Below are 72,089 nucleotides of genomic sequence, written 5' to 3'. Positions count from 1 at the left end.
GAGATGGTATTTATGACCCATGTTACATTCCCTCGTCAGCTCTATGATGTTCTATGCTGTTCTTGTCTTTTTCGCTTCCTCAAGTGGGCCTCAAATTAACTTTCTTTTTGTGAGAAAATGAAGATCTCCAAACTATTGAGAGGACAGGATTTCCAGCACATCCATATTTTACTCAATGGGAAAATTGAAATGTCCAATGATGGTGTAGAAATGTCCTGAAACATTGTTCTCCATCTACTCCAGTAAGTCTCTCTGTCACTCTCTCTCTGTTTCTCTTGCTCTCCTTCCCTCTCTTCTTAAACAGTCTCAGTGAGCGTTGCTGTTGGCCTACTCTGACAGACACTTCCCCCTCAGACTCATCTTCTGGGGTTTATCCACTACTCCATCACACCGTGTTTGGACAAGGCAAATCAGATCTCCTACAGCTGCTTGTTTTTAAAGCTGTGTGTGTGTGTGTGTGTGTGTGTGTGTGTGTGTGTGTGTGTGTGTGTGTGTGTGTGTGTGTGTGTGTGTGTGTGTGTGTGTGTGTGTGAGAGTGTGTGTGTGCGTGCGTGCGTGCGTGCGTGCCTGCCTGCCTGCCTGCCTGCCCAGTATGCGCCATCCCTTGGCTTCACGCTTGACCAGTGGTATGTTCAGGAGGATGTTAACATTATTATTTTAGTGATATCTGTGGCTGCTACCAAAATATTGATGCGTTCAGGACTTATTACCTCAGACTTGCTCAGAGGATGTCCGCACCTTCTTTCTGTACCTTTTCTTTTAACCAGAAAAGGCAACACGTCATCAACCTTTGCTTTCTGTCTCGCCGAATCGCCGGTATCCTTCAAATCTGATCCTTTGCTCATGCCCGCGTACCTCTTCACAATAACTCTTTCCACCCTCAACAATTCATGTAGAACCATTGTCTATATGCTTGCATCACTCCACTCTCTCTCGAATATGCAAATATTCTCACAAAGGGTATTATCCGATGGCTTCACTTATAGCCTTGGCTGTGCTTCTTGTTATGCTGTGCTCTTGGCATTTGAATATGTTTCTCTAACATTTAGATCTGAACAATATGTTAGGAGATGAGTGAGTCACCATTACTCTAAATCAGATATACGACTGTTATCATGACATATATTATTTACAATGGCAACAGAAGCAATGCTGTTACTGCCTCAAATGCCTTATATCTCCATCTCCATGTCTGCCTCTGACTGGGATCGGGGTACGCATGGCTGGGACAGGGCTGACCCTATAAACAGTCGAAAATTACACCAAGGCCACTGAGTCTGCCTCGCACCCCTGCTCATTCCACCCTCTGCATTCTTCCCTGGACTCACTACACGTTCTACTGCCACTGAAGCAGCCTGAACTGCACATGTGCACGATAAGGATCATTTAGGGTAGTGACCATCCCCTTGCCTGCTTACGTAAATCCTTAATGTGGCCCATTTAGACAAACTAATTGAGGTAAATTCACAAAGCCCATTTTCTATTTATGTGCTATTAGCATAATTCCTTTATAAAAAGGCAAAGAAAAAAAGAGAAAGAAAATGTGAATCGTGGTAACCGTGGTAACCATGGTTTCAGTGCTTTTGGGGTTATTTAGTTGTACAGCGTTTGATCGTCCTATAGGACCCGGTCTCAGCCTGTTCAGTCAAACTGGGAGAGGCTATCCCAGGTGAGACAGGTTCCCAGGTGCATGTCATTTCCAGGTGCCAGGTGCACGTCAAGGAATACCTCTCTCATTTTCGCTGCTGCTCTTCTTAGAAGGGCTGGCCCACAAACCCGGCCAAGTTCTACTGATGATGTCAGTTGGTGAAGGTGAGGGAAAGCTCTCTCAGTCAGCCTACTAGTTCCCGAAGAGAGATCCAGCACCTTTGGAAAGTCCCTGGTATACCTGACTGACAGGTCCTGTGTTTTTCGCCCCCCCCCCCCCCGCCCTAGGGAAAAGAGAATTCCAAGGAGTTGATCCTGTAATTAATTCAGATAGAGCAGGACGTCCAGGTGAGGAGGTGCTTTCCACCTGGGCCTATTCAGGTGAGGAGGTGCTCTCCAACTGGGCCTATTCAGGTGAGGAGGTGCTTTCCACCTGGGCCTATTCAGGTGAGGAGGTGCTTTCCACCTGGGCCTATTCAGGTGAGGAGGTGCTTTCCACCTGGGCCTATTCAGGTGAGGAGGTGCTTTCCACCTGGGCCTGTTCAGGTGAGGAGGTGCTCTCCACCTGGGCCTATTCAGGTGAGGAGGTGCTCTCCAACTGGGCCTGTTCAGGTGAGGAGGTGCTTTCCACCTGGGCCTATTCAGGTGAGGAGGTGCTCTCCAACTGGGCCTGTTCAGGTGAGGAGGTGCTTTCCACCTGGGCCTATTCAGGTGAGGAGGTGCTCTCCACCTGGGCCTATTCAGGTGAGGTGGTGCTCTCCAACTGGGCCTGTTCAGGTGAGGAGGTGCTCTCCAACCCTGCTACTACATGCTGGGGAGAGCCTGGTTACCGTTGGGAGGGCAGGCAAAGTACTGCAAGTTGGGGCAAAGCATCAGCAGCAAAGTACCCTGGGATTGAGAGAGTCACCGCATCTGTGTATTCATGACCTCACAACATCATGACCTCACAACACTTCTGTTTGATCCACAACACGTTGATTTTCATTGGTTTTTCTATATGCTGTAACTACATTTAGAAAGCTACTTTGTCACTTTAGGGCAACTGTATTTACATTATGTAAATGCAGGATTTGTATTTTTGCTGCTCATCCTCACTTTTTTCAATGGACATTCTTGTTTTGTATATGGATGCATTTGAAACTGAGCTGTGAACATTGTGATCCTGAACCCATTTTGGAGCCAGTGGAAGTAAATTGCTAGGAACACTGTGAAAACACAGTCCAACCATGTGGGTTTAAACTACTTTTTTAACGCTCTATGTTTCGCAATCGCTACCAGCTGCTGGCTACTAATAACACCACCCAATAACACCCAAGGTTGTCACTGCAGCATCCACATGGGCCAAGATGCTGAATGTCACTCAACCCACACTCTTTAAAAAAAAAGTGTTCGAATAGTGTTCTGCGACTGTCCCCATAGGAGAACCCTTTTTAGTACCAGGTATAACCCTTTTTGGTTCCAGGTAGAACTCTTCTAGGTTCTATGCAAAACCGTCTGTGGAAAGTGTTCTACATGGAACCCAGAAGGGTTCTACCTGGAACCTAAAGAGATTCTTCAAAGGGTTCTGCTATGGGGACAGCCGAATAACCCTTTTTGGTTCTAGATAGCACCTTTTTTTCTGAGTGCACCATCCACAACTTCACATTCACGACAAACACACATGAACACAGCTGGACACACAGCTGGACACACTTATACACACTGTAACCTTTCTGACTTCATGCATCAAACATGTAACGTAAGTCCAGTTAGTTGATGAAATAAACATGTATTTCTCCCTGACACAACAGTGGTAGGCTTGATTACCAACAACGACGAGACGGCCTACAGGGAGGACGTGAGGGCCCTCGGAGTGTGGTGTCAGGAAAATAACCTCACACTCAACGTCAACAAAACTAAGGAGATGATTGTGGACTTCAGGAAACAGCAGAGGGAACACCCCCCTATCCACATCGATGGAACAGTAGTGGAGAGGGTAGTAAGTTTTAAGTTCCTCGGCGTACACATCACAGACAAACTGAATTGGTCCACCCACACAGACAGAGTGGTGAAGAAGGCGCAGCAACGCTTCTTCAACCTCAGGAGGCTGAAGAAATTTGGCTTGTCACCAAAAGCACTCTTCAAACTTCTACAGGTGCACAATCGAGAGCATCCTGTCGGGATGTATCACCGCCTGGTACGGCAACTGCTCCGCCCACAACCGTAATGCTCTCCAGAGGGTAGTGAGGTCTGCACAACGCATCACCGGGGGCAAACTACCTGCCCTCCAGGACACCTACACCACCCGATGTCACAGGAAGGCCATAAAGATCATCAAGGACAACAACCACCCGAGCCACTGCCTGTTCACCCCACTATCATCCAGAAGGCGAGGTCAGTACAGGTGCATCAAAGCTGGGACCGAGAGACTGAAAAACAGCTTCTATCTCAAGGCCATCAGACTGTTAAACAGCCACCACTAACATTGAGTGGCTGCTGCCAACACACTGACTCAACTCCAGCCACTTTAATAATGGGAATTGATGGGAAATGATGTAAAATATATCACTAGCCACTTTAAACAATGCTACCTAATACAATGTTTACATACCCTACATTATTCATCTCATATGTATACGTATATACTGTACTCTATATCATCTACTGCATCCTTATGTAATACATGTATCACTAGCCACTTTAACTTTGCCACTTTGTTTACATACTCATCTCATATGTATATACTGCACTCAATACCATCTACTGTATCTTGCCTATGCCGCTCTGTACCATCACTCATTCATATATCTTTATGTACATATTCTTTATCCCCTTACACTTGTGTCTATAAGCTAGTAGTTTTGGAATTGTTAGCTAGATTACTTGTTGGTTATTACTACATTGTCGGAACTAGAAGCACAAGCATTTTGCTACACTCGCATTAACATCTGCTAACCATGTGTATGTGACAAATACAATTTGATTTGATTTGATTTGATTTACTTCTGCAGGAAGGTAGATGTTTACATTTTAGAGCACAGCAAAGCAATGCTCATCCATCTGCCTTTATCCTTCACACTGTGAGTTAACCTGTTCTCTCCTGGCCTGTATGCCCGTGGGCTAGAGAGTAGACTCATGCACGCCCACACACACACACACACTCACAAACACATGCAAACACATTCACACACACAGAGAGAGAGAGACACACAGAGAGAGACAGACAGACAGACAGACAGACAGACAGACAGACAGACAGACAGACAGACAGACAGACAGACAGACAGACAGACAGGCAGACAGACAGACAGACAGACAGACACTCTATCGCGTCTCTCATCCAGAGAGAGTCTGAAAATAGACTGCCTTCATGGACCAGAGTCAGACAAGGTGAAGAGTAAGCCAGTCATCCGCCAGCTCCAGACGGCACACACACACACACACACACACACACCCACGCACGCACGCACGCACGCACGCACGCACGCACGCACGCACGCACGCACGCACGCACGCACGCACGCACGCACGCACGCACACACACACACACACATACACACACACACAAGGTAGGTAGGTAAGTAGGCTGAAAGAGGGCTTTCTCAGTAAGGAGGGAGAAATCCAGATTAGTATCAAATCTCTACACCCCCCCCCGGCAGAGACGTGGTGTACTTCGCCTTGGCTCTCTTCACGGCCAACAGAAACAACTGTATGACTAGAGAGTCTATACGGCCAGGGACGGGGAACAAAAAAAGAGAGAGGGAGAAATAATCTGATAGAAAACAGAGCATTAAAAAGATGGCATTCACTCTGCCAAATCCTCCCAAAATGCAACCTCTGTCTTTACAGCTGTAAGGTAGCAGTTGTGTTGTTCTGCTGTATTTTGGTTTCTGGTGATGTTTTGTGTCTTGCGGTTGCTATGTCATTTAGCCAGGCCGTGGACACCTAATGCCGCTGAGCGCACCTGTGTGGGGCGTGGGGAGGACGGTCCAGGCCAGGGGCCATCAGACAGCTAAGAGGAAGATCATAGGAGGTGGTGATGACAGGGCCAGGAGCTAATTAAAAGGGTCGAGGAGGAGCAGTTTGCTGACACTGCAGCTGCAAGGCACAGGGCATACGCACACATGCACGCACACACCCCACCAGACGTCAGGTACACATACACACACACACAGGTCCTAATCGACCAGGGCTTCTAACCGGGCCCAGAGCCCCCCCCCCCCACTTAGGACACCTGGAGAGCAATGGGAGGAGTGGAGATGTCAGTCACCTGGCCTTATGGAGGGAGATTATATGCTGACAAGACAAAAGTCCTTGACAACAGTCATTAAATCTCTCTGGGGATCTCCCTTCACTGGGTCGCCTGCCTGGTAGCACAGGGAGAAATCACACAAGGTGCTAAGTAGTACTATAGGCACATCACTCTCCAATGACGTGACTGAGAGCTTTTAAACCATCACCTGTTGGGTTGATCGACCCGCCCACTCAGGAACTGGCGTGAGCCTTTTTTACAGAGAGTGTAGAAGGAATTACGGGATAGTGTGACCATGGTCTTTATGGTCCTGTTGTGGAGTGTCTGAGTACATGTTATAGCAGGTGTATAAAGTATGCACAATGCCATCACTGCAAAACATCAATATCCGTACTGTATTTTGATTTACTCTAAGTGATGGTGCAATTCCTAGGCTACGTACTGTGTTTGCTGTAGGTAGACTGAAGAACGTAGGTTTATAAAATCCGGATACATCAGGAATATTGCTGTTGCAATGTTGACTAACCAGAATAGCAGGCATAACCACAGTAAATAACAAATCAAGTTGCACGCAGAGACATAAAAAAGGGTATGCACAAGTTCATCTGACTCTGGGGAAGTAGACAAAGGGCTTGATTGCCAAAATCCCGAAGTATCCCTTTAATGTTTTTTGGATGGAAGTGGGAGCTTCTTTTGGAGAGGACCATGATTATTCTGTTATTCTTGGTGCCGCTGTCCTACGCTCCAGGGTCCTTGCAGAGTGTTATATGGCATGGTCACTGGTCAACACATTTCTGGTTTTGCATTGCTCACATATCCATGGTTTCCTCTTGGGCCCAGTTAAAGTATAATAGGATAGAGTCTGTCTGAGCTATCTAGGTCTGCTTTCCTCCGTTTGACAGTCCACCCACTCATTGGTTCCCTCTAGACGCAGACACCCAATGAGAAAAGGATAACACTCAACCCCTGGTGATTATTTAGTCTGAACTATATAAACATGCATATGGGTCACATAATCTCTTTGTATATCTAGTATTTGTGTCTCAGACCAAGTGCTTTTAGTATTTAGACAAGATTTTGCCCTTAGCTCCAAGTCTGCCCCCCTACTCTTCCCACCAATACAAACTCTGCCTCCCTGCTCTTCTAAGAGCCAAATCACCATGCAACACTGATTGGCTTCCTCCAAAACAGTTTAATCATATTTTCGCTGCCAATTCGGAGTAATTACGCAGTATCCCTGTTTATTTAAAGACTTCTTATCAATCTTCAGCACCCCACTTACTGACTTCACTCTCCCTCAGGGACCGCGGTGACATCATCATCCAGCGCCAACACGTCTTGATAACCCTTGACCCAGTGTCACTGTTAATTACAGGCAGGCTGGACCCAAATGTTGTGTGTGCGTGTGCGTGTGCGTGTGTGTGTGTGTGTGTGTGTGTGTGTGTGTGTGTGTGTGTGTGTGTGTGTGTGTGTGTGTGTGTGTGTGTGTGTGTGTGTGTGTCCAAGCTGGGGTGTAGACGCCAACCGTTTAGACTGACAATCAGGAGAGGAGAAATAAGTGGGTTTATATCATAAACAGGAAATTAGTTTCTAAAAACACCTACAAGCCTGCTTCTACCTCTTCCAGCATTCAAGTCCCTTACCAAATTACCTTCCACCTTTCACATAATATGCCCTTTTCTTTGCCACAGAGTTACATACACTTGTTTTTCTCAGACAGAAAACGTAATTACTTCTCTTTAAAGCATTACAAATCGGTAGAATGTGTGGGTGAATATGGCATCAGTGCCCATATTCTTCGGCAAACCTGGCAGAGTAGTCTGTTAATCCTTTTATGATTTATTTTCCAGCCCTGGCAAACAAGACAGAAAACGTGTCCTTGAAATACAATTAGTGAGTAAAATGGTTGATAAAATGCTTGCATGCACTTGTGTCGGTGTGTGAGTGCATGTCAGTGTGCATGTCAGTGTGCATGTCAGTGTGTATGTCAGTGTGCATGTCAGTGTGTATGTCAGTGTGCATGTCAGTGTGCACGTCAGTGTGCACGTCAGTGTGCATGTCAGTGTGCATGTGAGTGTGTATGTATGCATGCTCATGTCAAAATTGTATTTCATTTGTCATGTCAATCTTATTTGTCATAACCCTAACAGTGAAATGCTTACTTACGGGCCGGGCCCTTCCTGACAATGCAGATAGACACATAGAAAAAGAGTCGAAAGCAATAAGAAATACACAATGAGTAACGATAACTTGGTTATATACACAGGGTACGAGTACCAAGTCAATGTGCATGGGTACGAGGTAATTGAGGTAGATATGTACATATAGTTACAGGTAAAGTGACTAAGCAACAGGATAGATAATAAACCGTAGCGGCAGCGTATGTGATGGGTCAAAAGAGTTGGTGCAAAATGTATGCGTGTGTGTGTGTGTTTGCGGATGTGTGTGTGCTTGCGGTTGTGGTGTAATTAGCCAGGAGGCAGTCTGTCTATTAGGAGTAAAACACCTTCAGTCACACTCAGAGAGCAGCAGAGGGGTAGAGCACATATGGTTACGTTTTAATTACTTGTTCTAATTCTCCCTTTCCTGTGCTGGACGTGCTAAGACACACTATCCTTGGAAGATTTATCACCGTGGAGGAGTGTATGTGGTCCTTATGTGGAGTTATAGTGCCCCCATCAGGCTAGTGATGGAAATACAATAACCTCGCACAAAAACCTAACTGCTCATCCATTAAATGAAATAGCTGTGAGAAGTTGGTCAGTAAAAAACAAATTCTTAACAAGTGAATGTAAACAACAAAGCTAGAAAGAAATGCTTTCTCTTCCCCTTACTTTGACTTATTCTACTCTAGAAAACATCCTCAATTGACCTGACCCTTCACTAAGCCCCACACCAGAATTTTGGGCAACTAATCACTGCGCTCCAATGGATAGCAAATGTTGTGGAGTCCAACACCTCAGACAAACTCACGTTTAAAATCACATAAAAGCCCGTGAGAGCAAAAACTGAGAGTTTAAAAAAATATATATGTGATTCTATTCAATCGCGGATTATCAAATCATGTGGTTCAAAATAATAATTTGTAATTGTTTGAAAAAATACTTGATGTGGCCTTTCTTTTGGATTATGTTGCTGCAATTTTTTCCCCATATTTTTGAAATACTTAGACATCCAATGTATGGGACATTGCAACTCAATAGATGATAGTCAGCCTGCAAAGGAAACACCTTCTAAGAAAGCCTAGTGGCTAGAGCGTTGGACTAGTAACCGAAAGGTTGCAAGCTCGAATCCCCGAGCTGACAAGGTAAAAATCTGTCGTTCTGCCCCTGAACAAAGCAGTTAACCCACCGTTCCTAGGCCGTCAATGAAGAGTTTGTCTGTCTTGCCTAGTGAAATAAAGATTTCAAAACAAAATAGCTAAGATAAATAAGACTAAACTAGAAAAGGTACATTTCCTGATGAACATTTGTGTGCTTTCTTCAGTGGAAAACAAATATTTGTGGCCTACCATTTGATCTTTGATATATTGAATGAGAAAATGATTTTATTAAAAACATACAACTTATTTGGTTGTAATGTCGCAATGTTTAACATCATGGGTAGTAAACCATCCTCCGGGAGAGCTACTGGGTGTGCAAGCTTTTGTTCCAGTCCCCCTCGAACAAACCGCATTTTAGAAATGAGCTGTTCAACCGGACCTTGATAAACTGATGTGTTTGAGCAGGGCTAGATCAAAAGCCTGCACACCCAGTAGCTCTCCAGACTGAAGGATGACCACGTGTTTTATACAGTTGCCTAACAGGTATTCTACTTGGTGGTTAAGTGCCTTGCACAACGACAGGAGATGGTGGGATCAGAGATTTGCTTACTTTTTTATGCTTACTTTTTTATACGCTAAGCGAAGGGTAAATTTCTTCGGAAATGTTGCATCATCAATACATCAACAGGCCAACAAAGCAATGATCCCAGAGATCAGCTGAAGGTGATAATCATGGAATGAACCGGAAAACCCATCACCTTTGTGAATTTCACAGAACCCTTACTGTCTGAACCCCTCAACCCTCTTAGACGGCTGTGTTCAGGACCCTCTCAGGCGACTGCTCAGTTCATGGAACTGAGTGTTTATGACGTGCTCTGTGTCTCTATTTAGCCCTATTCGTTTTACTAGGACGGAGGGGCTAGCGTTAGCGGTGTAGCGTTAGGCCTAATGTCATCCCCTGCTCCCCTCTCCGAGTCCACAAGTCAGGGTGTAAGATGAGAAGGGAACCAGTAAAAAGGGGGTTGACGTGCATTTTAAGAAAAGCCAAACGTGGCTTTATGTGATCTGTGATCTGGGACAGCTTATTCTCCCTGTATGTCATAAAGGTAGCCAAGACAAAAGCCGGCAGACTTATGTCCTTGAGAATTTAAAATGGCCACCGGGGCGCGTAAAAGAGAGGGATCTGGGAAGATTGGTTGGAAATCAGAAATATCAAAAGAGGAAGGAGGAAGAGAGATGGAGGTAGAGCCGGAGAGTGAGCAAGTGAGAGTCAGAGTGTGGAGGGGAGAGATGGAGATAGGGAGAGAGGGCAGAAAGAACAAAAGAGGCAGAGAGAGTGAGAGAGAGTGATAGAGAGAGAGAGAGAGAGAGAGAGAGAGAGAGAGAGCGAGAGAGCGAGAGCGAGAGAGCGAGAGAGAGAGAGAGAGAGAGAGAGAGCGAGAGAGAGAGAGAGAGAGAGAGAGAGATGATTCGCATTCTCCAGCATTAACCTCGTGTCCTGGCAGCCGACATTCTAACAGCGTAAAGTATACAGCTCCGGCTAGACCTCTAACCAGCCTTCCTTCTGACAGATGCACATCGTAACGGCAGACAATCACGAAGTGGAGAGGAGAGAGACAGACACTTCCATAGGCTGCAGGCTGTGGTGGAGAAGTCAGGCCTAACTCAAAAGACTCCACAATCATTGTATACAGGAGGTCAGGTCTATCTGGCTGTACTTCACAGCCAGATAGACACTGATGCCACTGTGTCTGGTTTCCCATAGCGCGTTAGGTTTCATACAAACCTGTTAAATGAATGCATTTATTTTCAGGTGCTAGATTTAACAAGAAAAATAAAGACGGTTTGCAGAGATGGGTTTACCATGGAGCTGGATGGGTATTCAGCTGGTGGACGCACACTCTGTACCCTATCTCTTCTGTATGAACTGTGCTCTTCCCTATTGGGTTACCCACTACTAATAGGCCTGTTCATTTGACTGGGAAGCCCCATGCTCCAAGCATACAATACAGTCATGTCTCATTAGGAACAAATTGCTGCAAGGTGCTGTCTTGGGAATGTCTATAGGGGTGCTGCTGGACTCTAATACCAGAGTAATGAAGCCTGCGGTTACCAGGCTCCCCACTAATTGAGGTGAAGCTGGCTTTTTGTGAGATGGAATGTGAGTGAGTTGGAGTATTGCTGGAAAACCAACCTGCACGTTGGCTTCTGCTCCAAGGTGAAACGCTGGTCACTTCACAGCACTAGTAAGGCCCTGAGCTCCTTACTGCTGCCACGAATTCATGCAACATCAAAAACACCATCATACAGTTCAGTTGGATATTACATTTGAAGCATGACTTCTTGCTGAAAAAAAAACAACACTTTGGTTGACCAATCAACATTCAGAAGATAACCTCAGGAATTCCTCTGACCAATTCATGTCAACATTACGGTTTGGAAAACATAGCTTGTCCAATGAAAGTGGTCTCTTGGCAGAACTTACCCCGGGTATGGGGTAAGTTGAGTCGCGGGACAGGGTAAGATAAGCTACCTACACATTTCTGTCCATCTTAAGTTCCCAAACACAATTCAACACTATCACAATCGGGTTTTTTGACTTTTAGTCATTTTAACGCATCTTTTAACACAGGCTAAGCCCAACAAACCGGGTACATTCCCAGAACGTTAACTAAGACTCACATAAAGATCTAGTTACGGTTTTATATAGCATCAGGACGATAACATAAATGATACAAATATTTTTTTCATGTCTTAAATTACATATCCTTAGAATGTTCTCATAACATTCACTTAAATGTTGTGCACAACATCTGTAACAACCACCAAAGAACGTTCCCCAAACGTTCTCATTAGGTTTCCTGGTAATGTAATAACACAATGTTCCAGTAATATTTTCCCAGCAAACCAAAACTGATTCTGTGAAATTTCCCAGAACATTTGTTAGTTTGTGGCAGGTATTCTCATAATGTAAAAACTGTCCAGTCGTGCTGATGTTCATACAATATTTGTATAAAACACTCACCTGATTTTGCAAGAATGTTCCCAGAACACATTGTCTTTTCTTTACAGGTTCCCAGAACGTTTAATTAGGTTGTGGGAACAGTCTGGTGGGTACATTGTAGGGACATCACAAAATATATGTTCCCCAAACACAAACTGTCCAGTTGTGCGGATGGTTATACAAGTTTATTTTGGGTTGCAAAAAAAATTCACCTGATGTTACAAGAACGTTCCCAGAATAGATGTAGTCTGGTCTTTAAATGTTCCCAGAATGTTTTCATTAGGTTGGGGGAACAGTGTGGATACATTACAAGAGATACAGTAGGTTCCCAAAACTGAAAATATGCTCAGTTGCGATGACATTCATACAATGTTAAAGTTATACTGAACAAAAATATAAACACAACATGTAAAGTGTTGGTCCCATGTTTCATGAGCTGAAATAAAAGATTCCAGAAATGTTCCATACGCACGAAAAGCTAATTTCTCAAAGAAATGTACATCCCTCTTACTGAGCATTTCTCCTTTGCCAAAATAATCCCCTTTGCCAAAATAACCCATACGCCTGACAGTTGTGGAATATCAAGAAGCTGCTATGTCCTCCCAGGCCCACCCATGGCTGCACCCCTGCCCAGTGAAATCCATAGATTAGGGCCTAATAAATGTATTTCAATTGAATGATTTCCTTATATGAAATGTAACTCAGCAAAATCTTTGAAATTGTTTCATGTTGCATTTATATTTTTGTTCAGTGTAGGTTGCACAGAACATTTCCACAATGTTGCATAATGTTCCACAAATAATTCCGTTTCCACAATGTTGCATAATGTTCCACAAATAATTCCGTTCGTATGACCTTCATAGCATATTTATTTTAAGTTTAACATAATATTCCATTGATGTTCACACAATATGCATTTTACTTTACCTTGGAAAGTCCTCAGAACATTTCAAGAACATTCAGAAGATGTTACGATAAAGTATTATTTAATATTACCACAACATTCTCAGCATGCAAATGTGTAGTTCCTTAAACCATAAAAAAGCTAATTGCAATAAATCCCCATTATGTTTCTCTCCAGATTAAATGGCTATTCACATTTGAAAGTGATATAGAGACACATTACATTTTCATTTCATTCATATGACATTTGAACATAATTTAATTCGTTGACACAAAATTATCAAACAGTCCGAATGCACAGAGGTGTCTGGGAAGAAGGATCACAATGGAGGACCAGCATGTGTGCGTGTTGGGGGGAAGGGGGGTATCCGAGTTCCATCAGCTAGGACTATACATTGGTTACTGTAATCAAATCTTCCCCTTCCTGCTCAATTTGGCATGCCTTCTCAAACAGCTACAACGATATATGCATTCACACATCAAGTCTACTCTTGAGTTGGGCTTGGAACTGTTGAACAACTGAGCTTGTGTGTGTGTGTGTGCGTGTGCGTGTGCGTGTATGTGTGTGCGTGCGTGCGTGTGTCTGTATGCGTGTGCGTGCGTGTGTCTGTATGCGTGTGTGTGTGTGTGTGTGTGTGTGTGTGTGTGTGTGTGTGTGTGTGTGTGTGTGTGTGTGTGTGTGTGTGTGTGTGTGTGTGTGTGTGTGTGTGTGTGTGTGTGTGTGTGTGTGTGTGTGTGTGTGTGTGTGTGTATATGCGTGTGCGTGTGTGTGTCTGTATGCGTGTGTGTGTGTGTACACGTTGTGTTTTCTTTTTAATCCACCATCTGGATCCCTTCACAGCCTCATAGAGGATCTAGATTTTTTCCATAACCTCTCTGGATTACAACCAAACTCGGATAATTGCACCATATCATATATTGGATTAAAAATATATAACTTTTACATTATTGTGTAGTTTACCAATAAAATGGTCTGACTGTGACAAGGACATACTAGGTATTCATATCCCAAAATAAAGAAATGATCTCACTACAATACATTTCAATAGAAAGTAAGCAAAAATAGATAAACTCTTGCTACCATGGAAATGTAAATTCTTGCATATCTGTGGAAAAATCAGCCTGTGTAACGGCTTTCTTTAGGTGAAGTAGAGGCAGACCAAAATGCAGCGTGATGGTTATTCATGTTCTTTAATTTATAAAGAAACTACACATGAGATAACTAACACTAACAAAATCAACAAACGTGAGAAACCCTAAAACAGTCCCATCTGGTGCAAACACAAAGACAGGAACAATCACCCACAAACACACAGTGAAACCCAGGCTACCTAAATATGGTTCCCAATCAGAGACAATGACTAACACCTGCCTCTGATTGAGAACCATATCAGGTCAGACATAGAAATAGACAAACAAGACATCCAACATAGAATGCCCACTCAGATCACACCCTGACCAACCAAAACATAGAAACATACAAAGCAAACTATGGTCAGGGTGTGACAGCCTGGATGATTATTTAGTCATATCCTAGCTTAACTAGCTTTATTTATTGCCCTGCCTACACTGAGCAAGTCAGACAAAATTAATTGGGGCTATTTATATAACGAATATGAATTTGGAGGCCTAAAAGTATTAAATATTAAAGCATTGAAACGTTTTTAACTGTATAATCTTGGTTAATGATGTAGTAAATACGACTGGTGGAGTTATGTCACACATGCAGATAACAAAAATAAATGGCTGAAAAATCACAACATTTATCTAAAACTAACTCTGCAAATAGTACTGCTGGGTGACTTGAAAAGCCATAGTCAATTAATTAATAATACTCTTAGTAAAAATCGTCGTAAAAATGAATAGAAAGGTTTTTTCAATTTACGCCTAAAATGACATATCCAAATCGAACTGCCTGTAGCTCAGGACCTGAAGTGAGGATATGCATATTCTTGATACCATTTGAAAGGAAACACTTTGCAGTTTGTGGAAATGTGAAATTAATGTAAGACAATATAAAACATTAGATGTGGTAAAAGATAATACAAAATAAAAAAATATGCGTTTTGAACAGAGCAGGGGTTCAAACGGTAGAAACCAATTCCTACATTTGAATATAAAAATGGATTTTATCAAACAAAACTATGCTACATTTTATCTCTGGAACCCTCAGGATGACAAATCAGAGCAGGATTACTGAATGTAAGTACATTATTTACCTTCAGAGGTGAATGTATCAAACCAGTTGCCGTGATAAATGTTTTTGTTGTTGTTCACTCTCCTCAAACAATAGCAGGGTATCTTTTCACTGTAATAGTTACTGTAAATTGGAAAGTGCAGTTAGATTATCAAGAATTTAAGCTTTCTGCCCATATTAAGACATGTCTATGTCCTGGGAAATGTTCTTGTTACTTACAACGTCGTGCTAATCACATTAGTGCACGTCAGCTCAACCATCACACGGGGGGGGGGATGCTATGAACATCATAAAATCAGACTTATTTGGAAATGGTGGAACATTCTGCAACATTGTGGGAATGTTCTGCGCAACATTTGTGAATATCACAAGAATATTCTTACAACATCCCAGACAACTCCCATAACTTAATTAAATTTTCTGGGAACCTTTAAATATTTTAGACCAGGTGTTATGTCAACATTCTTAAAACATTATAGGAATATCCTGTGCAACCTAACCTAAACATTGTAATGAATGTCATCACAACAGCATCATTTGTGTTTTGGGAACCTATGTCTTGTAATATATTCACACTGTTCCCACAACCTAATTAAATGTTCTGGGAACCTTTAAAGAACTCAGAAAGACTATGTCAGCATTCTTGCAACATCAAATAAATAATCTGAATGTCAGCCCAACTGGACAGGTTTTGTGTTTTGGGAACATTTGCCGCAACCTAACAAATATTCTTGGAACTTTAACAGAAACTATTTCGATATTCTGGGTTAACACCCAACAAGCACTGTTGCTACTTCATATCCCATTGCATTACACTTGGGAAGAACACAGTTTGCTCAACTTGCCTTTGGCTAAACGTACCCCATTGCCTCTGGCTGAACTTACCACAAGGCAAACATTTTGACTATATTAGCCCACACAGCTACAAGTATGCACTTTCATACCAGGTTTAGGATCTCATATTGAAGCATATAGACTTGATGAAAATCTTTTTTTTTTTACCTAACTTTTTCCATGTGGTTTCTTCCTTCAAAGACTCCATGAAATGATGACCTCTTCCTTAGATTCTGGTGAAATTATACGTTTTATGTATGGTTTTTCTAGAAACAAAGGCGGCTCAACTTACCCCTTTGGCTCAACTTACCCCTCTCTCCCCTACTGTGTTGCCCCAACAAACCAAGGGTTTGAACAAACCTTGCCCCCGCCGCGACTAATCGAGAAACGATTGCCTCGGTGTGATTGTTGTAGTAGTTTGGCTGCAATTGAAATAACACCGAGGGGAAGAACACTATGTTTTAGTAACAGCAGGCGGTGCGTTTCTGTAACAACATATTTTTTGATGTTTAACGAAGGCGGCACTCTGAACTTCCATCCAACTTGGGGGTTTTTCTTTCTACTTTTTATTTGCCAGACTAAGAATGTCATTGTTAGAATGACATGAAGCTAGTAGAACGTTTCTAATGACTATATCAGTAATTGTTGAATCTTTTAATAAAATGTGATGTGTTTGACAGTGCTGTTTCCTTACGATATGGGGGGTTAGGTTATTTTACTCAGGCAGCTACTAGCCGGGTAGACAGTGTTTGTTATATCTTTATTTTCTCTCTGATGAGCTGAACAAAGAAAAAACAATGGTGGAATGTCCAGCCAGCTCTCGTTTTCCAAGGAAAACTGTAGCAGATGTCCGAGGAAGAAGGAATTTTGCTTATTTTGCCAGTGCTCTTGGGAATTTCACCAAGTGAAGGAGACAGGCGGAACACAGCAAAGAGAAAACCCACGCTCAGGACCCTGACCATGTGATGAAAGCTCACTGATGACAGGTCATCCCAGACGATGCCTTCCTCTGATTAGCCTGTTTTCTCTCTGTTGCTGTTGTTCAAAAGATGTGCTCTGCCTTAGCCTGGTTAAACCAGAATGAATGATACACTCATCAAGTGGAACAATGCAGAGCCTCTTCCCCCTCAGGAGGTTGAAAAGATTTGACATGAGCCCTTCAATCCTCAAAAGGTTCTACAGCTGCACAATTGAGAGCGTCTTGACTGGCTGCATCACCGGTTGATGTGGCAACTGCACCGCCCTCGATCGCATGGCACTACAGAGGGTAGTCTGGACAGCCCAGTACATCACTGTGGCCGAGCTCCCTGCTATCCAGGACTTCTATATCAGGTGATATAAATGCCCGTGAAACTGTCCCCAAGCCATTGCACTGACTCTATGCACACTCACAGGACTCTGCACACTCACTCACACAAACTGACACTCCAACACACACAGTGGGGGCCCAATGGACATTTCCAGCCGCCGGTGTGGACGAAGGCCGGCTGACGTCTGTCATCCACGTGCTGTCATATTGTAAGTTTAACGGACGCCCACACACACACGCACACACACACACACACACACACACACACACACACACACACACACACACACACACACACACACACACACACACACACACACACACACACACACACACACACACACTTAATTTGCTCCAACACACACTTAACATGCACTCATATTCACACAGACCCTCAATCCTGACTATTCTTCTAGTCCCTGCTCCTGTCTTGGAGCTCTACGGACAATTCCTTCGACCTCATGGCTTGGTTTTTGCTCTGACATGCACTGTCACCTGTGGGACCAAATATAGACAGGTGTGTGCCTTTCCAAATCATGTCCAATCAATTGAATTGACCACAAGTGGACTCCAATCAAGTTGTAGAAACATCTCAAGGATGATCAATGGAAACAGGATGCACCTGAGCTCAATTTCGAGTCTCATAGCAAAGGGTCTGAATACTTAAGTAAAGAAGGTATTTCTGTTTTTTATTTTTAATACAATTGCAAAAAATTCTAAAAACCTGTTTTCGCTTTGTCATTATGGATTCTTGTGTGTAGAATGCTGAGGGGAAAAAAAATTAAGGCTGTACCCTTAATAAAAAAGATATTAAGGCAGTACCCTTAATAAAAAAGATATTAAGGCTGTACCCTTAAAAAGTCAAGGAGTCTGAATACTTTCTGACTTTCTGAATGCACCGTATCTACCTCTATCACTCCAGTATCCCTGCACATTGTAAATATGCTACTGGCACTGTTATAGTTATAGTTTACTTTACTTACATGTTTTTATTATTTCTATTTCTGGTGTCTTTTTGAATTTTGAATTTGTTTTATAGTATACTATTTTTACTACTGACATTGATTACTGCTTTGTTGGGGAAGAGCTTGCAAGAAAGGCATTTCACTGTACTTGTGCACGTTACAATACACCTTTGAACTTGATACTTGAAACAATGTTGAGTAGAGAATGCAGTCTGGTTTTTTAATCAGGCTGGTTCTGGGTGGTTTGGGCAGGGCAGTAGTCCATGAAGAGTCTGTAAGAATATTTCAAAGATAAATACTGAGACAGATATGAAACAAACCAAACCATTATCCATTTCTGTTGGTCCAATGAAGATTGATGCAGGGGCGTGGATAGGCTCATTTGAACAACCTATTTTATGCCTTGATGTTATTATGCAACTTGACTTTACAACGGACATTTCTGAAGGGAAGGTGACGTGGCAAATTAGACAACTGCGGGGATCTACAGTTCAGAACCATCCTATTTGGACTACGAAGAAAAGAGTGTGGAACGTTGGATATGGAACCAGTGTGCTTGATAGGTGTTGCCCCACCTTGCACAAAACAATATCCCATTAGCAAATAAGCTATGGCTGCTACTAAAGTAGTGAAGGCTCCTAAAAAAGTAGTGAAGGCTCCTATCATCATACAACGTGGCACACCATGTTATCCAGCTACTCTGATGCTTCCTCCAGATACCACATTACTTGAACACGACTGTTGTGAGTTGGTTTTGGATCAGCTCTCTGATGGGTTTATTAAGAGTCATTTGTTGGAAAACCCTGAGTTTATCTTATACCCAGATGGTTCTAGCATTGTGGAGGCGGGTGTGAGGAAGGCAGGCTGGGCAGTTACTACAATGGACAATGTGATAGTGACAGGCACGTTATCCTGCAGGAACATCAGCATAGGTGGCGGAATTGGTGGCCTTGACAGAAGCATGTAAACAAGCTGAGGAAAAAAACAGCTAATATCTACGCAGACTCAAGGTATGCTTTCAGCGTTACCCATGATTTTGGAAAAATACGTAAAAACAGAGGATTCGTGACATCATTGGGAGCTCCTGTGAAGAATGGACCAGAGGTGATGGCTCTACTGAATGCTCTCCAGTTACCTGAACAAGTTCCAATTTTGAAAATGAAAGCACATGGAGAAATCATAGACAGACAAGTTAAAGAGGCGTGGGGAATAACTCCCGAGGGGAGACATGACGTAGTACCAGGACAGTGGCTGATGGTAAAACAATATGTCACAGACACATTAGGGCCAAAACAGGAAGGTCCTTATCACGTTTTGCTCATAACGAGATGAGCAGTAAAAGCGATACATGTCACTCATTGCAAGGTTGTCCATTTTGAGGACAAAGCGGAGGCTGGAGAATAAAGAACTGATTGATTAGCAATCGGGGGTCAATCTCGGGGGAAGAGGCATAGTAAAATGATCAGAACCTGATAAGCTTCTATGTTGTACACGGCAGTCATCATATTGGGGATATCTAGGTGAAAACCAGGACATGTTACTTTCACTTTTTTTGTTTCCTTTGTTACAGGTTATGAGAATCTATCTTCTGAAGCTGTAGCAATATCCCTTGACCCAAGGAATGTACCTGAAATGATACAAGATCATCGGTGAAGTGTTCATTAGAGAAGTCCTCATCAACCAGTGGAACGGAAGAAGAATTCCTCACTGCCGGCAGTGACATAATTTCTAGTGGTTATCTACAGTATGTATGTATTCTTTTTATTTCTACTTTGCACATTCTTCCACTGCAAATCTACCATTCCAGTGTTTTACTTGCTATATTGTATTTACTTCGCCACCATGGCCTTTTTTTTTTGCCTTTACCTCCCTTATCTCACCTAATTTGCTCACATCATATATAGACCTATTTTTCTACTGTATTGTTGACTGTATGTTTGTTTTACTCCATGTGTAACTCTGTGTTGTTGTATGTGTCGAACTGCTTTGCTTTATCTTGGCCAAGTCGCAATTGTAAATGAGAACTTGTTCTCAACTTGCCTTCCTGGTTAATTAAAGGTGAAATAAAAAATGTGGGACTGATGCCAGTGTGGAAGAGCTGATCACTTTTAAAGGACCTGGTGAATGATTACCTTGCCAATAGGACGATTGAATATTACTGTCTTGTAGACAATTATGTTTTGAGTTTCCTCCTAATACAGGATGTGGTAGGAATCGTCTGGGACATCAACATTACCCCTGTTAATACTTATTTTCTATAACTTTGTTTGAAATCTATTTCTTATTGTAACAGCAAGTAAAATATGTCCTTTGTGTTTTATAGAAATGCAAGGTGTTTAATGTGAAGGATTTTATGCTTACTGCTGTTTTCTATTTTTGTCTATTTTTTTCATGTTTTTCATTGTTTTCTAAAAATACATTTGAAGTAAGAGTGTAAGAATATTTTGAAGGTAAATACACAACGCAGAGTACAAGAGGTCAATAGAGTACTAATGATCAATGGAAATGTTTTTTCTGTAATATCAATGGGTTAGAGACATGGGAGGAACTTCAGTCCGGGACTCATAGCTACATGACAAGTTGTCATTGGTCCAAATTGTTTATACATTGAATCTGAAATAGGATACTTGTTAATTATATGCATATTCTAGATTCTGGGCCTGAGAAATAGGCAGTTTAATTTCGGTACATTTTTCATCCAAACATCAAAATTCTGCCCCCTACACTCAACAGGTTAAAGTTAGTGAGGGAGATATAAGTCTCCAACTTCAGTGATTTTTGCAATTCGTTCCAGTCATTGGCAGAAGAGAACTGGAAGGAAAGGCAGTCAAAGTGGTGTTGGCATTGGGGATGACCAATGAAATATACCTGCTGGAGCGCGTGCTACGGGTGGGTGTTGCTATGGTGACCAGTGAGCTGAGATAAGGCTGAGCAAAGACTTATAGATCACCTGGAGCCAGTGGGTTTGGCGACAAATATGAAGCGAGGGCCAGCCAACGAGAGCATACAGGTTGCAGTGGTGGGTAGTATATGGGGCTTTGGTGACAAAACGGATGGCACTGTGATAGACTGCATCCAATTTGTTGAGTAGAGTGTTAGAGGCTATTTTGTAAATTACATCGCCGAAGTCAAGGATCGGTAGGATAGTCAGTTTTACGGGGGTATGTTTGGCAGCATGAGTGAAGGAGGCTTTGTTGCGAAAATAGGATGCCGATTCTAGATTTAACTTTGGATTGGGGATGCTTAATGTGTGTCTGGAAGGAGAGTTTACAGTCTAACCAGACACCTAGGTATTTGTAGTTGTCCACATATTCTAAGTCAGAACCGTCCAGAGTAGTGATGCTAGTCGGGCGGGCGGGTGCGGGCAGCGATCGTTTGAAGAACATGCATTTAGTTTTACTAGCATTTAAGAGCAGTTGGATGCCACGGCAAGGAGAGTTGTATGGCATTGAAGCTCATTTGGAGATTTGTTAAAACTACAGTGTCCAAAGAAGGACCAGATGTATACAGCATGGTGTCGTCAGCGTAGAGGTGGATCAAAGAATCGCCAGCAGCAAGAGCGACATCATTGAGATATACAGAGGAAAGAGTTGGCCCGAGAATTGAACCCTGTGATCTGTGAAGTCTTACCATATACAAACAGTCAAACTAAATACTGCCTCAGAAGATTGGCAGAGAAGTCCGTGAAACACGGCACCCCCCTAAAAAGAGACCTATGTCATCCAATGACATGACCAGTCAGTAGTCATTGCCAAACCCTCAAAGATTGGGATTGGAGGGAAGAGCTCAATCAAGCATATCTGACCTCATAGTGGCCCATGCTGCTGCTGAAAACACTGATCACTTTCCTATTGGCTTGGGCAACTTGGTTACTCTTGAGACACAGTGGCGGTGAGGTCACAAGGGGATAAAACTGCTACTCCCGGTGAAATCTAACTTCTTGGCCTTGGATAAGTGTGAGAAATGAGAGAGAAGAGAGAAAGAGGAGAGATGGGGAGAAAGGGGGATAAATGGGTTGAGAGTGGAGAAAGGGGGGGAGTCAGCGCCCAAGTCTTGCGCCAAACACTCCTTCCCTCCCAGGACCTCTCAAAGGTCCATTGAACTCATCCTACAAGCAACAGCTTCAGGCCTACATCCCCTGCTGTTCAATGGATTCGTCAATCACTCTAAATCACTCTGTAAACAAAGAGAGTGATTTAGAAGGAAAGCAGGAAAGAAGGAAAGCAGGAAACCATGACCAGAGGCAGGGGTCTCATTTTCTAATTCCTTTCTGGATGCGTTGTCTTCATCAACTGGCAACATCCTCCTATCTGGATCTCTGTTGTTTGACTTTATTTTCATGGAACCTTTTGTCTCTACTGTACCCTTATGGCCAAGTTTGGATGGTATGCTGTTCTGTAGCTGGATGTCATTTTACAGGGTTGGATGGTATGCTGTTCTGTAGCTGGATGTCATTTTACAGGGTTGGATGGTATGCTGTTCTGTAGCTGGATGTCATTTTACAGGGTTGGATGGTATGCTGTTCTGTAGCTGGATGTCATTTCACAGGTTTGGATGGTATGCTGTTCTGTAGCTGGATGTCATTTCACAGGTTTGGATGGTATGCTGTTCTGTAGCTGGATGTCATTTTACAGGTTTGGATGGTATGCTGTTCTGTAGCTGGATGACATTTTACAGGGTTGGATGGTATGCTGTTCTGTAGCTGGATGTCATTTCACAGGTTTGGATGGTATGCTGTTCTGTAGCTGGATGTCATTTTACAGGGTTGGATGGTATGCTGTTCTGTAGCTGGATGTCATTTTACAGGGTTGGATGGTATGCTGTTCTGTAGCTGGATGTCATTTTACAGGGTTGGATGGTATGCTGTTCTGTAGCTGGATGTCATTTCACAGGTTTGGAAAGTTGGGTTCATTGGAATCTTTGGAGAAGGATCAAATGTCCACGGGGCCTAGTGTCACACTCCCTTCAACTCCCAAAAGACCAGCGATGACGACTGCTAGCTGAAATCAAGCTGGGTCTGTATCCAAATCTCCAGTGTGCATCACTAAAGTACATACTGTATCTCTTGGCAGAGCTCACTGTGAAGAAATAGCATGTCAGATCTGTTGGCAATCCTAAGTTGAGCCCTTGGATGAGACTCCTCTGGCATCGTGGTCATTCTTTTCTGAGAAATGCATTCTCAATCAACATGTCATAATTTGTTCCGTCTTTGGTGATGCATCAAAAACAACAGGGGTTGAGAAACTGTTTCTCCCTAAATCTCCCGATGTTGTTTTGAAGAACATAGCATTGTATCATGTAGACAACTATAGGCTACTGTTCGTATAGAGAACATAATGTCATTCTTAGCCATAAACGTGTCACCACCGCTCACCGTGCTACCGCCATCCCTTCACTATTCTATGAACACATGCATAACCACATGTCATAAATACAAGTGTAGTGTACGCTAGAATAATACGCCTGAAGTCTTCTCGCCACGACCGAGCACAGTGTCAGGCCCCGTACTCCTCTGTTTGACTTGGACGGTCTACAGGAGCCGCAAAACAAATGGATGACCCCTGTGAACTTACAGAACTTACAGTTCAATGAAGTTCGGGTCTGAAGTGCCATGGGACTGCACAGAGGATGGAGGAGGGAGGGAAGGAGGAGGTAGAGAACTCAAACAACAGGCAATGAGGTGGCCACTGTCATGCCTTACTAGCTTTTACAGTTGGGTTTATGGGGCTAGTGGAGGCGGTGGGAGGGGGCCTGACATGGAATCACTGGCCACTTTAATAATGGAACACTAGTCACTTTAATAATGTTTACATGCTGCTTTACTCATTTCATATGTATATACTGTATTCTATTCTACTGTATTTTAGTCAATTCCACTCTGACATTGCACGTCCTAATATTTATTCACTCCATTATTTTACTTTTGGATTTGTGTATTGTTGTGAACTGTTAGATACTACTGCACTGTTGGTGCTAGGAACACAAGCATTTCGCTACACCCGCAATAACATCTGCTAAATATGTGTATATGACGATACAATTTGATTTGATTTGATTTTGACAGCTAGGCCTCTGGACAGGTATCCCATGAGCCTTTGCTCTTGAGTCGGTTGTTGGTTGGTGGCCACGTAGGACTGCAGTGAGAGATGAAGAATCGTCGGACAGGCGTGAAATTCGCCCCGCGGGAGGTTGTAGAAGTCTAGGATGTGCTACAGTAAAACTGTTCCCCCCCTCTCCCATATCAGTTCCCTCTTGTGTCTCTTTACCAACTGAAAGCCAAAAGCTTTGCAAGTTCATGTTTCGGTCTCTATGGAGACACTAACATCTAGAACCTTTACAAGAAATTCAGTAGTGTTTTATCAATAAAACCGACCTATAAAGTTTATAATTTACTGTCATTTTGCAGTCGGTTGCAAATATCCTCTCATAACAATACTCTTAGTGTTGTTTTGTCTCGCCTCCATCCATCCCTCAGTGTTGCAGCCTCTACCCATGAGTGGTTTTTCTTGTGGGGGTGATCTATCCTTCTATGTGTAAGGAGTGACGCTGGAGAGGAGAAGCAGGCACGGGGAGTCAAACATTTGAATAGGGAACAGACATAGAACAAGACAGGAACAGCGTCAGAACACAGGTAACACGGACATATGACAATCAATCCCGACGCAGAGAACAGAGCTTGGGAACAGACAGATATAGGGAAGGTAATGACACAAGTAATTGAGTCCAATGATCGCTGATGTGCGTGACGGGGGGAAGACAGGTGTGCGTACTAATGGTGGCTTGAGCGAGTAATGCTGGGGATCCTTGAGTTGAATATCTGGAGCATCAACATTTGTGGGTTCGATCACAGGCTCAAAATGTCCAGAAACAAAGACCTTTCTTCTGTATCAGATATATATATATATATCTGACCCGATTCAGGAAACTAGGTGTATGTCGTAAGCTACAACTTCACAGGAGAGCCATTTGAAAGTTATGAAAGTTGTTTTTATGAAAATTTGTTTTTGTTAGAAATGCCTTCTCGTACATGTGCCTTAATAACAGACTTGTATGCCATCTGTAAATACAAATAAAATTGTTAAATTATGAGCCTTGGTTAAGCCACAGAAAAAGCGAGCAACCTTCCCACTAGCCATGATTGGCTGAGATAACGAGTGGGATGGGTATACCAAGAGAGGAGTTCAGATTGGTCTGTTATATAGAAGGCTTCTGTCTATTTGAGTTGGTCAGTCTGTAATCCTGTCGATAATCCTGTAATCGTGTTTTTAAAATGTATTGTGTAGTGGAGCTGCATAAGTGTTGATCTCCTCTTTCTGGAGGATCAAGTTTTGAAATCAGTGGAATAAGAGTATGATTGCTAAAGAGAAAACATCTGTCTCCGGATTACATTTTCAACCTAAGTGCATCTGTGGCATGACATTCCTGACAGGGAGATGTGTCCATCATGCATGATGATGTATAAAGGTAAGACATTCTAGCGTAGCTAGCTGCATTGACTGGCTCCCTAGCTGAGGTTATTATTCGTATCCCAGAGCTTTTCTTTGCTTTTCTAATTAGAGCCTAATGTTAGCTAGCTAACATTGAACCTAATTGCTTAGCTCCCAGCATATTCATGCAGGCTAGTAACAACATTATTTGGGACTGTGTTCATTGTTGTTTAACTAGCTAACGTTAGCTGGCTGGCTCGTTAGCTGGCGTTACGTGACATGTGTGATCTTACACTTTGTTTGTCTAATCTAGGTTCATTGTATACCTAGCTAGCTAGCTACATGTCTTAAGCTAAAGTGCAATGTTAGCTAGCTAGCTAAATTTAGCTGGCTGGCTCCCTAGCTAACGTTATAATTCGTATCCCAGAGCCGTTTGTTTTTCTAGTTAGAGCCTAATGTTAGCTAGCTAACATGGCACCTGGTTGGTTAGCTCCCAGCATATTCATGCAGGTTAGTAACGACATGATTTGGCACTGTGTTCATTGTTGTTTAACTAGCTAACTTTAGCTAGCTGACTCGTTAGCTAACGTTATGTGATGTGTGTGATCTTACACTTTGTTTACCTAGCTAGGTTAATTGTTTACCTAGCTAGCTAGCTAGCTACATGTCTTAAGCTAAAGTGTACAACACCCGTTGAATATGGCCGGTGTCAGTAAACGCCTGCAAAAAAGCATAATGAAATTGTTGCCAGCAGAGCTGGTTAGGCTGTTTTCATGTTATCCATAGGTAAACAAATCAGCAAAATGAGAAGGGTGGGGATAAAGCTTAAGAGTGTGTGAATGATGCTGAATGGGTGTAGACAAAGAGGAGTTCTTAACTAGATACCAAAACATTCAAAGGCCATTTCTCTCAAAAGTGAGTTTACAAGCTTATTAACTTTCAAAGCAGAATTACTTTCCCATTGTTCCTTAAACATGCAGTGTATGCTGTGAATTTTTTTTGCTCTGAGTCTCTACTTTTATCCAATGTAAAAAAAACACAATTTCAAATGTTGCTACATAACACCGAGTCCAGGTGGTGTGTCACATATACACATTCATATGTGAATAGCTAGGCCTACTACGCTATGAAACCACACACTATTGCAGAGACTTTGATATTACCGGCCGCAATTGATATGGTATAAACAATGTGTGGGGCACAGAGGCACAGAAACTCACATCAAAACCTTTGTCAGATTATACTGTTAAACAAAGCATTTATGCTATTGCTAGCAATCAAGAGGAAACTGACAGAACGAGTCAAAAACTCTTCAGCCTATTCACTCCAAATGGACGTTAGCTGGAAGTGCCAAGATGCCCATGCATTGGCTTTTGTTCGCTATACACGTCAGGGGATGCTATTCACGGGGACATTCTGTTCTGTCTCACGATTCCCGAGCACGAAAGGGCACATGGGATATTCAGTGTGCTGTGTGGCTATATTGACGAAAAACAGATTGCATGGTGTGCTTTTGCACAGATGGGGCTCCATCTATGGCAGGCCGGTGGGCAGGCCTCTGCACTCCAGTGATGACTGTGTCTTCCTCTGTCATATCAACGCTTTGTATAATACACTGAGAGCAATTGGCGGCAAAGGAGCTGAGCACAGAACTCATAAATATACTGCAGCAAATAACTTCGATTGTAACCTACATCAAACTACATTCACTTGCGCGCACGCCTGTTCGCAGTACTACACTATATGACCAAAAATATGTGGACACCTGCTCTCGAACATCTTATTACAAAATCATGGGCATTAATATGGAGTTGGTCCCCCCTTTGCTGCTATAACAGCCGCAACTCTTCTGGGAAGGCTTTCCACTATATCGAAACATTGCTGCTTCCATTCAGACACAGGTTGAGGTTGGGCACCGATGTTGGGCGATTAGGCCTGGCTCGCAGTCGCCGTTCCAAATCATCCCAAAGGTATTCGATGGAGTTGAGGTCAGGGCACTGTGCAGGCCAGTCAAGTTCTTCCACACAGGCCAGTCAAGATCTCAACACATGATTTCTGTATGGACCTCGCTTTGTGCACAGGGACATTGTCATGCTGAAACAGGAAAGTGCCTTCCCTGAACTGTTGCCACAAAGTTGAAAGCACAGAATTGACTAGAATGTCATTCTACACGGTAGCGTTAAGATTTCCCTTTACGTGAACTAAGGGGCCTAGCCTAAACCATGAAAACAGTAGTGAGTGTTGCAACCGAGGACAGACGATTTTTTCGCCCTACACACTTCAGCACTCAGCAGTCCCATTCTGTGAGCTTGTGTGGCCTACTACATTCGCATTTCCACTTCACAATAACAGCACTCGGGGCAGCTCTAGCAGGGCAGAAATTTGACCAACTGACTCGGAAAGGCGACATCCTATGACGGTGCCACATTGAAAGTCACTGAGCTCTTCAGTAAGGCCATTCTACTGCCAATGAGTGCTCGATTTTATACACCTGTCAGTAACGAGTGGGGCTTAAATAGCCGAATTCATAATATGAAGGGGTGTTCCAATACTTTTGTATACTGTATATAATGTATGTGGCAATATTGGATCATACCTAGGCTTGGTGGTTATCGAGGGGGAATGTTGGAAAAAAATCTGCATTGAAAGAGGAACTGTTGTCATTCACAATGGATGTAAAAAAAAATATAAAAAAATAGTCTGTCTCCTTGCCTATGTAACAGAAATATTTGGGGAACTTAACAGACTGAACACGTGCATGCAGGGAAAATACAGATACATTGTACAGATGAGTACCCGAATCAGTGGATTCAGAGGAAAGACGTCTTACTGGAGAGAAGGTCTTTCAAAAGCCAACCATGTCCCCTTCCCTCGGCTGTGCATGTATCTAACAGAAAACAGCATCAGTAAGTGTCCCGGGTGCTATGAGACCAGGCCGGTGTCCCACACGAGTGATGGGTGCTCACCTCCAATGCTTGGAAGAGAACTTTGGGACCTACTTCCCAATCCGTTTGACTGTGATCCTGACTCAGTTGACATGCTGGTAAGTGCAATCGAACAGCTGATCGAGTTGTCATGTGAGCGAATGCATTCACAGGTCACTTACGGTGGAGTTTTGGTTCCTTACTCAAAGGGAATACTTCTGCCTCTGAGCATTAATGCCACGTTCAAAACAACTGGGAACTCTGAACTGGGAATTCAGAAATCTCAAACTTCCGACTTCAGTGCGTTCAAGATAACTGGGAACTCCAACGACCTCCAACCGGGAAAAATCGTTTTGAACGGTCATCCAACTCGGCTTTCTGACCAGAAGATCACTGATATCATGATTTGACCTTGCATTTTTCTGAGTTCTCAGTTGTCTTGAAAGCACCATAAAACTCATGGTACCCTTCGCCAGCTCATATCTGTGGGAAGTTGGATTTAGTGCTCTCGTCTGCATTAAAACCAAATATCGATCAAATGTGGATGTGACAGCAGAGATGAGGCACTGTTGATCACGCCACCTGACTTCTCAAAGTCAGGGGGTGTGACTTGTGTCATGGGTGACCTTGCAGGTCTATACACACACACACACGGACACACATGCACGAAAGCACACTCACACACAAACACACAGTTGAAAACCTATCAGTCCCTGATGTAGAGAACTCAACCATCATCTCTCGTGAGATAGGCTCCTGGACTGTGCATTTCCTCATAGCCATGACAACCATCTGATACAGTAGATAGCATCTTCAAACTGGATACTAATGAATTTGATAGGACAAACCACAGGAACAGAGCATTGGGGAGCCTTGTATCACAGTATCAGATAGTATGTACCTACATCATAGGCATATGGAATGGTTTAATTCTTTGATTGTATAACTTTGCAGTCCTGCATCATTTTATGGAAGCCCGCACTGCTCAAAGCGAGAATGAACTGTCAACAGGCCGTTTGCAAGTTTCTCTGATTACAAAATTGGCCTGCTCCACCAGAGAGAGAAAGGCCTCGTTTGATATTTTATGTCTATGAGGCTTTTGGCAGCTGGGTCCTTCTTAGTCACTGTCCATCCTGAGCGGTTTTATGTTCAGCTTGTCTTGGCCAGAGAGAGCATATCACTCCAATGACATTCTACAGACGTTTCCAGTTTTGATTTGTGCCACGTTCATCTCTGTCTCTCTTTTTAAGTTGCATTCATATCTTCTAGCACTGACTTGAGACTCCTATTCGCTCTTTCTCTCCCCTCCCGTCCTGTGACATCGCTCTGCTCTGGAACTGACAACAGTTCAGACGACTCCTTTTGTGCCATATTTCACAGATTTGTGACGTCTATGAATCTCCCACTCCATCCTCCATTGCTCCCCTCTCCACCTCTCCCTCTATCGCTGAGAAACTGACCGGGAGGGCTGGAGCAAGTCCTTCTGGGAGTGTGTTAAATATCTCTCTGTCAGCCAGGCAACCATTCCTAACTGTCTGCTTATTGGTCGGTCGGAGCCAACTAACCCGCGTGGTCCGCCAAGGTGTGCTAAAGCAATCGGGACACATGATGTCAGACCACGACTCCCCCTCTCTCTCTCTAACTGTTCAAAAGGGAAATTAGATACCTTTTTTTCAGTTTATTATTCGTTGAACCTCGGTTTAAAGACCCAAGGAAAAGTGAAAAGAGAAATCTATCCATTAATTTTGAGCATAAGGTGCATGAAATTAGATTTTCATCCCTGGGTCTCTGTGTCTGTGTTTTTACACAGTATTGACAGCAGAGAAGTCATGCATTAGGTAATTTGAGCCAGTTTGCTACAGCAGGAAAATAATCCTGCAGCAACAGGAATTGTTCATTATAGAATTAGTGCTCATTTTTTAATGGGTTTAACTATTTCGTAAGGGAAAATCAAGTCTGAAAATTCTAATAGGATATTACAAACTTCAGAAGCCTCTTTAACCTCAAATACACTACAGGTTTTCTACAAACTGCATCGAAAAAAAGTTATCCTCCAACCGGGTGATTAAATTAAGATCCTACATCTGTACTCCAGTCAAGTATTCCAGTTCTTGGGACTTTTCTCTGTCATTGGTACATTGATTCATTATTGGCTTTCAATGTGTCATCTCGAACCATGGAGCCATCTAGTAGTGTTTAAGACAAGGTTGCACAACCTGAGATGTCAACTGATTCCCTCAGAAAATGGTCAAATGATTCATCCGGACTCTTGGGTTTTGAAATTGTTGCAAAACTCACCATGTGCACAGCAGTGCACATTGATGTATGCATATCATTTTGTGCTGAGGATATTGAATTTACAGGGGAAGAAACATCCCGTCAAATATTCTAAGACACCCGTTACACACACACAAACACAAGCACACACACAGAGACCCTTGCTCTGTGACCTGAGTAACCCAGTGATGGCAGAGAGGCAGTATGAGATAGAAGGAGGGTGGATGGATTGTTGGATGGGGTGTTGGTGGTTGTAAACTCACTATAAGGGACAATGTGTTTATTTTGAGGCTGATTCACAGGACTGGTGACAGGTACGGATAGACTTCACAGCCCGTCCCACCTCCCTATATTTAGCAGCGCCCCTCCGATCATCCGTCCTTCCTCCCCAGGCGAGCCTGCACCCCCAAAATCCCTTCTCAATGTCAGACTGAGACCCCCCCCCCCCGATCTCACACACACACACACACACACACACACACACACACAGAGAGAGCAACAGACTAAGAAACAGTAGGAAAAATACCCTAAAACACTATATATCACTTGTTCTCCTCTGAGTGAAACAGAGCAACACCATAGTACCCTCAAAGCTCAAAACTAAGCTAAGGATCCTAGGACTAAACATCTCCCTCTGCAACTGGATCCTCGACCTCCTGATGGGCCGCCCCCAGGTGGTGAGGGCAGGTAGCAACACATCTGCCACGCTGATCCTCAACACTGGAGCTCCCCAGAGTTGCGTGTTCAGTCCCCTCCTGTACTCCCTGTTCACCCGCGACTGCATGGCCAGGCACGACTCCAACACCATCATTAAGAACAACAGCAGTAGGCCTGATCACCGACAACGACGAGACAGCCTATAGGGAGGAAGTCAGAGACCTGGCCGGGTGGTGCCAGAAAAACAACCTATCCCTCAACGTAACCAAGACTAAGGAGATGATTGTGGACTACAGGAAAAGGAAGACTGCCCCCATTCCCATCGACGGGGCTGTAGTGGAGCAGGTTGAGAGCTTCAAGTTCCTTGGGGTCCACATCAGCAACAAACTAGAATGGTCCAAACTAGAGGTCGACCGATTCATCGAAATGGAAGATTAATAAGGGCCGATTTCAAGTTTTCATAACAATCGTAAATCGGTATTTTTGGGCACCGATTTTTTTATTTTTATAATATTTTTTTATACCTTTATTTAACTAGGCAAGTCAGTTAAGAACACATTCTTATTTTCAATGACGGCCTAGGAACGGTGGGTTAACTGCCTCGTTCAGGGGCAGAACGACAGATTTTCTCCTTGTCAGCTCGGGGGATCCAATCTTGCAACCTTACAGTTAACTAGTCCAACGCAATACCGACCTGCCTCTCTCTCGTTGCACTCCACAAGGAGACGGCCTGTTAGGCAAATGCAGTAAGCCAAGGTAAGTTGCTAGCTAGCATTGAACTTATCTTTTAAAAAACAATCAATCATAATCACTAGTTAACTACACATGGTTGATGATATTACTAGATATTATCTAGCGTGTCCTGCGTTGCATATAATCTGACTGAGCATACAAGCATACAAGTATCTGACTGAGCGGTGGTAGGCAGAAGCAGGCACGTAAACATTCATTCAAACAGCACTTTTGTGCGTTTTGCCAGCAGCTCTTCGTTGTGCGTCAAGCATTGCGCTGTTTATGACTTCAAGCCTATCAACTCCCAAGATGAGGCTGGTGTAACCGAAGTGAAATGGCTAGCTAGTTAGCGCGCGCTAATAGCGTTTCAATCGTCACTCCCTCTGAGCCTTCTAGTAGTTGTTCCCCTTGCTCTGCATGGGTAACGCTGCTTCGATGGTGGCTGTTGTCGTTGTGTTGCTGGTTCGAGCCCAGGTAGGAGAGAGGAGAGGGACGGAAGCTATACTGTTACACTGGCAATACTAAAGTGCCTATAAGAACATCCAATAGTCAAAGGTTAATGAAATACAAATGGTATATAGTCCTATAATAGTCCTATAATTCCTATAATAACTACAACCTAAAACTACTTACCTGAGAATATTGAAGACTCGTGTTAAAAGGAACCACCAGCTTTCATAGGTTCTCATGTTCTGGGCAAGGAACTGAAACGTTAGCTTTCTTACATAGCACATATTGCACTTTTACTTTCTTCTCCAACACTTTGTTTTTGCATTATTTAAACCAAATTGAACATGTTTCATTATTTACTTGAGGCTAAATAGATTTTATTGATGTATTATATTAAGTTAAAATAAGTGTTCATTCAGTATTGTTGTAATTGTCTTTATTACAAAAAAAAATGAAATCGGCCGATTCTTCGGGAAAGGCTTTTTTGGTCCTCCAATAATCGGTATCGGTATCGGCGTTGAAAAATCGTAATCGGTCGACCTCTAGTCCAAACACGCCAAGACAGTTGTGAAGAGGACACGACAAAGCCTATTCCCCCTCGGGAAACTAAAAAGATTTGTCATGGGTCCTGAGATCATCAAACGGTTCTACAGCTGCAACATCGAGAGCATCCTGACCGGTTGCATCACTGCCTGGTACGGCAACTGCTCGGCCTCTGACCGCAAGGCACTACAGAGGGTAGTGCGTACGGCCCAGTACATCACTGGGGCTAAGCTGCCTGCCATCCAGGACCTCTACACCAGGCGGGGTCAGAGGAAGGCCCTAAAAATTGTCAGCCACCCCAGTCATAGACTGTTCTCTCTACAACCGCATGGCAAGCGGTACCGGAGTGCTAAGTCTAGGACAAAAAGGCTTCTCAACAGTTTTTACCCCCAAGCCATAAGACTCCTGAACAGGTAATCAAATGGCTACCCGGACTATTTGCATTGTGTCCTCTTTTTACGCTGTTGCTACTCTCTGTTCATCATATATCCAGAGTCACTTTAACTATACATTCATGTACATACTACCTCGATTTGTCCGACAGTGATCCTGCACAGTGGCTAACCGGGTTATCTGAATTGTGTCCCACCCACCAACCCCTCTTTTACGCTACTGTTACTCTCTGTTCATCATATATGCATAGTCACTTTAACCATATCTACACGTACAAACTACCTCAATCAACCTGACTAACCGGTGTCTGTATGTAGCCTCGCTACTTTTATAGCCTCGCTACTGTATATAGCCTGTCTTTTTACTGTTGTTTTATTTCTTTACCTACTTATTGTTCACCTAATACCTTTTTTGCACTGTTGGTTAGAGCCTGTAAGTAAGCATTTCACTGTAAGGTCTACTACACCTGTTGTATTCAGCGCATGTGACAAACTTTGATTTGATTTGAGCAGACAGACCTACACATGGAAGATCGGAGGGAAAGACAAACAAACCGATGGATCTTTCCTTCTCTCTTTCACTCTGTCAAACGTACTATTAGACGGCCATTAGTATTAAACACGCAGATAATACTACAAGCGTTGGGGCTTTACTGATATTGGCATATCTGTCCTGGCAAATGTTCTCATGTGGGAGAAACAGACAAGGTAGACAGAAATACAACTGATGAAAACTGGTCAAATACAAGCCTGTTTCATGGTTAAAGCCTACTGGGATAACCTTTATGAGAAAGAGACTTAGTTTCACATGATATACTGGTAGCAATTGTTTTATCTTAAGTTCTCAAGGGCCATTACAGATCAATGTAATAGCCTCGAGATTATCCAGCTCAGTGAGAAACGGGCGGTCCACCTAAGTGGATGGGGACAGATATGAGCTTGTGTGACCCAGAGTACAGCATACACTGAGTGTACAAAACATTTCCATGACATAGACTGACCAGGTGAATCCAGGTGATGAATCTAGGTGATCCCTTATTGATGTCACTTGTTAAATCCACTTCAATCAGTGTAGATGAAGGGGAGGAGACAGTTTAAAGAATCATTTTTAAGGCTTGAGACAATTTAGACATGGATTGTGTGTGTGCCATTCAGAGGGTGAACGGGCAAGACAAAGGATTGTGCCTTTGAACTGGGTATGGTAGTCGGTGCCAGGAGCACTGATTTGAATGTGTCAAGAACTGCAACGGTGTTGGTTTTTTAGCAACAAAACTGATGCATGTGCAATTATGGGACAAAGCAGACAGGGTTGGCATAGACTGTTAACGACATGTAAACTATATTTTGTCTCCAAATGTTTATTGAACACATAAATACATTTGCACTATGAGCACTTGTTGTCTCTCAAATATGTTGTTACAGTTGTTGGTTAGCTAGCTAGCTAATTATGGTGCATGGCTAGAGCCCCTCTCTGTGGTCCCTCGGTGACCTCTCTGTGACCTCTCCCCTTACAGGCTTGTTGTGAGCTATACGCTGTGGTAATGTTGTGTTGAGATCAGGTTCTCTATTGCTTTTGGCCCTGCGTTAGCCGGCGAAGCCTTCCTCACCTGTCAAATTACAACTACTGTTTGTTTTTAGGTAATCACAAGTATCAAGGCCCGGCCTTCTCCAAACTGCCCTAGGGAAAGGCAGGCTACTTGACTTTATATTAGCTTTCGTAGAACACTGCGGCCTCTCAGACGTTACTATGGTAGCAAATAAACAGGATTATTTTCACTACGTGTTTTTTTAAGGTACAGCGAAGATAGTCGAGATCCAGCCAGCATCAGTTTTGGCGGCAAGTACAGGTATGTTCTGGTGGGGGGAAAAATAGAGAGAGTTTTTGGATCATTAATAAAGCCTAATTGCAGTTAACCTAGCTGTTATCGGCTTGCCCTTAAGCAAGCTCTGTGGTATGAAACTCAAGATCTTCCTCTCAATTAGGCCAGTGTTAGCACACTTTATGTAAACACTTTATAAATCCTCTGTATGAGGTAGTTGGTAGTACTAGCCCAGGGCCATTCATGGCCTGTTTCTCCAGCCTGAAGCGATCTCTCTCTCTCTCTCTGCATGGGCTTATTTAAAATAGGGTCTGTCTCAGATGTTTCATGGGATTTATAGCAAACCGCAATCCGCTGGAGCGAAGAGAGAAAAAAAAGACCTGGATCATGATTTTTTTATTTGCCTTTTGGAATTATTGCCTTTGTCTGCAGTTGGAAAAATATCCATGTTTCATTTGGGGGGGGGGCAGAGACAAAGGGGAGGCTGCCAGCAGGGAGAGGAGAGGCAACGCTAGAGAAAATCACTGCTCCACTTGGCAGGAAATTACAAATCCACCCTTCAGACAATCATGTCCTACCTGTACAACACTCAACCCATTCAGCCCCAAACACTGGGCCACTCCAAATGCAGCATAAGTATAACCAGCCCAAACACAACCCAGCGCTCTCTCTCTCAAAAGGCACACGAAGCAGCAGGCCACGGATGTACAATGATTGACTCTGATTCTTTCTTCGCTTCACATCCCATCCGCAGGTGGGAGAGCTTGATGAGGGTCCAAGAGAACAGAACACAAGGCTGCTGTCCACACCGCTGGGATGGGATGAGAAATTGAGGTTTATGGTGTATGTCTTCCATATGCAGTGGTGCCCCCTCCAGGCCGTGAGCGACGAACCCAGTTGGGGAATACTGGGGGACTCAGGGGAGATGCATGGCCATTGGTCAACAGATGCTGATGTCATTATGGACATCATCTGACTATGTTATATCTTACACAGCCCATTGGCATGCATACTGTGGAGATCCCTCTCTGATGCACCTCTTCCTCTGTAGTTTAACCCCTCTATTTCCCACTCCACGCTCATACATAGTTCCATTTCCAACCATTGCGTTTGTTGAAAGAAAGAAAATAGAAAATTGTAGTGTTAGAAGCAAAGAGAAAATAAACATAATGAAAGAAAGAAATGAACGGTCAGATAGGCAAAGTTCCAAAGTTCTCCACAAAGGCTCTCCTCGCACCATTTGAACAATACTTCACTCAAACTTCTGACCGGTTTATGTAAACAGCCATTTAAAAGTCTCACAAAAGGAGTAAGAGATGCATGTCAGATAGCTTGTAGTTGAGGGACCTTTGGATAATAGGTAAATGCATCGAGTGCCAGCTGAAACACACACACACACACACACTAGTCAGTATTGTATGTATGTGCCTATGCCTACAGTACATAAAAACAAGCCAACATAACCAGCTAACCATTACATATGTCTGAAGGCCTAAAGCCAATGGAGCCAGTGGACACAGAGAGAATAATGAGGCTCCTTCAGTATATTTGCCCAAGTCTTCTTTAATCCACATCACTGCAGTGCTGAAGACCTAGAGCCACAGTGCTCTGTGGATGTTGGCACGCCAGTGGCCTGTACCCTGTCTGCCCACTGCTCCACCCCTCCATCACCCTGCCACCCTTCTTCCCCTTCTAAACCCTCTGTTCCAGCACTGGCACCAGCTTGAACCCCCTGGCACACAGGCCTATAGACTAGACCGGCTGTCCTTGTACACACGCCACACACACACCACACACACACACACACACACACACATGCACTCTCACGTGCACACACACACACCATGCACAAATGCACATTCACACACCCACTTGCACGCACACACACACATATGCACACGCACACACTCTCACGGTCCTCCAGTCAGTGTACTGGGCAGCGGCTGCTGTTGGCTGGCTAGAGTAATTACCAATGTAATTAGAAACAGGAAAATATAATAACTCCCCTCTACTGCTGATATTGACAAAATAATAATAACACAGTAGAAAAAAATAACACTGCACATTTCGGCAATCGGGAATATCACCTAAACCCGCAACAACTTCCCATATGATGTAGCGTCTAGCCCTCTGAATGGTCAAGAGGTGAGGAGGCTACTCAGAAGTTTGAGAAATTGGAACAAAAAGTTAAACAGGTTCACGGCCATGAGTACCTCTCTCTTTCTGTCTTTCTCTCTCGTTCCCTCTCTCTGCTCCCAAAACTAAATGTTCTCTCTCTTTTTTCAAAGCAAGAGAACAAGATTTAAATGATAGAAATGAAAGATTTAACAGAGATCTCAGTCCCAAGCTCGGTGCATTCGTTCAGGGGTTCCCTTCCCTTGGCTCTCATGTCATTTACAACACCAAGCCCTGGCCCACACTCATCAAGGGAAAAATATGCACTATCCTGGAACAGACCGGTATTTAGCACCAACACTAACTAACCCGCCTACTGTTTTATCTGCTGAACCAATGAAAAATCAAGTGAGACTTCTTATTAACGGACAATCAAATTATTTTCATTGTGAGGAACCACATAGGGAATCTAAAGGCCTGGATCCAACCCAAAGATCATACACACCTCTGGCTGTCCTGCTGGTTTTTCTGAGGCAGAGAGGGGGATCCGAAAACGGATGTGATAAATATTATTGAGTTGTATCTGATACTGCGGTTGTGTGTTTGCGTAGAAGCTGGGCTAGTTAAGGGGCTGGAAGCTGTACAGAGGAGCAATTGCACACACCAACACACACACTCATGCCCCTTCAACCCCCCTCTCTCCTCGTCCCAGGTTTAAAACGCCGGTGAAGGTCCTAGGAAGTGTGTTCACTTAGCAGGTGACCTCTCACTGGCTTCGATGTCTAATAAGCACACAAGTAATACTGTATTGGTGAAGTAGAGGATGTACGTTTTTGAGGAATTTCCAGCACTAAGATTATGAGATCATTTTCGACATCTCTCTTCGACTCTTTTGTATCTCTGTCACTCCTATCCCCCTTCTTACTGGCCGGCTTCCTTCTTCTAAAACTCCTCATTTGTCATGTATTTCAGTCACGCTACGGTCAAAAGTAACATATCCAGGAACAGCACTCATCATATCCATTGAAGCAGATGTCCTGTGATATTCATGCTAAGGCTGCGGTGAGTACCACGCTAATGCTCCTGCTGGAAGTCTGTCCATGCAAGATAAGGCTCTTACAGCTCTCCTTCTCTGTCTGGGCTGGCTGTCCCCGTTTAGGCATTAAATAAGTATTTATGCACCTGTAATAGAACTGTGTGTGTGTGTGTGTGTGTGTGTGTGTGCGTGTGTGCGTGTGTGCGTGTGTGCGTGCGTGCGTGCGTGCGTGCGTGCGTGCGTGCGTGCGTGCGTGCGTGCGTGCGTGCGTGCGTGTGCGCGGGCGTCCGTTGAACTTACAATATGACAGCACGTGAATGACAGACGTCAGCCGGCCTTCGTCCACACTGGCGGCTGGAAGTGTCCATTGGGCCCCCATTGTCCACGAGGAGAATCAGGACCTGGAGGTAGTGAGGGAGGAGGGGACACAGTGCCAGACACGTGTTAGGACTAACAAGAATCCTCCTCGACACCCAGCATGACTGAGTACAAGGAGGCCAGTGTAGAAGGTTGAAGAAGTGTCATCCACAACAGCAAACCCTCAGCAAAGACAGTAGTCAGCAGACAGCTAAAATAGTCCCTCTCCCTCAGCATCATCCTTCCACAGTTCACCAACAGTCAATAAATAAGGACCATGTATCTTTGACATGGCAGTGCTGGCTCCTGTGAATGGTGAGATGTGAGATGTGAGTAGTGTCCTATAGAAGCAGCAGTGAGCATATGCCTCCGAGGGAAGTAAGGAGGGGCCTTACCGGACTCGCCACCCGCTCAGCCTGGCAGAGGCCCAGCACTGCTCTGTCAGCACCGCTTAGGGCTGTTTGTTTACCATGTGCCAACGTGTCTATCAGTGACCGGACAGGGCAGCAGCAAGTGTGTGTGTGTGTGTATGTGTAGAGTGTACCCCCTCTAACGAACAAACACACAACCAGCCCCACACGCCACCCAGGGGCCCAGCTGCGCCTGTGCCAGGGATGAGGTGTTGAAAGATGGCTCAGACCCACTGGAGCAGATGGTCTGCCAAAAAGCAGAGGAGCTAGGAAAGAGAGACCAAGATGGGCAGGGAAGACAGACTGAGACGGCGAGGGAAGACAAACTGAGACAGGGAGGGGAGAGAGACTAAGATAGGGAGGGGAGAGAGACTGAGACGAGGAGGGAAGACAAACTGAGACAGGGAGGGAAGACAGACAGACAGACGGGCAGGGAATACAGACTGAGACGGGGAGAGAAGAGGAGACGGGGAGGGAAGAGGAGACAGGGAGGAAAGAGGAGACAGGAAGGGAAGAGGAGACAGGGAGGGAAGATGAGACAGGAAGGGAAGAGGAGACAGGGAGGGAAGAGGAGACAGGGAGGGAAGAGGAGACAGGGAGGGAAGATGAGACAGGAAGGGAAGAGGAGACAGGGAGGGAAGAGGAGACAGGGAGGGAAGACGAGACAGGGAGGGAAGAGGAGACAGGGAGGGAAGAGGAGACAGGGAGGGAAGAGGAGACAGGGAGGGAAGATGAGACAGGGAGGGAAGAGGAGACAGGGAGGGAAGAGGAGGCAGGAAGGGTAGTCGAGGCAGGGAGGGAAGACGGGACAGGGAGGGAAGGCGAGGCAGGGAGGGAAGACAGACTGAGATGAAGAGGGAAGAGGAGACAGGGGGGGAAGAGGAGACAGGAAGGGTAGTCGAGGCAGGGAGGGAAGACGGGACAGGGAGGGCAGACGAGACAGGAAGGGAAGACGAGGCAGGGAGGGAAGACAGACTGAGATGCAGAGGGAAGAGGAGATAGGGGGGGAAGAGGAGACAGGGAGGGAAGACGAGGCAGGGAGGGAAGATGAGACAGTGAGGGAAAAGGAGACAGGGAGGGAAGACGAGGCAGGGAGGGAAGACGAGACAGGGAGGGAAGAGGAGGCAGGAAGGGAAGACGAGGCAGGGAGGGAAGAGGAGGCAGGAAGGGAAGACGAGTCAGGGAGGGAAGACGGGACAGGGAGGGAAGACGGGACAGGGAGGGAAGACGAGACAGGAAGGGAAGACAGACTGAGATGCAGAGGGAAGAGGAGACAGGGGGGGCAGAGGAGACAGGGAGGGAAGAGGAGACAGGGAGGGAAGGCAAGGCAGGGAGACAGGGAGGGAAGACAGACTGAGATGCAAAGGGAAGAGGAGACAGGGGGGAAGAGGAGACAGGGAGGGAAGGGGAGACAGGGAGGGGAGAGAAGACAGGAAGGGAAGACGAGACAGAGAGGGAAGATGAGACAGGGAGGGAAGGCGAGGCAGGGAGGGAAGACGAGACAGGGAGGGAAGGCGAGACAGGGAGGGAAGGCGAGGCAGGGAGGGAAGATGAGACAGGGAGGGAAGACGAGACAGAGAGGGAAGACGAGGCAGGGAGGGAAGGCGAGGCAGGGAGGGAAGACGAGACAGGGAGGGAAGGCGAGGCAGGGAGGGAAGACGAGACAGGGAGGGAAGACGAGACAGGGAGGGAAGGCGAGGCAGGGAGGGAAGACGAGACAGGGAGAGAAGATGAGACAGAGAGGGAAGATGAGGCAGGGAGGGAAGGCGAGGCAGGGAGGGAAGTCGAGACAGCCACAACATTTTTAGAAGGCTCTCCTGAGTCCTGACAGTCCACATTTGTCCACTTCAATTAGAAGAGTTGGGCAAGGTTCAACAGGGTTATAAGGGTTACTACTGGGCTCTTCTGAAATGGAGATACTAGGTGCATACTGTCTCACTCTCAGACAATCATTTCACTGTCTCCCCTCTTCCAGGCTGTTCTAGGCTGTTTAGACGTAATACATATGCTTCTTCTTTATCATATAAAAGTGTCAGTGGCTGGTCCCAATCTTAAATCTTAAACATTGCCATATTAGGCGGCAAGGCTAATCTCCATGGCTGTCCCAGAGTCTGCTGCTAAAGTCAGACAGGAGTGAGGAGAGTAACTGTCTGTCTCAGTAGCCCTGTAAAAAACGACAAGCCCTTTCCACTTTTGTCTTCTTTCTGACACACCGTGTTCCTGCCTTTCGCTCACGTCTTCAATATACTGTATGCTTGCAGTTAGCCACTGTCACAGATTCCTTGCCAACCACTCATTGTTAAATTTTGCGATTTCCAACTGTGTTGTGTAATGTTTATGTCCAAAGGCCGATGGGCACGGATATGTTTTATCTATCATTTCTCTTCATTATTTCTCTTCATATTGTGACGACCCTCCCACTCTGTCTGCCAAATTCTTTCTCTTTGCTCTTGTTTTCTTTATTAGGATGTCGGGACACACCTGGGACCAGGTGTGTCCCAGGAAAAATACACCTCTTCCCCATTCATTGAGGAGACTCTCTCCATGCAGACACACCTGGGCCCAGGTGTGTCCCAGGAAAAATACACCTCTTCCCCATTCATTGAGGAGACTCTCTCCATGCAGACACACCTGGGCCCAGGTGTGTCCCAGGAAAAATACACCTCTTCCCCATTCAATGAGGAGACTCTCTCCATGCAGACACACCTGGGCCCAGGTGTGTCCCAGGAAAAATACACCTCTTCCCCATTCATTGAGGAGACTCTCTCCATGCAGACACACCTGGGCCCAGGTGTGTCCCAGGATAAATACACCTCTTCCCCATTCATTGAGGAGACTCTCTCCATGCAGACACACTGTTAGATTTTGGTTGTTACATTTTTGTGGCCATTTTGTTTGCTTGCTTTGGGTGCTTGCTTTGGCATCTTTCAACACTCCTCATTATCACATCTATACACACAACCACTCACTTACACTACTGATTACTGACTACACACTCCATTGTTTATTGTATATAGATTACTTCCGTTAATAGATATTTTTTTGTTATTCCTTATCTCCACGTTGTCTCCCTTTTTGTTACGGGCTTTGAGCCGGTTTGTGACAATATGACAAGGATTAAAAAGGATTTGACAGTAGATTATCGACTGGTTTCATGATGATGACTGCTAGATAAGATTTTGAAAGTATGATGTTGAGATGATCAGTCCAATCAAAACTACTGTACATATAACGTGATTGACGACCTTTTATCTGTGGCTAATGACCTTGAGCCTTCTTGGATGGGCACTCCTAATGTAACTCCATGACAGCACCCAAGGGGCTAGAATTTTCTAGCTCTAGCCTTAGACTTGGTGGTGACGGAGTGTCCCCCTGAGTGACAGAACACTGAGCAAATCTTGGCGCAACGCTCCGTGTTTTCTGCTGGCTTGCCGCACCACCACAGAAAGCACTGAGCTAGGCTGAAGCACCTGCATTTTGGAGCTGCCTTACTCAAGAAAACAAAAAAGAGACCATATTTGTATGCAGCTTTATTAATTCAATGATCAATATATTTTAGATGTTGTTTTCAAACTGATATTTGGTATGTATTAATGCCAAAATAACATGCGAAACACACAAGCCCCCCCCCCCCAGAAAATCTGCTAAAAAGGTGGGGCTTTTGCAAAGAAAATCTTCACCTTTGCAAAGAAATTGGAAATTAGTATTAGTACTTCAGTTTTCTCAGCAGCAGCTGTAAGCAGCAGTCTCGTTGCAAAACGTAGACTTTTGCCGAAACAAAGACAGTTCTGCTGAGTTATTCGAGGAAGAAAAGAGAGGAAGGTCCAACACCACTCTCCCACTTTAGTATCTTACCTAGTTGTTTTCTGATTATCTCATTTCTGATATTTTATAGCTTTGTCAACTATGTGTGTTTTCTATACCTATTCGTTCCTCTCCCTGTAGGCTTTACAGACACTCCCCCCCACTTGGCTGTAACCCTTATAATTTAGTGTCCCCTGCGCACACAACCCATGTGGAATTCCTGGACTCTGGCAGCGTTTGAAACAGCCGATCTGCGATCAAGAACGCAGAGTTCATCTCAGCCTCTGCTGACCTTCCGTCCCTTGACCTCTTGGCCCTTACGGAGACATGGATCCCCTCAGAGAACACTGCTACTCCAGCTCCTCTCTCTTCATCTGACTGTTTCCTCTCGTCGTCCGGGAGCATCTGGTTGTCGAGGTGGAGGCACAGGGCTGGCTACTCCTTTCTCCTTTTTCCTAAATTTAGATTTGGTCTTTTCTCCCTCTCTCTCCCTCTCTCACCTCATTTGAATTCCATGCTGTCACTGTCACTTGTCCACTCAAGCTTGACATTGTTGTCCTCTATCGCCCACCAGGTGTCCCTAGAGAGTTTCTCAATGAGCTTGACACCTTGATAAGCTCATTTCCTGACGACGGCTCAGCGCTCTTCGTACTTGACGACTTCAACCTCCCGACGTCTGCTTTTGATTCATTTGTTCCCAACTCTCTCTTTCCCCTCCTTGCCTCTTTTGCCCTCACCCTTTCCCAGTCCCCTCCCACTCACAAGACAGTCAATACGCTTGACCTCGTCTTTACTAGAGGCTGTTCTCCTACTAATCTCACTGCAACCCCCCTCCAGGTCTCTGATCACTGCATTGTTTCCGTTTCTGCCTCCCTCTCCTCCAACCCTAATCACACAGACCCTACCCAGACGGTCATATGCGCCGTCGCAATCTTTGATCGCTATCTCCCACTACTTTCTCCTCTTCTATCCTATCATCACTCCCTTCAGATAAATCCCTCTCCCTCCTGTCTCCTGATTATGCCTCTCTGTCCTTACTTTCCTCCCTTTCTACATCCTATGACTCGCACTGTCCCCTTCCTCCCGGCTGGCTCGGCCCTCCCCTCAAGCTCCGTGGCTGAGTGACTCGTTGCGAGCTTATAGAACAGGGCTGTGGGCAGCTGAGAAAAAAAAACTTCAGGAGAACCTATCATCCTTTCACTCCCTCCTCTCTACCTTCTCTTCCTTTGTATCCAAGGCTAAAGCCACTTACTATCACTCAAAATGTCACGCTTCTGCCTCTAACTCTAGGAAGCAAGTCACTAGGCTCTGTCATATCCTCACATGGTCTCTCCTATCATTGCTTTCCGATGACACTCAACTGCTTTTCTTCTCCTTCCCCTCTTCTGACACACAGGTGGTGACACGCATCTCTGCTTGCATGGCAGATATCTCAGCTTGGATGTCGGCCCACCACCTCAACCTCGACCAGACGGAGCTGCTCTTCGTCATCGGGAAGACCTGCCCGCTCCAAGACCTTTCCATCATGGTTGACAACTCCACTGTGTCCCCATTCCAGAGAGCAGAGAACCTTGGCGTGACCTTGGACAACACCCTGTCTTTCTCTGCAAACATAAAATAAGTGTCTTCTCCTGCAAGTTCATGCTCTACAACAGAAGCTGAAAACATCTAAAACTCTACCTCTTCAAAGAGAGCGTCTGCTAAATGACAAAAATGTCAAATGTAGACATATTAACGTGATCCGTCCAAACTCTGACTTCACCCCGTAGAAGTTTAAATGTAAGGTATGGTTAAGGTAAAGGTTCAGGTTTAGGGTAGGGACGTACCAAGGATCCCGGATACCACTAACCATTGGTTAATGAGGGGAAATGTGCAATGTTCTTTCAAAGTGATTGCCCACTCCGAACTAGTCACAACGAGGCTCCACATCAAAATGATTACCTCAGAGGCACATGCAGTGGGTATCAATTTATGCTTTGGCCAATGCCGCCATCTGCTGTATACATGAGGCTACTGCATTCAGCCAAGAACCAAGGCAGAGACGAGGTCGCTGTTATACAATACAATGCAGGATAACGTGGTAGGCCTGTGAGATTCAGTCCACGTCATATGGCTTCTCTTCACGTTTATCAGTAATCCGCACATGGTCAATCCAAACATTTGAGGTGTTCTCACACACTGCGTTTATTAGCCACAGAGGGGGCTTCCAATATGCCCTGCGCCGTGGATGACGCACATGCAGGGTCCCCTGTATGCACAACTGTCCACTTTCACTGCTGTTCAAATGCTTTTATGTCCATGGTGTGGTTGTCTGGCAAATATGCTCATCGGTATTATAATCGATATGTATAATGGAAAATATGCACACAGTAAAATGAGGGACACATCCACAGTGTAATAAATTCGCATACAGTGATATGTCATCTGGCCATCGGGCTCACGTGCGTAAAATAACAAGACCGTGATCGAGTAATTGCCTCCAAATGAGGGGATCATCATTTGATTAAATTCATTATAAATTGAAGCCACATTGATCAATGATACGATTTTAGGAATGTGTTCTCACCCTTGATTGAAGATAATCCCTGATTAATTTAAAATGCGAATACACAAATTATTGGATTTGGTGACACCTCCATTCATTAGCATTTAATCCTGTGAGTCATTCAATAAACAACGCCCAACAGAGACGGAAACTCCCCGTAACAACAAGTAAACCTCAGTTTTCATTTGCGTCATAGGTTTGTGTGTGCGTTCCTTTGGGGGCCAACTGGCCTCATACAGATAACGGATAACACACTATAGATGTATTTTAAAGAGGATAAACTGAGAAAAACGTTTGTCTTCTAGTTCATGATGTGAGGATGTGCGTCATTGCTCTTTTTTGTTAAGCATAACGTTTTTTTTAATATATGCTTAAAAACTCAAATGTAAACCATATGATATCTTCAGGTTAAGATTAAGGTAGTATTTGACATATCAGTAGGCATAGTGATTTACGATAATGTCATGTTAAGTTTACCATTTAAAATTCGATTTATAACAATTGAATAATCTATCTTTTGTGAAGGGGAGAGAGGTTGGATCAGACGAATAGTTAAGATGACCCTCTTATTTGGGCCAACCTGCAATTTGTAGGTCAAATGATTCATTGTTTGTCTGAGGGGGTGCTACTTCCGTATTTAAATCCGCTATATGAATTCGTAGACCTTTAAATTGTCCATTCGACCATCACCCTCAGGACAGGGGCGCTTGCTCCTACCAAAGGCGGTGATAGCCGAATCACTGACCCATAACCAGTCGGGCTCATTAGGCTATCGCTAGCATGATATTACAGGGTCTACTCGTCTGGCTAGTCCTCACATTAACGCTAAGAACCGTGTCCATGTTCACTATCTCTTATGACGAAGAATCCAATGAAACCGTTTGGATAGAGAACCGTTTGGATATAACAAAGTCGGCTAAGAAGATGGACGAATTGTTCAATCCGAAGGATTTGCCTGAGAGCTCTTCAGTGCCTCATAGAAAGGCACCTCAATTTATGCTGGACTTGTTCAACTCAGTGGCGGACTCCAATGGATACCCCAGGAACTCGGAGAAACTAGAGGGCAACGTGGTGCGGAGCTTCGAGGACAGAGGTGGGTTATCTCCAAGCGCATAATACGCACAAACTTTTGTGACCAAGCATGTTTGAAGATAATGTACAACATATTTATATTATCTTAATGGGAAAACTTTCCGACTTTTTATTTGAACAGAATTCTTGATATATTTATGCAGGACATGCCGGTGGAAGGTTTCATTTCTTCCATTTGTCCTCATTTGCCAGAGATGAGAGAATGATCAAAGCAGAATTTCGCTGGTTCAGGCAAAAACAACGACTTTTCCTTGGGCAGGCATATGGACCCCATTTCTACAAGGTTAGTTGGAAATAAATACTTTTAAGTGTGTTGAGATAACTCGATATAATTATTGTACTGTTTAGCCTAACGCATGCTTTGCGCGCGCAGGTGGACCTATATGAGGTGTTGGACAACAGAGTAAAACCTTGGAGAGGGAATCTAATCACGTCAAGACTGTTGCCTTTATACACTCAGGGATGGGAAGTCTTCAACGTCACACAAACAGTACGATCTGTTCACGTTTTATCACTGCACACCATATTTCAACATCACCCTTTCTATATTTTCATCGCATAATCTGTTTTCCCAAATGAAAGGTGTCCAACTGGATTCGCAACAGTGAGGAGAATAATGGTATTCTGGTGGTTACTACTCTGCCATCGGGGAAATTGATTAAGTCAGTCCTGCAGTCTTCAGAGAGACAGGGAGAATCACCTGCGGAGAATGCTTTCCTGGTTATATTCTCAGACGACGGAAGAGGCTCGACCACTAATCAGTCACTAAATCAAGGTAAACTAGCAGGGTCAGAATTTCAGTTTTTTAAATATTCAGACAGAATAACAGTAGAATCGTGTACAAGGCACGCAGACCTCCAAACTCATAGTTGTCAAAAAATACATCGAGAGAACTCTTTTCAACGTTTTATTTTTCTACTTTTCATGTAAAAAAAAACAGACAAAAATATGGATAACAAGTTGATGAATATAGTTTCTGTTCCTTCGGATGAATAGTTATCATTCTCTCGTCCTAAGACATCGGCTCCTCGGTAGAGTTTGCTCGGTGTAGTTCCTCCAGCTGTATGCCTGGCAGTACGTCTGAGGCGCACCAGTTGTACATTGGGGTGCGACATGAATAACAGCCTTGATAAAGATGAGCAAAAATGCCTGTATAAAATAAATAACTGCCTGTATAAAATTTTAAAAAAGGTATTCAAAATTCAAAAGGCACTCGCACATCTGAGCTATCTTTTTTTGCAGGTGCATGGTAACAGTTGAATAAAATGAGAAAAAGCTCTGACGAAGGCCGTGAGGCCGATACGTGAAGCTTATTAAAAGAGCAGTGCTACTGTCAAGAGCAGTGTGCGAGTTCCTTATTTTTTCTCATTTAAAAAAGGGGACATTATATTATTTTATACTAACACACTATATTTTGTTTAACAAGTAGGCCTGATGGGCGGGATGTTTAAAGCGAACAATGGGCCAACAGTATGACTACTTGCAGGACTGAAAGATACAAACGGGGAGAATTAAAACGTTGAAAATAAACGTGTATCTGATTGTAGGCCATGAATTGGACTTTGTTCATCATAGAACATGTAGTACGAACATTTCTACAAGCATATTGCTGGGCTGTCAATGATCAAATTATATTATGTGAATGGTGGAGGTTTGCAGTTGTATGCCTAACTGTCGATAATGATTGAAATACTGATATATTCATTTCTCATGTACATTTTTGTAGGACATGTCAGCCACGCCACCGCACATGACAGTCCTGCGAAGGTATTGCGTCAAGACAGTGGGAGCAGAAGGAGGCGCGCAGCCCCAAGTTATCCCCGCAGCCGCCCCATGTCCTGCCAGCGTATCCCTCTCTTTGTGGACTTCGAGGAGATCGGCTGGGCAGGCTGGATCATCTCTCCACGGGGGTACAACGCTTACCACTGCAAGGGCTCCTGCCCGTTCCCACTCGGAGAGAGTCTCCGCGCCACGAATCATGCCACTGTGCAGTCCATCATGCATGCACTAAAGCTCTCCAACGACGTGAATACACCATGCTGCGTGCCTGACAAACTCCAGTCCATCAGCCTTCTCTATTTTGACGACGAGGAAAACGTAGTTCTTAAACAGTATGACGATATGGTGGCAGTCAGCTGTGGCTGTCATTGACTACAGTGCGATTGCCAGCTGCACTCCGGGAACATTTTCCACGAGTTTCAGAAATGTTGACTGAATTACAGTATGTCCAGTGATTCATGCATAAATGGACGTTATTTTTGAGAAATAAAATTCGGTCGTTGCAATTTTACATGTTTATATTGATATTTGATTACGCTTTGAGGCCGGGCACAAGGAGTAATGGAAGTCCCTGTGGCGCTGACCAAGGTGCTGAAATGAAGCGTCCGTGTGGTGCAATTGCCGTGAAAGAAAACCCTTTATTGAATAAAAAGTATTGCTATTGTCAGAAATGCTGGCAATACTAACAAAGCGCATGAATGATCAAACTATTTTAGTGTCATGGTTGTCAACAAGATGAGGTTGTTATTGGTAAACTACACGTTTTCAAGTTTCAAATGTTATTGTCACGTGCACACTTACAGTGAAAGGCCTTTCATGCTAGCTTTTTCCCAACAATGCAGTAATCGATATCAGTAGTAAAAAATATGATCGTATAAAATGTAATAAAGTAGAACAAAAACCAAATGAAAATAGAAATAAGAAAAAATAAAAAAGTGATGAATCAGGCTCCACCATCTGGCAATCCGACTGATGAATCTGGGTTTGGTGGATGCCAGGAGAATGCTACCTGCCCAAATGTATATTGACCACTATAATTTTGGTGGAGGAGGAATAATGTTCTGGAGCTGTTTTTCATGGTTCGGGCTAGGCCCCTTAGTTCCAGTAAAGGGAAATCTTAACGCGACAGCATACAATGACATTCTATACGATGCTGTGCTTCCAACTTGGTCGCAAGTTGGAAGCACCAATCCCAAAGTACTTAAAGTAGTCAACACACACGAACACAGTTGTGAAGAAGGCGCGACAATGCCTTTTCCCCCTCAGGAGACTGAAAAGATTTGGCATGGGTCCCCAGACACTTAAAAGTTCTACAGCTGCACCATCGAGAGCATCCTGACCGATTGCATCACCGCCTGGTATGGCAACTGCTTGGCATCTGTAAGGTGCTACAGAGCGTAGTGCGTAGAGCCCAGTACATCACTCGGGCCAAGCTTCCTGCCATCCAAGACCTATATACTAGGAGGTGTCAGAGGATGGCCCACATTTCTTTCAAAGATTCCAGTCACACAAGTCATAGACTGTTCTCTCTGCTACCGCACAGCAAGCGGTAGAAGGCTCAATAACTGCTAAAAAATTAATCAAATGGCCACGCGGACTATTTGCATTGATCCCCCGCTTTGTTTTTACACTGCTGCTACTCATTGTTTATTGTCTATACATAGTCACTTTACCCCTACCTACATGTACAAATAACCTGGACTAACCTGTACCCCCGCACATTGACTCGGTACCAGTACCCCTGTATATAGCCTCATTATTGTTATTTTGTTGTCACTTTTTTTATTTATATATTTTTTAAAATACTTTAGTTTATTCTGTGAATATATTCTTAACGATATTTTCTTAAAACTGTGTTGTTGGTTAAGGGCTTGTAAGTAAGCATTTCACAGTACGGTCTTCACCAGTGACAAATACAATTTGATTTGATTTGATTTGCTTTTAAAACTCACCTTACTGTGAATGATCAATTTGAAGAAAGCAGTTCAACAATAGGTTGAAGCTGAGTGGAAAACATGGTCAATGTGGATGCTGTTTCAAAGCCTAACAATCAAATGGAGATGCTTTCTAAGGTGATGATTCATTCAAATGCTTACGCATAAGCATAGGTCTATACATGAGCCCAAGCCTGAAAAAACCCGCTGAATTAAAATAATGATTGTGCTGTTAAACAATACATGGTACATAATTGGTTTAGCCTAAATTAAACAAATTCAGATCTAGCATTCCATTTTTGTGAATTTGTTTTTGAATAGCCTAGTAATAGGGCTTTATATATATATACAGTTGAAGTTGGAAGTTTACCTTACACTTAGATTAGAGTCATTAACACTCGTTTTTCAAACACTCCACAAATGTAATGTTAATTAACAAACTATAGTTTTGGCAAGTCGTTTAGGACATCTACTTTGTGCATGACACAAGTCATTTTTCCAACAATTGTTTACAGACAGATTATTTCACTTATAATTCACTGTATCACAATTCCAGTTGGTCAGAAGTTGACATACACTAAGTTGACTGTGCCTTTAATAAACAGCTTGGAAAAGTCCAGAAAATGATGTCATGGCTTTAGAAGCATATGATAGGCTAATTGACATCATCTGAGTCAATTGGAGGTGTACTTGTGGATGTATTTCAAGTCCTACCTTCAAACCCACTGCCTCTTTGCTTGACATTATGGGAAGATCAAAAGAAATCAACCAAGACCTCAGAAAAAAAATTGTAGATCTCCACAAGTCTGGTTCATCCTTGGGAGCAATTTCCAAACGCCTGAAGGTACCACGTTCATCTGTACAAACAATAGTACGCAAGTATAATCACCATGGGACCACGCAGCCGTCATACCGCTCAGGAAGGAGACGCCTTCTGTCTCCAAGAGATGAACATACTTTGGTGCGAAAAGTGCAAATCAATTCCAGAACAAGAGCAAAGGACTTTGTGAAGATGCTGGAGGAAACAGGTACAAAAGTATCTATCTCCACAGTAAAACAAGTCCTATATCGACATAACCTGAAAGGCCGCCTAGCAAGGAAGAAGCCGCTGGTCCAAAACCACCATAAAAAAGCCAGACTATGGTTTGCAACTGCACATGGGGACAAAGATTGTACTTTTTGGAGAAATGTCCTCTGGTCTGATGAAATAAAAATATAACTATTTGGCCATAATGATCTTCGTTATGTTTAGAGGAAAAAGGGGGACGCTTGCAAGCCGAAGAACACCATCCCCACCGTGAAGCACGATGGTGGCAGCATCATGTTGTGGGGGTGCTTTGCTGCAGGAGGGACTGGGGCACTTCACAAAATAGATGGCATCATGAGGTCGGACAATTATGTGGATACATTGAAGCAACATCTCAAGACATCAGTCAGGAAGTTAAAGCTTGGTCGCAAATGGGTCTTCCAAATGGACAATGACACCAAGCATACTTCCAAAGTTGTGGCAAAATGGCTAAAGGACAACAAAGTCAAGGTATTGGAGTGGCCATAACAAAGCCCTGACCTCAGTCCTAAAGAACATTTGTGGGCAGAACTGAAAAAGTGTGTGCGAGCAAGGAGGCCTACAATCCTGACTCAGTTACACCAGCTCTGTCAGGAGGAATGGGCCAAAATTCACCCAACTTATTGTGGGAAGCTTGTGGAAGGCTACCCGAAACGTTTGACCCAAGTTAAACAATTTAAAGGCAGTGCCAATCAAATACTAATTGAGTGTATGTCAACTTCTGACCCACTGGGAATGTGATGAAAGAAATAAAAGCTCTCTACTATTATTCTGACATTTCACATACTTCAAATAAAGTGGTGATCCTAACTGACCTAAGACAGGGGTTTTTACTAGGATTACATGTCAGGAATTGTGAAGAACTGAGTTTAAATGTATTTGCCTAAGGTGTATGTAAACTTCCAACTGTATTTCTGATATCCCAATTAACTAAATCGTGTAAGCCTATGAATAATTTGTGTTTTTATCTTTGTTTTTTGTTTGTCTGTTTGCAATATCATACACTAAATCATACACTACAGTTTTATTTCCCTCTTCAGTGTAACAAAGAATACACACTAGATGATGCCAGAGGGCTGAGATTCACATTTAAAAAAGTCAATCTCCTGCATGGTATAAGACAGCGTTTCCCAAACTACGGGTCGCGTGATTTGAAAAGGGGGGTTGTAAGTGAAACTGTGGTTGTAATAAACGCAAGGGTTTGTTTTCTTCCTACAAACTTTTGAACGGTTTAAGCTTGAAAATATTGTGACCGAATCATTGAAAGATAAGACTCTTCTACAATGCCCCCAAGTCTCATCAGAACATTTGAACAAGACCAGGTGCTAAATCAGACTGGGGGTGGGGATAAAATAATCAATGATGATGTTGTTTTCTACACAGAAAATCATACAACATCATTCATTGCCTGATGATCTTCTGAACTTCCCAATACCTTTCTGATGCATTTCAGTCCCTTCAAACCATATTTCTTTCAGATGAAAATAGTGTCAGAAGTACCATCAGACTGATTTGTAATAGACTGGCATAGTCCCAATTAAAAAAGATGAACTTTGGCCGTTGATTACATCACTTTTTTTACATGGTGGGGTCGCGATTTAAAAAAAGTTTGGAACCACTTGTCTCACCACGAATTGGAATGAAAAAATAAGAAGAAGAAAAAGCATTACAATATGGTGTATAAATGCAGTTTAGGCCTAATCATCATGTGTTGGTAGGCCTTCCTATGAAAAGGTAGGCCTTTTTATAAATGGATAAAAATCACTTCATATTTTAACAAGCTCAAGATTATGAAACAACAGCAAAGGATAACTCTAGTTCTTCAGATCTTTTTTTTATTGGAATGATTTACAAAAACAAAATGTAGACCTGCTTTTTCTAGCCATTCGATGCAAAATACTGCCAAACATATTTCCAAGTATCTCCAATTATTTTACAAAGCATAAATCATTGCCAAGTACATTAATGGTATTTCAAGCATTTAGATATTAGTATGAAACGTAATGTGCGACTTTCAATATTCAGTTGCATGTTGACTGATATTGACTACTGAAACGTAGATTAAAACACAATGTATCTTTATGTTTAAATAAATCAATAAAAATCTGACTAAATTGTGTTTATGTGAGGGCAAACTGCTTGTGGAAAAAGTCACAAAAAAAAGCAGAACTTTACATATCAATAAAATAACAAAACAATACATAAAAATGCATAACCAAACTTCATGTCTACGTGTGAAAATACATATTAACATGGAACACCCATGTCCTTTCTCTTTAAGCTGTCATTTTCCATCAATAACATTACAAATCACATATTTATCGTACATGAATCCCTGAAGTCAGACACTCCCAAATGCCAATTTTATATTATGTCTAAAGTAGCTCATATAAACCACAAATTCAAAAATGCAAATGAACACTCCACTTCAACTCTGTTAAAACGTTTCTCACAAAGTTGATAAAAGCCCTATCAGCTCATACAGTCATAAGGATCCTCAGTGCCTAAGAACTCCCCTAGCATGTGCTCTTGGGAGCCGTTCACTGGCTCTAGGTAGCGATGACCATCGTTTGTGTGTTTATACCTCTGCCTTTCCAGCCTTTGTTCAAAGTCTTCCTGGTCCAACTGTGAGGCGGGGACAATGGATTTCTGCGATGGGATGGATGAGACAGGCACTGGGACAAAGGAACCGTGGTAGAGTACCATTGGTGCGGTTATCACCTCCATGGTGGAAGCCTGAGACACAGGGCCCTCGGGAGGCTGAACAGGTAACTGCACGTAATTTCCAGTTTTGGGATCAAAGAAGGTCTTCGTTTGGACCTGGACGGACATGTCAACTACGAAGTACTGCCCCGAGTCTGGATCCTGCAGCAACTTCCGTTGGGTCATTGGGTAGGAGGCGTAACCGGGCTCGATGCTGGACTGACGAGAGAACTGGCTAGTGTAACTGGACTGGCGGGATAGATTAGGGTGAGGTGATGTCAAGTCTATAACGTCACTGGCATAGGAATCAACACTATGGTTCCAATTCTCTGGTTTCTCTCTGTTGGATCTCTCTTGGGCTCGTCCCCTCTGAGACAGCTCCTCCCTAATGGACTTCTCAATACGCTGACTCCTCGGTACTGGTCTGTCCCTAGGAGATGTCTCACTACTACGAATTCTCTGTTCCACTTTATCACCGATGTGTCCATCCATGCTCTGAGCTCTAAGACGCGGGGTTCTCTCACTTGTGGATCTCTCACTGTTTTGCCTTTTATTCTCACTGACAGCTCTGTCGCTGCTGCGGAATCTCTTTTCTTGCATCCCTCGGCCGTGTTTCTCACTACTACGGCCCTCACGCTTGGAATCACCAGGACTTTGCTTGTCACTCTTACGGCCTTGATGCTCTGATTCACCATGCCTCTGTTCGTCAATGCTGCATCCTTGCCTGTGTTTCTCACTACTATGACTGCTGTGCTCTTTTTTTTCTGTCAGGGGCTTCTCATTAGCATGGCTCTGATGTTCAGGTACACCATTGTGGTGCTTCTCACTCTTATAGGCTTGACGCTCTGATTCATCCTGCCTGGGCTTTTCACTACTACGGCCTTGATGCTCCGATTCACCACGGCTGTGCTTCTCACTGCTGTGGCTGATGTGTTCGGTCCTTTCCTGAAGTTGCTTCTTACTACTACAATGCTTGTCAATACTATCACTGCTACTATTTTTATGCTCCGATGATTTATCAATCTTGTTTTTATCACTTCTACTGCTGCGGCTCTTGTGTGGTTGACTTCCCTTCTCCTCCTTTCGGATCCTTCTGGTGGTCAGCTTCATGGCTTTGAGGAGGGCCTTCTCTGACTTAGGAGGGACCACGGGGGGTCTGCCGGGGCCTTGGGTGTCATTCCCGCTGCCGGCTGACCCAGACTGCACCTTGGAGTCCTCTGGGTTGTTATCAGCTGTTTCCACTGTGCTTGTCCCCCCTTCTGATGATGGACTCACCCCCGAATGTATGTAATCTTCCTGATGGACAGTGAGGAAAGCCCCATATTGTTGGCCTTTTGGGGTGTTTTCGGGGGTCAGTTTTGTGGGAGACAGTGGGGAGTGTGTAGCGTGGTGAGATTGAACCTCTTTGGGTTTGAGGTGTTTGTCTGGTGTGGTGGCAGCAGCATGGGGTTCAGGGATATCAAGGTGATCTTTCTCGCCCCTCTCAGAGCCACTCAAGCACTCCCTGGGTGACCATGGCGCACGTTTGCCTTTTTGACTGTGTTCGGGGGTTAGTTTTGAGGGAGACAGCGGTGACTGTGGAGAGTGGGGAGATGCCGTCTCTTTGGGTTTGAAGTGTTTGTCTGGTGTGGTGGCGACATTATAGGGTGACGGTATTTCAAAAGACTCTTTAAGATGATTGAAAGGATCTTCCTCGCTCCTCTCAGAGCCACTCAAGCTTTCCCTAGGTGACCACGGTGCACGTTCCGCCTGGTCATGGTTTGTCTTGTGCAGAACCTGTTTCACTGTCTTGGTTACAGGTGAGACATGATGCTTGAATGTGTTGTCTTTCACTTTGAACAGAGCCGGTTTCCCCAGAACTGGTGAAGAGGCGTTGGACTGAGATGTTGGCGTTTGATTGTTTGTGTTGTCCATGGGGCTCTGGAGCCATCCAATTTTCTCCATCTCTCTGGCTCTTGACTCGTTGTCCTCCTTCCGGGATGTTTCCCTATCTCGCCTGGAAGGGATTCCTGGCTTGTCTCCAACTTCCTCATTTTCATGATCACTTACCGAGTAATACTCCACTTCTATCTTTGTCTCCGAATCCCATCTCACACGTTCTGCCACATCCTCTACTCCTTCCTCAACCTCCTCTAATTCAGCAATCAAATTCTCCAAAGAGTGATAGATGTTTGAGTCAGTTTCGTTGTTTCTTTGCAATGAACTCGCGACAGAGAAATAAGATGACTTCGAGGACATACTGGTTTGATCCTGTTGACTTTGATTTATACTACTGCTATTTGACAACGGAGACACTAATTCTCTAATATCTTCATCAACATTTGCAATATCTTCACTAATCTTAACTGATTTGTACGACTCTTCAGTTGCCTGGCTCTTTTTCATGTTCTCTTTTTCCATTATTGATTCATCCTCAGTAGTGATGCTTACTTGTTTTGAAGGTTTTGAATGATCTTTGCCTGGTTTTAAAGGGGCCTTCCTTCTTACACAGGGTTGTTCTTGTTGTTCCATACTGTTTGGTGTTTGTTCTGCTTTGGGCTCCCTTACAGGAAGTTTATTAGTTTGGCTTTCATTTAATAAAGCCTTCCTTTCCTTTTCCTTCTCTTCACGGAGTGAAAAAGAGGCATTTCTTTCATGGGGATGCTTTGAATGTTTAGAATAGTATTCTAGAATAGTCTTCTTCTGGGGATTATTTTGTTTAATTGGCGTATCTTGCTCAGTCGTCGTCTCTGTTTCAAGTGCATCTGTTTGTCTTTCTGCTTTTATCTTTGCATCAAGGGCCTCCCTGTTTGAGACCTTGCCTCTTGCCCGCGTGTTCCTTTGTTGTTGAATTGTGTCATTAGTACTATCCCTTCTTGAAAGTTCTCTATTCTTTATGTCCTCCTCAATTATATTCACAACATTCCCACATTCTTTCTCCTCCTCTGTGCTGTCCTCTTTTTCAGTGTTCCCTTTCTTGTTCCTCGGTGGTACCTCTGGTTTGAGAACGGGTGCGTCTGGTTGACTCTCCTCTCTGACGACCTCATCATTTGTAGAGGTGTCATCGCTTGTTTCAATAGATAACTGTCTTGCAACAGTTCTATCACTCTCCTCTGCTGAGTATTTGCTGGATCTAATATTGTATTTTTGTTTGTCACTGACATTATTGATGATGTTTTTAGTCTCTTGATCCTCCCTGATAGGTCTTGTTGAAAGTTTATTTTCTTCAGCATAGATTGTGGCACCTAACCTGTGATTTCCACCAAGTTTTGTCTCAGTCTTGGTAATGATTTCTTGTGTTTGATGATGATGATCCCTCAGATCTCCTAGCCTCTCTCTCGCCTTCTTTTGTTCCTCCTCTGCTGCTGTCCTGATAGAATCCTGTCTTGCTTGTCTACGCTCTTGGATTCCAACATTACAACTATCATCAGTGTTCTCACCTGGGACTGTATTGACATCCTCTTCTTTATTCTTTAAGACTTTCTTTTTACGTTTCTCTTCTCTATCTGATATGATTTCCTCGAGTGCCATTTTAGCCTTGTCATAATTGTCGTTGATCAATGACTTGTTTACAACAACGTTGTTGTCTATCTTTGAAGATACATGATGCATAGTTTGCTCCTTCTCTTTGTTCACAAATGCCTCTTTTTTCGCGAATGTGTTTCCTCGCATAGAAAGCATGCCCCTTTTGATGTTCCTAAGCTCCCTGGAAATTAAATTGTTTTTTGCCTTTGTCTCCCGATCTCTCCCTGGTTCGAGGTTCAAATTCTCACTGTCCTTGATAAGGTGTTCACCCAATCTAGCCTTTTCCAGCTCTTTCAGTGCATGTAAGTCACTTACTTTCTTTTCGCTATCGTTAATTTCTTTGTGCACCATCTTCTCTGTATAATGTCCTTCTTCATCCACATCTTTCTTATTATTTACCTCCATTTTAGGTTCAAAATCCTCCTCATCCTCCACTTTCTCGCCACTCTCCTTCATTGCATATCTTTGGCTTTTAATATAGTTGTTTTGTCTTGCTGAAAAGGCGTGTTTAAACCTGCCTTGCTTTTTAACCGGCTCCTTCTCCTTTTCTGACAAAATCATTTCTTTCTCTTTTTCCGCACATTCTATAAATCCGTTGGTGAGTGTGTTGTCAGTTGGATGTGTCTCACCTGTTGTCTTTCGCTCTATCCGTCTGTGGCTTGGCACTGAAAGGGAATGAAGTGAATGTTTATCCTCGACTACAATTGCATTGTCACCTTTCTCTTGGGACGCCTCTGTTTTGACGATGTTGTTCTTGTTCATGGTCAATTCCTCTACAGCTTCTGTTCTATTGGGAGATAATATTTTGGTTTGAGCGATGGATATTGCTTCCAAACCGGCTTTCGTAACCTCTTCAACTGCATATTTGACATTTAACTCGCTCATGTCCTTTGTTGACCTTTTGGTATGGTCTTTTCTTTTCGAGAACAGCACTTTATTTTGGGCTGTAGTTAATGTCTCCCTAATAGCTGTGATGGCTTCTCTTGTATTTACAGTCTGTTCACCGATGTGTTCTTCCTTCAATTCCACAGTGTCTTTTGTTGGTTGTTTAGCGTTGTCTGTTAAATTTGGCGACGACACTTTGTTTTGCGCTGCGGGTAAATTGGGAGATGCCACTTTGTTCTGTGCTGTATTCGTTATTGTATGTACAGGCTGGTCACTGATGTCTTTCTCCTTTCGCTGCAACATCTCTTTTGCCGGCTTTTCTGGTATATTCAGAGAAATCCCTTTCTTTTGTGCACTAGGATGGTACTTTGTCTTGTCTGAAATATTCAGAGAAAGTCCTTTGTTGGGCGTGGCAATGGACAAAGTATCCTTACTCAATGACGGTGAGAAGTGTTTCATCTCTGGCCCCGCAGGACTCTTGTACAAGTTCAGAGTTGGGTATGTTTGTTTCGTAGTCAGGGAGCGCTTGTTCACCTTTGAGTGTGTGAAGGGCGACCCAGGGCTCCTGCTACCCGCAGCCTCTCTTTTGGTTTGCAATAAGTTGGATATCAAGTAATCGTCTGATATTTCCGAATCCATATATTTCCTAAGACCAGCATTGCTAGATTCTGAAACAGCTGGGCTACATACAGGCAGTCCATCTAATAGAATGGGAGGTGTGCTTAAACCGGAGGCTATAATGGCAGGTGTACTGAAGCCAGAGGCTGTAACGTCAGAAGGAGCTTGTGCATATTTGAGTAGTCTCTGTTCCAGCAGCTTTGGAGACAGAGTACGCCGATCCGCCTGTTCGGTTTTGAACTTTGGCGGGCTGTACCTGCTCTTGACCCTCTTCCTGTTATCCTTGAGGTTGAACAACAAACTGGACGCAATAGATTTGTAGCTGTCTCGTTTGACGACCTCGGAGGTCGACCTTGATATGACTGGCGACACATGCTCTATGTCTAGGAGGGGGAGATCGAGGAGAGAGGGAGAGAGCACTGCTGACAGGATCTCTGAGGTGTCTGTAGCCTGTCTGAACAGTATTACGGGTGTCATCAGCTGAGAAATGCTGAATGGAGTATTGGTCAAAGAGCACGACTTCTCCACTTCTTTCACCTTTGCCGACTTGATTTCCTTTTTATACAGCAAAGGAATCTCCTCCATCAGTTTTGGGGTTTCAGTGGGAGGGCAAAGTACTCCCGGTTGGTTGACAGGTACAGCACTCTTGGCTCTCGCTCTGTTTCTCCTCCAGGGGGCGCTGGTTTCACCCTTAGAAGAGGTGTCCGACGCAGACCTCTTCTCGGGGGCAGAGGGTTTTGGCAGAACCTTGGGTGGAGGATGAGGAGGAGGAGGGGGTTTGACTGGTTTCTGGCACTGCTGCTCTGTCTCCTCCGCAAGCAGTGTTTCTATTCGATGCGCCTCAGTCAGTTGTTTGTATAGCGGGGAGTCATACCATTTAGGGAGGTTGTCCACCACCGGGAGAATGGAGGTGATGCCATCTTGACCTAACGGAAAGCGATTAAAATCCCTCCACGATTGGAACGGGCTGAACTCGCTGTGGAGAAAAAAGTTTTTGATATTCAGCTTCCGCAGCTTGAAAATAGATTGGCCATTTTTTGTCTTAGAGGACTTTGCATTTTTGTCTGATTTCTTGGCTGTGAGGTTCTTGTAATCGGAGGAGAATTCTGATAGTTCCCTTTCGATGCTGAAGAGGGCCGACTTATCCCACGAGTCCCCGTTGGGGTCCTTGAAATCACTATTTTTAATCCACACGTTGGACATGCTTTCCTTCTGCCTCCAGGGTTGAGTGTCTTTGGCACCATTGAGTTGGTGCTTTGTACCAGCATCTTTAGTCTTTTCCAGGGGCTTCTCCACTAGGGGCTTGTGACAGCTGAAAGGGTATCCATATGAAAACTCATCGTTGTACACGGCCTCGTCTCCGATGCACAGGCTCCGGAAGGCTCGGTCAGTGAGCGTGCTGACCTCTCGGTCCGTCTCGTCCAGGAAGATCTCAGTGAAGCCGTTGGGGAAGCGGTGGTGGAGCATGGTGTTCCGGTGGCTCACGTGTTGGCGCTTCTCCACACAGGTCATGGTGATGGCTGATGGTCGACAATGGGTTTTAGATGGTTGGGTCTATAGCGTCCCTAGTTGGGTCAGCTTACCATCTTCCTGGGAAAGAAGGAAATACGTACAGTGTCACAATCAGGAAACAGCAGCACTTAATTGCTTTATTCAGATTGTATAGTGACTGACTTTGAAGAATCTACAGTATCTGCTCAATGAAAGTTCCAGGCTTTTGTCGATGCATTTCTGAGATGCAAGCTTTTTGTCATCAGCCTAATAATTTTTACAAATTACAAGCTAGATGTAGTTTTTAAAAATGTGATTCCTCCTAACACTACAGAAAGGGCTGTGTCCATTTTGATAGCACAATAAATTGTTTGGTAGACCATGTACTGTATCTCACTCTGTCCTTTGTGTCCATGATATGTGTGAACTGAATTATCTCGTTGCTATGTACACCACAGACAAACACATACCATACCGCAGGCTATTTCAAGGGAAGGAGGATGCTTCTACACTGTCTCCTAAAACCTCAAGGATGACCATGGATATGAGCAGCATGACAATAAAGAACTTTTGACCTCGTGTCTCATAAATACTGAGATTTTATAGGAGCTGGTGTCCTTGATGCCCTGTACCACAGTGTATTTGTTGTACTGCCTACAGATGTAGGATCTTAATTTCAGCCAGTTTGCTACAGCAGGAAAATAGTCCTGCAGCAACAGAAGATGTGGACTAATTAATGGACATTTTTGTAGGAGTTGATACATTTTCTGTAAGTGAATTTTGTTTTGTTAGGGCAAATCAATTCTGAAATTTCAAAGTGGAAATTAAAAACTTTAGAAGCCTTTTTAAACCTCAAATACACCACAAGTGTGATATTTCTTACATTGGAAAAAAGTTATCCTGCAACTGTGTGATCCAATTAAGATCCTACACCTGTATGACTATGTTAGTCTATAGGCATTATTATCTGACTATATCAGGGCTCTCCAACCCTGTTCCTGGAGAGCTACTGTCCTGTAGGTTTTTGCTCCAACCCTAATCGAGCACACAAAATTCTAATAATTAGCCAGTTGATACGCTGAATCAGGTTAGATACAACTGGGGTTGGAGTAAACATGTACAGGGGGGTAGCTCTCCTGGAACAGGGTTGGAGAACCCTGGTATAGTCTGATAATAATGGCTTTAGACAAGTCGCTCTGGATAAGAGCGTCTGCTAAATGACTTAAATGTAAATGTCTTCTTCTTCTTGGGCCTCTATAACTATATCTATTGTTTTTATTTTTTTTTTGTTGTTGTGTGATTTGGACTAATCCCCTCTACAACACGGAACTCCACTAATCTATTGACGGAACGCAAGAGGTGGCTAACAACAGACCTCCATCCTATGCTAGCTTGCTACCGATGTCCTGGCTAGCTGTCTAAATCGCCGTGACCCCCAAACCAACCTCTCCACTCCCTGGACCCTTTTGATCACTCGACTAAGGATGCCTCTCCTTAATGTCAATATGTCTTGTCCATTGCTGTTCTGGTTAGTGTTTATTGGCTTATTTCACTGCAGAGCCTCTAGTCCTGCTCACTATACCTTATCCAACTTATTATTTCCACCACCCACACATGCAATGACATCTCCTGGTTTCAATGTTTCTAGAGACAATATCTCTCTCTTCATCACTCAATACCTAGGTTTACCTCCACTGTACTCACATCCTACCATACCTTTGTCTGTACATTATACCTTGATGCTATTTTATCGCCCCCAGAAACCTCCTTTTACTCTCTGTTCCAGACGTTCTAGACGACCAATTCTTATTGCTTTTAGCCGTACCCTTATTCTTCTCCTCCTATGTTCCTCTGGCGATGTAGAGGTGAATCCAGGCCCTGCAGTGCCTAGCTCCACTCCTATTCCCCAGGCGCTCTCTTTTGATGACTTCTGTAACCGTAATAGCCTTGGTTTCATGCATGTTAACATTAGAAGCCTCCTCCCTAAGTTTGTTCTTTTCACTGCTTTAGCACACTCTGCCAACCCGGATGTTCTAGCTGTGTCTGAATCCTGGCTTAGGAAGACCACCAAAAATTCAGAAATTTTAATTCCAAACTACAACATTTTCAGACAAGATAGAACTGCTAAAGGGGGCGGTGTTGCAATCTACTGCAAAGATAGCCTGCAGAGTTCTGTCCTACTATCCAGGTCTGTACCCAAACAATTTGAACTTCTACTTTTAAAAATCCACCTCTCTAAAAACAAGTCTCTCACCGTTGCCGCCTGCTATAGACCACCCTCTGCTCCCAGCTGTGCTCTGGACACCATATGTGAACTGATTGCCCCCATCTATCTTCAGAGCTCGTGCTGCTAGGCGACCTAAACTGGAACATGCTTAACACCCCAGCCATCCTACAATCTAAACTTGATGCCCTCAATCTCACACAAATTATCAATGAACCTACCAGGTACCCCCAAAGCCTTAAACACGGGCACCCTCATAGATATCATCCTAACCAACTTCCCCTCTAAATACACCTCTGCTGTCTTCAACCAAGATCTCAGCGATCACTGCCTCATTGCCTGCATCCGTAATGGGTCAGCGGTCAAACGACCTCCACTCATCACTGTAAAACGCTCCCTGAAACACTTCAGCGAGCAGGCCTTTCTAATCGACCTGGCCGGGGTGTCCTGGAAGGATATTGATCTCATCCCGTCAGTAGAGGATGCCTGGATATTTTTAAAAATGCCTTCCTAACAATCTTAAATAAACATGCCCCATTCAAGAAAATTAGAACCAGGAACAGATATAGCCCTTGGTTCTCCCCAGACCTGACTGCCCTTAACCAACACAAAAACATCCTATGGCGTTCTGCATTAGCATCGAACAGCCCCGTGATATGCAGCTGTTCAGGGAAGCTAGAAACCGTTATACACAGGCAGTTAGAAAAGCCAAGGCTAGCTTTTTCAAGCAGAAATTTGCTTCCTGCAACACTAACTCTAAAAGTTCTGGGACACTGTAAAGTCCATGGAGAATAAGAACACCTCCTCCCAGCTGCCCACTGCACTGAAGATAGGAAACACTGTCACCACTGATAAATCCACCATAATTGAGAATTTCAATAAGCATTTTTCTACGGCTGGCCATGCTTTCCACCTGGCAACTCCTACCCCGGTCAACAGCACTGCACCCCAACAGCAACTCGCCCAAGCCTTCCCCATTTCTCCTTCTCCCAAATCCATTCAGCTGAAGTTCTGAAAGAGCTGAAAAATCTGGACCCCTACAAATCAGCCGGGCTAGACAATCTGGACCCTTTCTTTCTAAAATTATCTGCCGAAATTGTTGCCACCCCTATTACTAGCCTGTTCAACCTCTCTTTCTTGTCATCTGAGATTCCCAAAGATTGGAAAGCAGCTGCGGTCATCCCCCTCTTCAAAGGGGGACACTCTTGACCCAAACTGCTACAGACCTATATCTATCCTACCATGCCTTTCTAAGGTCTTCGAAAGCCAAGTCAACAAACAGATTACCGACCATTTCGAATCTCACCATACCTTCTCTGCTATGCAATCTGGTTTCAGAGCTGGTCATGGGTGCACCTCAGCCACGCTCAAGGTCCTAAACGATATCTTAACCGCCATCGATAAGAAACATTACTGTGCAGCCGTATTCATTGATCTGGCCAAGGCTTTCGACTCTGTCAACCACCACATCCTTATCGGCAGACTCGACAGCCTTGGTTTCTCAAATGATTGCCTCGCCTGGTTCACCAACTACTTCTCTGATAGAGTTCAGTGTGTCAAATCGGAGGGTCTGCTGTCCGGACCTCTGGCAGTCTCTATGGGGGTGCCACAGGGTTCAATTCTTGGACCGACTCTCTTCTCTGTATACATCAATGATGTTGCTCTTGCTGCTGGTGAGTCTCTGATCCACCTCTACGCAGACGACACCATCCTGTATACTTCCGGCCCTTCTTTGGACACTGTGTTAACAACCCTCCAGGCAAGCTTCAATGCCATACAACTCTCCTTCCGTGGCCTCCAATTGCTCTTAAATACAAGTAAAACTAAATGCATGCTCTTCAACCGATCGCTACCTGCACCTACCCGCCTGTCCAACATCACTACTCTGGACGGCTCTGACTTAGAATACGTGGACAACTACAAATACTTAGGTGTCTGGTTAGACTGTAAACTCTCCTTCCAGACCCATATCAAACATCTCCAATCCAAAGTTAAATCTAGAATTGGCTTCCTATTTCGCAACAAAGCATCCTTCACTCATGCTGCCAAACATACCCTTGTAAAATTGACCATCCTACCAATCCTCGACTTTGGCGATGTCATTTACAAAATAGCCTCCAATACCCTACTCAACAAATTGGATGCAGTCTATCACAGTGCTATCCGTTTTGTCACCAAAGCCCCATATACTACCCACCATTGCGACCTGTACGCTCTCGTTGGCTGGCCCTCGCTTCATACTCGTCGCCAAACCCACTGGCTCCATGTCATCTACAAGACCCTGCTAGGTAAAGTCCCCCTTATCTCAGCTCGCTGGTCACCATAGCATCTCCCACCTGTAGCACACGCTCCAGCAGGTATATCTCTCTAGTCACCCCCAAAACCAATTCTTTCTTTGGCCGCCTCTCCTTCCAGTTCTCTGCTGCCAATGACTGGAACGAACTACAAAAATCTCTTAAATTGGAAACACTTATCTCCCTCACTAGCTTTAAACACCAACTGTCAGAGCATCTTACAGATTACTGCACCTGTACATAGCCCACCTATAATTTAGCCCAAACAACTACCTCTTTCCTAACTGTATTTAATTTATTTATTTATTTTGCTCCTTTGCACCCCATTATTTTTATTTCTACTTTGCACATTCTTCCATTGCAATACTACCATTCCAGTGTTTTACTTGCTATATTGTATTTACTTTGCCACCATGGCCTTTTTTGCCTTTACCTCCCTTCTCACCTAATTTGCTCACATTGTATATAGACTTGTTTTTTTTTTTTTACTGTATTATTGACTGTATGTTTGTTTTACTCCATGTGTAACTCTGTGTCGTTGTATGTGTCGAACTGCTTTGCTTTATCTTGGCCAGGTCGCAATTGTAAATGAGAACTTGTTCTCAACTTGCTTACCTGGTTAAATAAAGGTGAAATAAATAAAAATAAATAAAAATGTAACAGGCTATGGACGAACAGACTAATAGACTAATATAGGCTTTATCATCAGAAAAGCCCATCACATTGTAATCACTGTTATTGTTTGCAACATTCCTATAAATCAGCGTAGGTTTGTGTACAACCATGTGGGTAGCATGTTAACAGCATGTTAGAACATGCTACAGGTGCAGGATCTTCATTTCATCACCCTGTCATTGCAGGAGATGCAAACTTGTGGTGTATTTGAGGTTTAAAAATGCTTAAAATGTTAGTCATTTCCACTCTACAAAAATGTCCATTATTATAATCCACACAATAATTCACTTTTCCTGTTGCTGCAGGATTATTTTCCTCCTGTGGTCACCTTCACAATGGATATACAGTACTTATTATATTCCCCGAGTGGACAAAACATTAGGAACAATAGGAACTCTTTCCATGACAGACTGACCAGGTGAATCCAGGTGAAAGCTATGATCCCTTATTGATGTCACCTGTTCAATCCACTTCAATTAGTGTAGATGAAAGGGAGGAGACAGGTTAAAGAAGGATTTTTTTTTAGTCTTGAGACAATTGAGACATGGATTGTGTATGTGTGCCATTCAGGGTGAATGGGCAATACAAAATATGTATGTGACTTAGAACAGGGTATGGTAGTAGGTACAAGGCACACTGGTTTGTGTCAAGAACTGCAACGCTGCTGGATTTTTCACGCTCAACAGTTTCCTGTGTGTATCAAGAATGGTCCATCACCCAAAGGACATCCAGCCACTCGACACAACTGTGGGAAGCATTGGAGTCAACATGGGCCAGCATCCCTGTGGAACACTTTCAATACCTTGTAGAGTCGATGCCCTGACAAATTAAGGCTGTTCTGAGTGCAAAAGGAGGTGCAACTCAACATTAGTAAATGTGTTCCTAATGTTTTGTACACGCAGTGTATATTTTCATAATATGATTGATGGTCAAGCTTATATAAGCAAGTCACACACCATGATGCTCTTTAAACATTTTATGTGCAGAATAAGTTTACATGGGGCGCTGAGAATGCATTTAAATCACGGCGTTGTTCACAGTGCACTTTGCAGCAGCTGCTTAGCTCAGTTTAGCTATCTGGGTGAGGGTCTAGAATAGCTCATTAACCCATTTCAATATTCTGACCTGGGAGCTTAACCGTTGGCATATTGGTCAATGTTATTGTTCCTACAAAACTCCTTAAAAGAAGCTGCAGCTGATCAAGATAAATAGACACACAAACACAGTGAGAGTACCGAATGTATAGAATATACCCTCTGAGTAAAACGCGATTCAAAAGCAGAGAAGAAGAAACATGATTCCGATTCATGATCATGTCAAGATCGACAACAGTTACCCAGACGTGTGTAGGCCGAACTCTGCGTACAGTCGTCCTGACTTTGCCAGTCACACACATGCATTTTCAATCTTTTGCCCTCAATATTTAACAACACACTTTATTATGTAACTGGAACTGAGATGAAAGAATCCATTCACTTTCCAGGAGAATTTGGCCAGCACTAAGCTATTTTCCAGTGCTTATAATGTGATGCCAGCTACAGAGGCAGGGTGATTTCCCAGCCTCTAGTTGGTGTATTAATACCAGAGGAGAAACAAGAGTAGAGAGGCTATCTATCCCACCTATCAAACCCCAAGGTAACTGTTCAGTATTATACTGTTAAGGTACAGTAATATACAGTACATTTAGTTAGCGTCAGCAACATAACAAACACCGTCTTCAAAGTTACGCCTCATAACTCATGGACTTAAAAATGTTTGGACTTAAATTGTTTGGACATAAAAGTGCACAATTTGGACAAAAGCTTCAGTTGGTATATATATTTATATATATATTTGCATATGGCTATCATAAAAATTAAAAGTAAATATTGACATGTTTGTCGTGTACATGTGCCATATGTTTGTTTGGGTATTAGGGTAGAAGGGTCAGATTGTGAGCCCTTCACCCCACACACAAAGAAACGATCCAGACTGTGTGATCCAATCATCCCCTTACATTTCCACGCTTTGGACAGTTATTACCATTGATGAAGATACAATTCGGCTTTACCTTTTGATCGTGTATTCCATGTTTGGTTGGGGGTAAAGGTCAAATCAAGACGGGGGGGGGTCATGAGGAAAAAATCCTTAAGTCCTGATGAATCGACGGCACCTGCAAAAAAAAATCGTAGGAGTGAGTAACAAGTTTACAAGCAGGCAAAAAGTTGACTTTGAATAAATAAATAACCAAAGATAAATCCTTGAACCTACTCAAGCTCTGAGTTCCATGCGGTAAATGCAGCAGGGTAAAGGACCCTAAAAGCTAAGCATGGAAGAGTGGCTACCGAAATAGACACAGAAGACGGTGTGGCCAAACTGAGCAGTAACACTAATTTTAGTATCTAAGAGCATGTGTCCATAGCAGCACGCTAGCCTTATCTTTAAGCGCCTTCAAAGACTACAGTGGCTATTCACGTGAGGGGTTGAGTGGAGTAGTCTCTAGCTCCTGTTGGACTCATGGGGTGATGGTTTTAAGTCTGTGACTCACTTGTCTTTCCCATGGTCTCGCCATACAAACAAGGTATCAAACATAGCTCATTGCGTCATCCACACAAGTGTCACACTCCTTAAAGCGGAGAATGAGGGACAAATGGCATCTGATTACCATGACGGGTTTGTTTTTCCCCACACACACACACACACACACACACACACACACACATCGTCCATGCTTTGTTTACTGGGATAAGCTGTGTGGTCTGTGTGTTTGAAGCTTCTGTTGTTTCAGTGAGATTGAAGTGAGAGGCGTCTAGTTTCTGGTAACTTTTACTCAATTTAGTCAATCATTGTTCAACCACATTGGTGGAACTTTCATAATTACTTTGGTAAGGAAAATAAGGACTTGATTAGTACACACATAAAATAGCTCTTGTAATCCTGCAGACAAATTAAGATTTGAATCGTTCCTACAATTAATACATTTCCCCCTTTTATTGTCAATACCACACTTTCATTCAGGGTTGAGCAGTAGCTGATTGCATGTAATCAATTCCATGTAATCTGATTACATTTTTTTTTAAACTGTAATAATTGACGTTAGCAGCACAAATATTATAATCAGATTACAGATACTTTTGTAAAACTAGATTACTTATTGGATTACTTTTACATTTAGAAACATGTTTGCGAGAAGAAAAAAAAACATTGACACATTTCTGTTTTCTCAATGACATTCAAAGTCAGCATTGAAAAAATGACTCATCAATCAGGCAAAAGCACAAAATAGGAATAAGGAGGAATCACATCTACGAACATAGACAAGGCTCTAACTCCCCTATCTCCACAATGAGATAGGGTGCAGGCCAGGCAGCAGGCTGTTAGCCAGCCTGCCAGCTTAGTGGAGTCTGCCACGAGCACAGTCAGTGTAGTCAGCTCAGCTATCCCCATTGAGACCGTGTCTGTGCCTCGACCTAGGTTGGGCAAAACTACATCTCAAAATATGTCTACTTAATGTCAGATTCCTCACTTCCAAGGCAGTTATAGTCAATGAACTAATCACTGATCATAATCTTGATGTGATTGGCCTGACTGAAACATGGCTTAAGCTTCATGAATTTACTGTGTTAAATGAGGCCTCACCTTCTAGTTACACTAGTGACCATATCCCCCGTGCATCTCGCAAAGGCGGAGGTGTTGCTAACATTTACAATAGCAAATTTCAATTAAAAAAAAAAAAAAAACGATGTTTTCGTCATCTAGTCATAAAATCTATGCATCCTACTTAATCAATTTTTAATAGCTACTGTTTACAGGCCTCCTGGGCCGTATACAGCATTCCTCACTGAGTTCCCTAAATTCCTATCGGACCTTGTAGTCATGGCAGATAATATTCACATTTTTGGTGACTTTAATTTTCACATGGAAAAGTCCACAGACCCACTACAAAAGGCTTTCGGAGTCATCATCGACTCAGTGGGTTTTGTCCAACATGTCTCCGGACCTACTCACTGCCACAGTCCTACTCTGGACCTAGTTTTGTCCCGTGGAATAAATGTTGTGGATCTTAATGTTTTTCCTCATAATCCTGGACTATCAGACCACCATTTTATTACGTTTGCAATCACAACAAATAATCTGCTCAGACCACCAAGGATCATCAAAAGTCATGCTATAAATTCTTGGACAACCCAAAGATTCCTAAATGGCCTTCCAGACTCCCTCCGCCTAACCAAGGACGTCAGAGTACAGAAATCAGTTAACTACCTAATTGACAAACTCAATTTAACCTTGCACAATACCCTCGATGCAGTCACATCCCTAAAAACAAAAAACATTTGTCATAAGAAACGAGCTCCCTGGTATACAGAAAATACCCGAGCTCTGAAGCAATCTTCCAGAAAATTGGAACGGAAATGGCGTCACACCAAACTGGAAGTCTTCCGACTAGCTTGGAACGACGGTACCGTGCAGTATCGAAGAGCCCTCACTGCTGCTACACCAAACTGGAAGTCTTCCGACTAGCTTGTAAAGACGGTACCGTGCAGTATCGAAGAGCCCTCACTGCTGCTCGATCATCCTATTTTTCCAACTTTTCTCCAAAAAGTACGATCTTTGTCCCCATGTGCAATTGCAAACCGTAGTCTGGCTTTTTTATGGTGGTTTTGTACCAGTGGATTCTTCCTCGCTGAGCGGCCTTTCAGGTTATGTCGATATAGGACTCGTTTTACTGTGGATATAGATACTTTTGTACCTGTTTCCTCCACCATCTTCACAAGGTCATTTGCTGTCATGACGGCTGTGTGGTACCATGGTTTTTATACTTCCGTACTATTGTTTGTACAGATGAACGTGGTACCTTTAGGCGTTTGGAAATTGCTCCAAAGAATGAACCAGACTTGTGGAGGTCTACAATTTATTTTGCTGAGGTCTTGGCTGATTTCTTTTGATTTTCCCATGTTGTCAAGCAAAGAGGCACTGAGTTTGAAGGTAGACCTTGAAATACATCCACAGGTACACCTGCAATTGACTCAAATGATGTCAATCAGAAGCTTCTAACATCATTTTCTGTAATTTTCCAAGCTCTTTAAAGGCACAGTCAACTTGGTGTATTTACACTTCTGACCCACTGGAATTATGATACAGTGAATTATAAGCGAAATAATCTGTCTGTAAACAATTGCTGGAAAAGTACTTGTGTCATGCACAAAGTAGATGTCCTAACCGACATGCAAAACTATAGTTTGTTAACAAGAAGTGTGTGGAGTGGTTGGAAAATGAGTTTTAGTGACTCCAATCTAAGTGTATGTAAACTTCCGACTTCAACTGTAGCTACTGACCATTGAACTGACCCTGTATATAGCTACTGACCCTGTACATAGCTACTGACCCTGGAACTGACCCTGTATATAGTTACTGACCTTGGAACTGACCCTGTATGTAGCTACTGACCCTGGAACTGACCCTGTATATAGTTACTGACATTGGAACTGACTCTGTATGTAGCTACTGACCCTGGAACTGACCCTGTATATAGTTACTGACCTTGGAACTGACCCTGTATGTAGCTACTGACCCTGGAACTGACCCTGTATATAGTTACTGACCTTGGAACTGACTCTGTATGTAGCTACTGACCCTGGAACTGACCCTGTATATAGCTACTGACCCAGTCATGCATCCTCTGGAACATGACCTGTTAAGCAGCGCTTCTTAACACCTCTACCTCAACATGATCAAGGTAAAGGAGATGATTGTGGACTATAGGAAAAGGAGAACCGAGCACGCCCCCATTCTCAACGATGGGGCTGTAGTAGAGCAGGTTGAGAGCTTCAAGTTCCTTGGCGTCCACATCACCAACAAACTATCATGGTCCATGCACACCAAGATAGTCTCGAAGAGGGCACAACAAAAGCTATTCCCCCTCTGGAGACTGGAAATATTTGGCATGGGTCCTCAGATCCTCAAAAGGTTTTACAGCTGCACCATCGAGAGCATCCTGACAGGT

General features: G+C 43.7%; 2 protein-coding genes across 2 annotated transcripts; one reads left to right on the top strand and one right to left on the bottom strand.

Annotated features, from left to right (window-relative positions):
* The first annotated feature begins 46,527 nt into the window (after positions 1–46,527).
* Positions 46,528–49,223, top strand: LOC115106162 (bone morphogenetic protein 2-like). The gene is made up of 5 exons (XM_029628720.2): positions 46,528–46,934; positions 47,077–47,216; positions 47,307–47,423; positions 47,516–47,708; positions 48,660–49,223. The coding sequence occupies exons 1-5, from the start codon at positions 46,622–46,624 to the stop codon at positions 49,082–49,084; spliced, it is 1,188 nt and encodes a 395-aa protein (XP_029484580.2). The 5' UTR covers positions 46,528–46,621; the 3' UTR covers positions 49,085–49,223.
* A 4,313-nt stretch (positions 49,224–53,536) lies between these two features.
* LOC115106412 (uncharacterized) lies at positions 53,537–68,216 on the bottom strand. The gene is made up of 2 exons (XM_029629124.2): positions 68,157–68,216; positions 53,537–61,012 (listed from the first exon to the last, which is right to left on the bottom strand). Exon 2 carries the CDS (start codon positions 60,932–60,934, stop codon positions 54,185–54,187), a length of 6,750 nt encoding a protein of 2,249 aa, XP_029484984.1. The 5' UTR covers positions 60,935–61,012; positions 68,157–68,216; the 3' UTR covers positions 53,537–54,184.
* Positions 68,217–72,089: the final 3,873 nt, after the last annotated feature.

The sequence above is a fragment of the Oncorhynchus nerka genome, linkage group LG23 (assembly GCF_034236695.1).
Source record: "Oncorhynchus nerka isolate Pitt River linkage group LG23, Oner_Uvic_2.0, whole genome shotgun sequence".
In the NCBI taxonomy this organism is placed as follows: domain Eukaryota; kingdom Metazoa; phylum Chordata; class Actinopteri; order Salmoniformes; family Salmonidae; genus Oncorhynchus; species Oncorhynchus nerka.
This window is presented reverse-complemented; position numbering and strand designations above follow the sequence as displayed.

Bases quoted from the DNA above. Each gene is read 5' to 3' on its own strand.
- LOC115106162 (XM_029628720.2), top strand. From the start codon at position 46,622: ATGATATTACAGGGTCTACTCGTCTGGCTAGTCCTCACATTAACGCTA. The intron at 46,935-47,076 runs GTGGGTTATCTC...ATATTTATGCAG, and splicing joins GCGGAGCTTCGAGGACAGAG to GACATGCCGGTGGAAGGTTT. The intron at 47,424-47,515 runs GTACGATCTGTT...CCCAAATGAAAG, and splicing joins TCTTCAACGTCACACAAACA to GTGTCCAACTGGATTCGCAA.
- LOC115106412 (XM_029629124.2), bottom strand. From the start codon at position 60,934: ATGACCTGTGTGGAGAAGCGCCAACACGTGAGCCACCGGAACACCATG.